General features: G+C 34.7%; 1 protein-coding gene across 1 annotated transcript; it reads left to right on the forward strand.

The window, feature by feature from the left end:
- Positions 1-18,811: 18,811 nt before the first annotated feature.
- Positions 18,812-60,679, forward strand: OSTN (osteocrin). Its single transcript, XM_081138482.1, has 5 exons — positions 18,812-18,900; positions 29,941-30,039; positions 31,322-31,536; positions 53,729-53,825; positions 57,729-60,679. Exons 2-4 carry the CDS (start codon positions 29,941-29,943, stop codon positions 53,811-53,813), a joined length of 399 nt encoding a protein of 132 aa, XP_080994608.1. The 5' UTR covers positions 18,812-18,900; the 3' UTR covers positions 53,814-53,825; positions 57,729-60,679.
- The last annotated feature ends 4,155 nt before the right edge of the window (positions 60,680-64,834 follow it).

The following is a 64,834-nucleotide window of genomic DNA, read 5'->3' on the forward strand; positions in this document are numbered from 1 at the left end:
GGCTCTGAGTGCTGGTGGTTCTGTACTTTAGCTGTGATTGTGATGTGGTTGCGGGAGGCGGGGGTGCAGCTGTTACGGCGCCGCCATCCTGTTTCCGTCTGGAACTTGGTACTGTTGGTCCATTTGTTCAGGCGGCAGAATCAGCGAGTTGGAGGGAGAATGGGTGCTGGCGATATTCCTCTTCTTGAACTGGGTGATGATTACATCGGTGTTTTCTTTGTGATACTTAATAGAACTTTGTAAATATGTTTTCTCTACATTCTTTTTCATATATGTGTTATACATTGCAATTACATATAAGGGTGTATAATTATATATGTATATACATATACACACAAATATATGTGTGTGTGCACATATATTCAGAAATTAAAATATGAGAAAACATTACTTTCTCTACTTGAAGTCAACTAACTATCAAGCCCCTATGACAACTGATAAGAGAGTTTTTGGCCTTGACATATAAAGTATCTCAGTATCTTTTAAAAAAAAAAAAAATTAGTCTGCATTTGGTAAACTGGATATAGCACCAGCTGTCCTTTCTTCTATGGCCTAGATTACTACCCTTTTAGAGTGGGCAGCATCTCCTCTAAATTAATATTGAACAAATATTTAAAGGATATAATATTTAATCAGTGCTAAAGTAATAGACTTCATAATACACCTATGTGACTCAATTAAGCCTGTATATAAACTGTAAATATGTACCTATTCTATTTCCAAATCAATATTATTTCCTTTGAGAGCAAACTTTATACTTTACTTTCCTTTTTGCTGTTGTTGTTTCCTTCTGGCTAAAATAATATATTCCACTAACTAGGCACTCATTAATTTTTTGTGAATACTAGCCATTGTGATATACCTTTAAGGTAAAGTCTTAATATCTCTATGTTGAATAAAAAGAAAATTAAGTTTAGACAAATGAACTGGACTACCCACAGGCACATAGGTAGAAAATGGCAGAGTTCATATGCAAAGTCTGATTCCATAGCCAAGGCTCTGCCTATCAACTTCCACAGATTAAAAGCTTTTTAGATTAACTTGAAAGTCCATTTAACTCTACATTTTTCCTATAACTCTATGGCTCTCTAAAACAAGAGTAATATTATTTCACAAATCAAATCTTCAGTGTGGTATTTTTACTGTGTATCTGTGAAATGAGGTTAACTGGCAAACTGCAGTCTGAAGGCCAAATCCAGCCAGATGCCTGTTTTTGTCAATAAAGTTTTACTGGACTAGAGTCACTATCCTTCATCTTTGTATTATTTTGGCTGCTTTAGCACTGCAACTGCTGAGATGAAAACTTGCAAAGAGACCTTATGAGCCACAAAGCCTAACCTCTTTACGATCTGGCTCTTTATAGAATATATTTATAGGATATATATGGAATTTTAGAATAAGAATTCCATTATCTTGCAATAATATATATGTGTGTATTCTGAGTTTCCTGGACACAAAAATAAAAAGCAAAACAAAAGATTTTTTATTACATAACAAAGGAAAAAAGTAACATTTATTTTTTAGAACTAATGCTATATTTGTCTTTTGGATATTTATATGTTAGTTTGAATAGCATAATAGAAAATTGGATCTATTAATCAGGTCCAATCAAGAGATAAAAGAGCCCAGCCAGGCGTAGCTCAGTGGTTAAGCATCAACCTAAGATCCAGGAGATAGCCGTTTGATTCTCGGTCAGAGCACATGCCCCCGGTTGTGGGCTCAGTCCCCAGTGGGGGGGGGGGCGTGCAGGAGGCAGCCAATCAATGACTCTTTCATCTTTGATGTTTCTATGTCTTTCTCCCTCTGCCTTCCTCTCTCTGAAATCAATAAAAGTATATTTTTAAAAAAAGAGAGAGAGAGATAAAAGAAAAACTCATCAGTCTCTGAATGGGTAAAAATAAATGTAAAGAATTTTTAAATATTAGAAGGTAGTTAATTACAAAAAGAAGCAAAAGAGAACTCCTGAAATCCAGGAATAACAGGTACCCATACCAAAATAGCAGCTACTACATCTAGGCTGAGAGAGCACACAATGAAGGAACTGAGAATTAGGAGAAAGTCCTTGTCCCCAAGACTGAAATTTAAACTTCATTGGAATGAACATGGCAACCACAGGAACACACAAGCCTGTGCGTGGCCAAGAAATTTGACAGAATTCCTCCTAGAGCTGGTCTGTGGAAGAGGCCTGCCATTGAAAAGGATATGAAGAGACCAGACATGGCCTATGAGCTACTTGGAAGTGGTTTATTCTGTGGAATTATAGTCTAAGGATGTTAAGTAAAATATGGAGGACTGGTTGGGACTCAGCAGGAAAGAGCTTTCCTGCCAGCATCACCTTGCAGTTTCACTCCCTGTATTGATGAAGGCTTACATTTTACCAAATGGCAAGGTCCACCAGATTCAGCCACAGTGTCATAAAGAAGGGTGGATGCTGAGCTGAGAGACAGGAAGTTGATAACTGGCACTCCTGTGGAGGAACAAGTTTACAGGGCATACATAAAGGTCTCTTGTGACTCTTTTAAAAAATGGACTCAAGTCATAAGGTTGGATTAGATTCAGAGAAAGCATTTTTCTGGCAGAGGGCTAAATTTTTGAGGTACCGGCTAGCTGCTTCTTACTAATCTAAGTAGATAATACAAGAGCGTTTAGAATATATAGAAGGGTGGGTTGTAAGCATGTTGTTTGGAACAAATACAGTTTTAGTTATAGTTCATTTTTCTCTAGAGAAAAATCATACCTAAAAGGAGAAATTAAAAATGGGGTCTAGGTGTTAAAATAACTATACCAAACAGTGCCCTCTGTTCTGTTTTCACTCAGTGTTATAAGTACTTCTAGATCCCTTTAAACCCCATCAACCTAGTTCTTTGTGTTCCCAAAGGATATTATACATTTGTTCACAAATAATTTATCTCGATGATGGTGTGTTATCTGCCATTTCTCTCCTCCACTGTTCTAGACAAATGGGGAGAAGATAGCTGCTGAGAATGCTAAAATCATCGTAAGCCACAAGGCATTACCAAAGCAGCCAGCACTTCCAGTGCCAAGGCCAAAATTGCCTATGCAGGAGATGACATGATGTCTATGCTGTTGTCAGAGATGCCAATACACGCCAAAGCATGTCATCTTTCCCTACATTTATTCTGGCCCATTTGCTGGAGAGTGTTACCCACTTGGACTACAATGTTCACCACCACCATGACTTACACATATGCTGTACACCAAGATATATCTTTAACAGAAAGTTACAGACTCAGATCTTTCTTTTTTCTTCACCCCTCTCATTAGGACTTAAGAGCATGTCCACAAGAGAAAGGATGAAGAAAAATATTCTCTTCCAATGAGATATAAACCAATTTTTAATGCATCTCAACCCGCTCTGCTATTCAGAGTTCTTTCCTGTAAAACTCTGGTTTCTTATGCAAAGAAATTCCAGATGAGTCCCTTCTGTTTAACTAAACATACCTAAATCCTCTAGTGATATTTTCTGCTGAAATCTGTGGGTCCCTAATATATAAAAATAGTTTGTTTTCTACCCCAAAATAGAGATTTAATATTGCATTATGTGAATTCTTCTAGTTGCCTTGTAAAAATTATATATATATATATATATCAAGAGTAGAGTTGTTGTTCTGATTTTCCTAATCATTTCCTAAGCACATAATGCCTAGTACAAACAAGTATTCAGTTAATATTTGTTGTTCAGGTTTGCATGAAAGAATTAACAAGTCAAAAGAGCAACAGGAAAATCCAATGTTTTGTCCATATTATTAAAGTTAATCATTTTGACTTAGTTTACACTAAATAATCAAGATAATTTTTAAGTTCTTACCTGCTTTTCATGTGTCAATGTGTTAAAAAATAATACAAAATATTTAAGAAAATATTTCCTTAAACAATGATATTTGCAAGGTTTTTCCACTTTTACACTATTTGGTAGTTGATGGAACAAGGAAGGCTGTAATAGCAGTTGCTAATGGTAACAAATCTTGAAGACAAACAAGAGGGAGATCCTGGGAAGCAGCATGGAGAAAACTGTAGAGTTACAGGGAGTATATCAAAGTAAAAATAGAATAATTTAGAAATCACCATCTTTCTTCGAATGGATATCCTGGCAGTCAAAGTCCCCAAACAGAAGCTATTTGAGCCAGACTTCCTTTGAAACCACGTCTATTTCATGGAAACTAATTTTTAAAATGCTCAGTGGTTTAGGAACATGAAGAGTCAGTTTACAAATCATCATCCACTTCATGAAAAGAAAAAGAAAAAGAAAAAGAAATCATCAAGAACCCAGATTTTAAAACCATATAACAGAGTTAAACATTAAGTCATGTGACAAATTAGAGGGACACCGGAGTAATTTCAACACAGTCAAATCATCAGCCTTCAATCCTCATAGTGATTATGCTCTCAGCTTACATGCATCTCTGCATTACTGTGGTGTCTTAATAACATCTGTTAAAAATACTGACATGTTGGCAATGTGAGGAGAGGGCATCCTTCAGTGTACCTATGCCAATAAGCAAATGTCTGTTCTAGTTACTGAGGTTTTAGTCTTTCTCACTATATATAGCTCATACTTCTCTAATCTCCTTACTTCAGAATGGAGTGTATTTAATAGCTCAATGAAAATAAGTGAATTGTGATTATTAACTAATTTATATATTGGTTTAAAAACTCAGATCTATGATAAAATGTTCCAATAATAGTCACGAGGTGAGTTAAATCTGAATTTGGTAGGAAAGCTGCATTAAATTTATCTTAAATATAAGGCATCCATCTTGTGTTTGTTTTTTTAACTTTCCATTTCCAAGATTAAGAGATTATGTTCCCAATTATTGTATATTTTGGTGCACATATAATACTCGCCTCTCCTAGAATAATGCACTTCAATTTAGGAATGCTTTTGCACGTAGTGTTTCCTCATCACTTAGTACTTTTACACTTTGCAGATCTTAACTCAGACATCTCCTGCTTTATGAAACCTTACTCCCCCAGGCAGAGGCAGTGAGGCAACTTCCTTCATGCTCCCACTGATCTTATAGTGGCCATTGCACTTGTTTTAAAAACATGGCTGTTTTTCTCTCCTTTCTCCCAGAATGAGTTTCTCAAGCACAGTAATGGCATGTCTTCTCATTTATGCCTCTATTGTTCAGCCTAGTTCTGGAACATAATTGAGAAAAATACTAATTTAAGTGAGCCAATCTGCCTTCTGGATCTTATCTTCCAAAATACTTCACCTGTACCATACATATATGCATTTTATTATACTTCAGACACAGGGAAATATTTTCCGTATTAAACTTTTCACATTTTTTGTTAAAATAGTTTTTTTCAAAGAGTTGTATCAGTGTGCATGGCCCATCTCTTGGCTGAGACAGGAGACGTTCATAGATATACACTATAGTAGACCTGTTCTCTGTTGTATTTTAAGGGACTCCTGAGAACTGCCTTGTCTGCCAGAGCCTCTACCATCAAAACATCTTCAAAAACATCACAGCTCAGTCCTATTTTAACTTTCAAATGCTTCTGAGAAAGATCAACCATTAATTAATTTCTCTGCACTTTTCAATAATATTTTAGCATATAACCAAAAAGGGCTCATGAGAGAAAACCTCAGAAGAGGCCATATAATCCTGGCAAAGCTAAAACAGATTGTCAACTTAAAAGGGAGAAATTACCATTGCCTAACACAAGTCAGGTAACAAGCTAGACTGTGATGATGGAAACAAAAGTGGTTAGATGCTGCTGTTATTGTGAGGATTTTATAATCTAATGGGAGAATTAGAGATGCAGAAGTTTTAAGCTAAGAGTGACAAGAAAAAAAGGGCTTGTGTTATGAAATGCCAGAGAAAGAAAGAACAAATCTAACTGGAAAGACTAGGAAATGATTTACAGAAGAAATAATATTTATGTGGTCTTTAACCACAAAGATAAATTCTGAGTAATAGTTGATAGCTGGTGAATAGGGGATATTAAACATAAGGTTATCATTTACTATTTATAAATATCACCTTGAGGTTCTAGTCTATTTGGGAAAATATTGAGATGCTGTATTCTAGTTAATGTGTGTCATAAACCTGAATCTAAATTCTAGACAAATTTAAGTTATCGTTATAATGTGACCAAAACATATTAGTCATCAGAATTTAAACCATAAGATAAAATACTCTCTCACCATTTATCTAAAAGGTATATCCCTGGACAGCAGTGAAATCTCTAAAGACACAAATTTAGCTCAAGTTTCGAGTTTGTTCCTGAAATGCAACCAAACTTGGAATGCAAAACAACCATATCTAGTTTCTCTTTTAGTGAGATCTATGCAATAGGAAATAAGAATTGTGTCTTTGAATATAAGTTAATAATAGAATTAAATCAAATTTCATAATTTTAATTACTAAGTTCATCATTCAAATTTAATATTTAGTAAATAAATTAAGTTTCTGACACCAAATATATGGTTACTTCACTTTCCAACCACCTCCCTATACTTTCTCCACATATCTTACTCCATCTTGGTAAAGGAAAATAATTTTTATGCCCTTGCAGTTGGAGTACTATGAGCGAAAAGCAATTCCAGTTAGTATGTATTCCATAGGTTGAACTAGAGCGCAGAAGTGAGAACCTTTCACCTTGACAGCAGATGCCAGAAACCATGCACAGAGATTAAAATCCAATGGCAATTAAAAAGTCAAATAGACCAGATAGCGAGGCAACCAACCAGTGATTTGAGAAGCCAGAAAAACTAAGGGTAGAAAGTAGGGGAATGGACCAAAAGGAAGTCATCTTGAAATGCTCCCCAAATGGAGTAAGCATGGTCCCAGCAGCCAGACCCAAGTCAGGTAAGAGTTTTGTGAGTCGGGAGTGTCTGCAGAGTCTGAGAAGGGAAGAAAGCACACTCAGCCCTTTATACCAGAAGCTCTGAGCAGTATATACCAGAAAAGAAGCCACATTTTTTATTTTCCGTTTTCATGTATTAGCTTACATCTACCTGGTCTGTCCACAGGGTTCCCAGAAGCAAATCTCTTGTAGGAGATACAAACAATTGAAGAATCTAAGTTTTCTCTGTGACCCAATAAAGGTTGATAGAGAAGAGAAAACAAGCCTTTTGAGAAAGTAGAAGCTAATTTTTTAAGGCAGTCTAAATCAGATGGGGTGATAAAAAATCATGCTGATTTTGTCTTTAAACTCATGTTTAATGCTCTTAAATTTAAGCATAAACTTCAATGTTTATCATTGTGAGTGATTTTTACTTTGTGACAGACTTCAAGCATGAGTAAAAAATAAAAAGATGACTGGTGCTGCAGCGCTGCTCAGACTGGACTGGGTGAATCTGGCAAGTGTGGGAGAGGCTGGGAAGGGGATGGCTCTGCTGACACACCCACGTGGTTTCATTTGCCAGTTCTGCACCCAGTTAAACTCTAACTTTACATTCAACTTCATATTGCCATGTCCACATTTAGAACTATAGTTTTAAAACTAACGTATACATGTTAATGAGATGTATATAGTTTTGAGTGACTTTAGCAGGGCAGTGAATTCAAGTAACTGGGCAGACAAGTGAGTGGGAGTTTATTTTTGTAATGAGCAAGATCAGTACAAATGCTAAAACAAAGGCACAATGTGAAGCATAAGAAACAGTATTTCATATTCTAAGAAATATAGGGGAAGAAGGCTAAGCATGTGTGATTTCTACCCAAGGAAATAGTTCATGGTGGTAATTGTAGGTAAGATAATTTTAAGATTGGACTTTGATTTATAGATTCAATTTTTTTGGTTTCTTTGCATTCATAAAAGCTGAAAGAGGATGTGAATCTCAGATATGTAAAAAAATTGCTACTTGTGTTCATTTATGATTTTAATAGTGGGGACCTTAAAGGCCTCTTCTTGTCTTGGCCTACGCATGGTAAGATACATCTTTATTCAAAAAACATGTGTGCACATACTTACTGTTAGGGTGAGATCTGTCAGCGACTCCTCAAGCACCCTGGCAAATAAAACACTGCGACAGAAGGTAAATCTTTCAAATCATATTTAAAATATGCTTCCATAAAACTTTTTTTCATGTCATTTGCATAGCACTAATCACACTAAAATGTCATTCTGTTTCAAATTAACTTACTCCTCTGTAAGACCTTAAGTTACTTGAGGATACGGGCAGCTGTCCCTTACGAACTTTTTATCCCTTATCTTAATTTTCTCAGGACCAGGTATAAAAAAAAATCCAAGGAAATGAAACACACAATAGTGTAGTTGATGTAGCACATTCTCAAATATGCAGTTACACAAATTAGTAGGCCAAAGAAACTTGAAAACTGGGAATGGCCTTAGGGATCACTTGTGTAAGCTCCTGACTTCACAGATGAGGGACCGGAAGCCTAGAAAATGTAAGGCTTGTTCAGGACCATGGCGGGACAGGGGAGATCCAATCTCTCTTCTGGATCCCAAGTATTCCAGTCCATGGAAGATCAGATGATACCTGGCAGTCGCTGTTCCAATGAGTATCTTACTTCTCATCTGCAAAGCGAAAAACTGTGGGATATTTCTAAATGAAATAATGTCTGGCAGCCAAAAGTCCAGTTTTGCAGAAGGCCGTGAGATGTGACAATTCTTCATAAAGGCAAACTGCTTGCCTCTACTAAATATCTATTCACCTCTAGCGCAGTCATAAAAATATTAAAAATGCTAGTGTGTGTGTGTTGAGGTGCTCCTATGTATGTGTGTGAGTGTGTGTGTGTGTGAGAGAGAGAGAGAACAAGCTTTGAATAAGGAAATATTCCCAAAGAAACTGTATTAATTATATAAAAATATAAAAATAAATGAATAACATTTAGACATAAACATTGACTTTTTAAAAAATTAAAAAGAAAAACATTACCTTTACTATTTCCTGACTATTTTTTGTGACTAAAATCTATTGTTATTCCAGCTAAAATTGACACTTGTCACTGCCTTTGAACAAGGCACCTTCTCAGTCGATAAAGAGTAATGGTCAGGCATTTGGCCTCTGATTTAAACTGAGTCTGTTGACTAACCTCTGCATACCTCAATTTTCCTATTTTTAAAGTGAATACAATAAAAGAACTCACCTCATAAGATTATTTTGGTAATTAAAAAACTGGTACATGTAAAATACCTTAAAGCAGTATGTCTTTCAAAGTGAATGCTCAATAATTGTTAAATATTTATTTAACAATTTATTTCACTTCTTAAATATTGTTATGAATCCTTCAATATGCCTCCTAACCTGAAATTTGAAAGAAAATTCAGAGTTTTAAGACCTTACAAATCTCATGTCATCCCCTCTTTCCTTTCCCAATTTGAATTCATTATTAAAACAGAGAAAATTAAATTTAAACCCTTTTTTTTTTTTTTTTCCTTGAGGAAACAATGAATTATAAAGCAAAAAGCTTATAACTCTAGAACCATTTGCCTGTGGTTCAGGTTAATTACTATTATTTAATATATAGGATAAAAATTAGAGAGATGAGTGAAATCTAAAAAGGAATATTACTGACCAGGACTTACATTCCTGTAAACTGCTATTTGGAAGAAAAATATTTATAACTTTTTGAGCAAGTATAGTGTAATAAGAAAACTAAATCTGAAGCAAGAAGGATTAATGATAATATTGTATATTATGTGTATATTTTATTCAACCAGTGTGTCCGTTTAGTTAGGTAACAGGATATAAATTGACTATATGGCCAAGATGAATATTATCAAATGAAAGCTTATTTTGATTTGCTCAATATGTTTAGCAATTACACTAGGCTATGTGTTTTATATTTTAAAACTTTCCTATGATAAAACTTTGATCAATATATGGAAGATTATCTAAATACAGTGGTGCCTCGGTTTTCGAACATCTCCATTGACAAACATTTCAGTTTATGAATGGAGGTAAATGCTTTGGTTTTCAAACACGCCTCAGAAGTCGAACATGCCACACAGCTTCCGCTGAGGGCAAGATCCTGAGGCCTAGCTGTCACCTGCTGATCCCTCAGTTTTCCAGCATTTCAGAACTTGAACAGATTACAGTAGAAAACCGAGGAACCACTATAAACCACTCTATTTGAATATAAGTGTGTATCTACTTTTCATTTTTGTTTATGGAATCACAAAGCTTAGTAAGACCTTACTAATTCCCTAATCTACCCTCCCTCTTGATGTGAAATCCCTTTCTTCACCACCCCTGACAGATCCACTGTTTCATAAATACCTTTTGACATGCAGCCTATCTGTTCTTTGAAAGAAAGAATTCTATTATCGAAATGCCTTTAATAAAAATGTTATTAATAAAATGTCTTTTGTTCCAATAGAATTCAAATATCCCTTCCTGTATTTTATAACCCAAGATAATTATTAGGACTTTCAATAGACATTTTTCTTTCAATTAAACATGCCTATACCTCTAAATAATCTTAGCTTAATTGCTTTCCAGACCCCACCCTATGCTGGACTCCCATTTTGGGACACTCTAGTTTGTCTGTATCTCTCTTAAAATGTGAAATTATCTGACCAGCATAGAGTAAGACTATTAGCTTCACCCTTTGGATATCATGTCTGTGTTTAAATGTTTTGTCAATATTTTTAGGCATTTATATCATAGTTAATTTGTACTGGGTATGTTTACTTAAGGTAAAGCCCTGTTTCACTAGATGCCTAAAGTATTTACTAATCTTGTTAGTGGTATTTCCTACTTTCTTGAGGTGTTCTAGTTTACTTACCTTATTTATAATGGCATGTTTATTTATTTTTATTTATTTTGTTAAGCCTGAAGATCCTTCCCAGTGTAAATTCATAGAGATGAATTTAAGGGATGCATAATTCAGACACTGCTTCTCCTCAGTGATGGAAGTGGATGGTCTAAATGGATGCATACCAGGGATGTCAGGGATACCCAGAGTTGTCAGGGTGACTTCTCAGTGTCATTGGTGTAGAACAGTGGAAAGCAGCGATGACAAAGTTTAAAAAAAAGTTTGGGGTAGTCTTTCATGCACACAAATCCCAGCTCTCCCATTTATACCTGCATGACTTTGAACATATTCCAAACCTAATTTCCCCATTATTTAATTTTGGATAAGACCTACCTTGTAAAATGTGTCTAGGATTAGGTAGAGAGATGATAGTGTTGTTGTTAAAAACATAAATTTTGCCCTGGCTGGTGCAGCTCAGTTGGTTGGAGCATCATCCTGTCACCAGAAGGTTCCAGGTTTGATTCCTGGTCAGGGCACATATTCAGGTTGCAGGTTCAATCCCAGGTCAAAGCATGTACTGGAGGCAAACAATTCATGTTTCTCTCTCGCGCCCTTCTTCTCTGTCTAAAATTCAACAAAAACATATCCTCTGATAAGGGTTAAAAACACACACATAAGCTTTAAGTCCAGGAAAACTTGATTGAAATCTTGGCTTTACCACTCACTAGTTTGTTGACTAGCTAAGCTTTGGCTTCTTCTGTAAAATAAGGATAGTAATTATCATTTATCCTTCACTGTATAGAAGTGAGGATTTACTAGTAATGTCACATTGTAATTTCTCAGTGAATTATATTGATTATTATGAATGTTGGGAAACATATATAATACCTGCCTCATAGAAGAGAATCAATAAATCGTATTCTTATTACCCATTGTCCACCCCTATAATGTCCTATAACTTTGACTTAAAACAAATTGTTCCTGACTCAACAGGAGAGAAAAACATACTTAATATGATAATTGGCGGAAACTTTTCAGAGTCTGAGTGATCCTTTAGGGAAAGAGATCCTATAAAAATGATGAAAATAAGAGCAAAAAAAGGGTTGAATTCCTCACAGAATAATATGGAGACCACCCTAGAGCCATTTGCATTTCAATTTTGCCTTTTCTATTAGAATATAAGCTCCTAGAAAGCAGGGCCACAACTCCTAGAGACCCACTAAATTCCTTGTACATCAAATGGTACAGGTAATATAACTGTTTAAACATCAGTTTTTCTTCTGTATGATGGTGTTATTAATAGTTGCTTTATTATCTATCTATGAGTATTGTATCAAGAGAAGAGTTACGGTAGAAGTACTATAAATTATAAAGAGATTTGTACATTTTGAAGTGCTATATGTTGATAGGTTATTATTATATTAGTACCTCATTGTAGGCAAGTGATATTTCCTGGAGGGTGTGTGTGTGTGTGTGTGTGTGTGTGTGTGTGTGTGTGTGTGTGTGTGTGTGTGTGTGTGTGTAGAGAGAGAGAACTGAGGATCTATATGGCAGTTGTTCTTCTAGTGTGGCTTCTGGTGTCACCAGCATTTCCATGTTCTTAAACTGATAAAGTCAATGATTTAAACTGTTAGAATTTAGCAGATAGAATTCTGTAATTAATGTAACCAGTGTGGGTGATCTTAATGGGGGAAGGGTTAAAAAGGGTGGAGGAATCAAATGTCAGGGTTAGCACATGTTGCGACTGTGAAAACAGTTTTTGAAATAAGGCCAATGAGATTAATTGAGGCTTTAGCCCTATAAAGTAAAAATGAAAGCTAATGTGCTTTTATTCAAACATGATCAACAAACCTCCAGTTGCTCTGAAGTCTCCCTTCCTCAGCAACTACAGAGGTTCAATGTGTCTTAAACATTAAATACATCAAAAATCAATGCAAAGCCAGAGCAACATGAGGAGTTTTGCAGAGTCCAGAGGGAGAAATCAGTTTTCTGACCTGGGAGGTCAGGATGAAATGAAAGTATAGCTTTCTGGAGTTCACTTCAGTATAAATACAAGGGAAAATATGAGAAGGTTTATGAATGCAGTTCTCACACCTCTAAATTCCATTATTAAAGGAATAATTTATACTGATGAAAAATGAGATGGAAAAGTAAAACTTAGCTAAGAGACACACTTTACATCTTATTTCTACAATATAAGTGTTTTCAGATCTATTTTCACATCTATAAAATAGGAATTATAATAAAAACAATGTTTTCAGAAAAAATAAATGGAAAGGGATTATTGAAATATTTTTGTACTATAAAGCAAGCATAAAAATATAAGAGGAGATCTGTGCTTTCACCTAGCATATCAGTTGCAAGGCAATGTCACCCTCACAAAGGCGTCCAAAACCATAACTTTTTTGAGCCCATCAGGGAGTTGAGGTCAGTAGACAACAAGGGATAGTAAATCCAAATGGTTACGGCTTATCTTAGTGGAGAGAGGGCACACAAACTGTTTCATCTTTGGTAGAACATTTAAGGAAGAGAAGGCTACCATAAAAGTAATTGAGAAAAGAAAAAGTAAAAATTTTAACAAAATTTTAAAGTAAATGCATAGGCTGCATGGGAGTTTATAATTTCTGGAAGCCCCAGGCATAAGTGAAATCCACATTCATTAGCCAGGCCTAGAATATGCTAAAAATTAAAATTAAAAAACACACACAATATCAGTGGCTGGATTCAGAATAGAAAACAATAAGTTAATTTAAAGCTAGCTCAGTAGAAACTATTCTAACTGAAATGCAGACAGGATAAAGAGTGTAAAGAAAATCAAACCTTCCAAGAGGTGGGGGATAATATCAAATGATCTAACATACATGTAATGAGGTAACAGGAAGAAAAAAGGAAGACAAAGGAACAAAAAAAATTGAAAAGATTTCCCCCCTAAAATTGATGAAAGAAAAAAACCAAGAAATTCAGAGACCCTCAGGAGAAGTATAAAAAAACTACAACTAAGGACATCATAGAAAAACAGATATGGCTGACTTCCTACCAGACACTATGCAATCCAAAAGAAAATAGAACATTAACTCTAAAAGCTAAAAGAAGAAAAGCTGGCATCTCAGAATTCCATCATGACCAATCAAAAAAGCATTCAAAAATAAAGGTAAATTAAACATTGTTTATACAAAACACTAAAAGAAATGTTAAGGGAAGTTTTTTATGCAAAAGGAAGGTGATACTACATGGAAAAGTACATCTAAGCACACATACAAAGAGTGCCATCAGCAATGGTAAATATATGTAACTATACATTTTAAAAAAATTATATCATTAAAAATAACAGTGTAAATCAAAATTAGAAAAAGATGTGAGATTTATAACAGTTAAAATTTAAATGTATGATAATAATAGTATAAATGTAAAAGATAAGAGGGATAAAATAAAAATGTATTGTTGAAACATTGTTGCTTTATATGTGAAGTGGGACAATATGATTTGAAGGAAGACTGGCAGTATAACAATACATGTTGTAAACGTGTAGCAACATCTAAAAAATAATAATCCAAAACAAGGCAAAAGAGAAGAAATGGAACAGAGAACACATAAAACAAAAAGAAAAATTTTCAGATGGTAGTTTTAAATGTATCAATAATTGCATTAAATGCAAATGGTCAAAATACACCAATTGAAATTTAAGGTTAACAGATTGGACAGGAGGAGTAAGAACCAATTCTATGCTCTCTATAGGAACCCATTTTTTAAATATAATGGCATAAATTTATTATAAGTAAAAGGATGTGGGGGGGAAATATACCATGCCAAGAATAATCAAAAGAAAGCTATAATAAACATATTAATATCAGAAAAAGTAAACTTCAAAGAATTTTATTCTGGATAAAAAGATAAATTACACAATAATAAAGGGCTGTATAAAGAGCTTAAACATTTAAATGCAAATGCTAATAGAGCTGAAAGCAGAAATATAGAAATTATCAATTGTTCTGGACATCAGCAATTGTTCCTCAGTAACTGGGAGAGCAAGTAGACAAGAATCATTAAAAATATAGATATGAACATTATCAGTAATTTAACTTCATTAAGATTTATAGAGCACTACACCTAATAAGAATAGAATGTATATTATTTTTAAAGCCCAAATGAAACTTCACCAAAGTAGACAACTATATTGTTGGTTTTAAAACAAATCTTGACAGATTTAAAGTAACTGAAATAATACAAAGTATGTTTCTTAACTATAAAACAATTAAATCAGAAATAAATAACAGAAAAATACATAGAAAATTACCAAAACTTTGAAAATTAAATGAGATATTTCCAAATAACCTGTAGTCAAAAATTTTTAAGAAAATTAGAAAATATTCCAAATTATATAAAACATGAAAACAGAGCATATCAAAATGCATAGAATATAACTAGAACAGTGCTTAGAGGAAAATATATAGCAATAAATGCCTATATTAAAAGGAAAGAAATATCTATAATCAAAAATCTAAACATCTTTGTTAAAATAATGTTGAAAAAGGTGAGCAAATTAAATCCAAATCAGAAAAAAAATGAAACAATAGAAAGAAGAAATCAGTAAAATAAAATGATGAAAATAGTAGAGAAAAATCAATGCAACCAAATGCAAATTCTTTGAATAGATAAATAAAATTGACAAAATCCTAGAAACTGATCAATGAAAAAGAATACCAAAATTGTTAATGAAACAGGGAACATCACAGATCATACAAATATTAAAAGGAAAAGAGAGAGTAGTACAATAATTTTAATTCAATAATTTAATGAAATGGACATATTACTAGAAAGATGCAAGCTATGAGAATTCACTTGGAAAATTAGCTAAAATGATTAACCTTATATCTATAAAAGAGTTTGAAGTTTTTGTTAAAAACCTTTCCACAGGCACAGGTGACTTCACTGGTAAATCTACCAAACATTTTAGGAGAAAATAATACAAATTCCACACAAACTCTTTGAGAAAATATATGGGGCTAATTGAATGTGCTCCCCCCAAATTAATATGTTGAAATCTGACCCCCCAATGGGATGGGGTTAGGAGGTGGGTCTTTGGGAATTGACTGGGTCATGAAGGTGGAAGTCTCATGAGTGGGATTCCTGCCCTTATAAAATAGGCCCCAATAGCTCTCTCACTTTTCCTGTCATGTGAGGATGCAATGAGAAAGCCACCATCTCTGAACCAGTAAGTAGGCCCCAATCAGTCACCAAATCTTCAGGCACTCTGACCTTGGACTTTCCAGGCCCCGGAACATGAGAACTACTGTAAATGTTTGTTGTTTAAGCCACTTAAACAGTATTTTTGTTATAACAGCCTGAATGGTCTAAGACAAGGGTCTAATTCTTCCCAGTCATTATATGAGATCAGCATAACCCTGATACCAAAACCTGAAAAATATTTTTTAAACAAATAAAAGGCCTATATTCCACTTAAATAAAGATCCTTAAAAAGTATTAGCATTTTATAACAATATAGAAAAGGATACTATATCATGATCAAGTGGATTTTATCTTAGAAGGCAAGAGTGTAATAGTGAAAAAATGAATGCCCACCCCAAGATCGAGAACAGGCGAAGATGGCCCTGGCTGGTGTTGCCCAGTCGTCTCATACAGTTACAGGAGGTGGGTCCTATTCCAATTAGGGCACATACTTAGTTTGCAGGTTCAATCCCTGGTGGGGCGCCTACACGAGGCAACAGATGGATGTTTCTCTCTTGCATAGATGGTTCCCTCTCTCTCTCTCCCTTCCTTTCTTTAAAATCAATAAAAAACATATTCTCAGGTGAGAAAAAAAAACAAAGAACAGGCAAGGATGTTCACTTTCTACTTCTATTCAGTATTGCACTGGAGGACCTCCAGATGGAAGTAGGCAATTACAAAGTAATGAGACATACAAATTGAAACAGAAGATACAAAACATTTTTATTCCCAAATAAGAGGATTTTTATATGTAGAAAATACTATGTAACCTACAAAAACTGACTAGAACTAATTAATGAGTTTACCAAGATCACAGAATACAAGATCAATATATAATAATAAATTTATTTTTATCTGCTCAAAATGTTCACTCAGAAATTCTCCCCCAATTACTCAATTTGGATGTGCCATTTCTTTCCTACCAGAATCCCGACTGACGGAGCAGCATTCAGCTCCTGGTCCCATCGTTTTTTAAGCTGTGAGCACCTAGGCTCTCCATTTCACATATTTGAGCTTTAGTTTTCTCATCTGTTATATATGAGTAATACTACCTCCTTTAAAAGATTGTTATGGGAATGAAATTATGCTATAGTAACTGAAAATTTTTCATTAATATTTTCTCCCTTTCTCGTCTCAGTCTTTCCCATCCATCACTGCTGTTTCTCTTTCTATTTCTTCACATGGTTCCATTTCTACTTTCTTTTTTAAGATAACAGAATGTTTCCATTATGTACAAATGCATCAGTAATTTACATAGGGGTATATAATGTGCAGAACCCTGTATAAATGGCTTAAATGTACCATGGTTATGTTCCTGGAATAAACTGTTGCTATTTCTACTGCTGCAGAACAGTTAAGTCAAACTTTTGAATTAGGTCAACAAAATCCACAAATAGGGTGGAATCTTTGGACTGTCTAAGCAGGGACAGATCTGGAATAAATCAGGCACAGATATCACTTGTCAGCATGCTGAGGGAGGCGTTTCAAATAAGGGGAGAAGGTACGTCAAGAATATTGGCTTCTGGTAGCATTATGATGCATCCGTTAAATCTATATTGAGAGTTTTCCATCATGTGGATTCAAGCTAACATAATCGTTTTATGGCAGTAATGTCTAAACAAGAGTCCACAATTAGGCTGTATTTTTATCTTGACTTGTGAACTATCGCTGCCAACTACTCAGATTTCAAGCTTGTTGAGACATATGTTATCCCTGGAAACCCTTCATAAAAATGAAGCATTTTACTGTCCCACCAATTCAAGTGTGCTCTGGTCAGTTCCCCATCTAGATCCAAATTAACCATGTAATAGTTCCTATACTAGTGAGCAGTGTTTTAAATGGCTTTTTAAGCAAAACCAAAAAGAACAAATTTATTTCTATTTGTGCAAAAACATAATATGGTTTGGATTCTCTTTTCTAGCTTTCGAAATAGTGAGACAGAATGAAGTTGTGGGGAAAGAACTGGGTGTGGAATTAAGAAGATCTGTATTTGAAATCTGGCTCTGCTACTACTTCTAGCTGTGTGATCTCGTAAACTCAATTTATCTAGCCTCAGTTTCTTTATCTGACAAATGGGGATCTAGTGGTGTATCAAATGAGCTAAGAGTGATCTAACAAATTAGCATACTACCTTTAGGACTTAATAACTCTATTTTACAATTTGTATGTAAAGTTGCAAATACGGTTTAGTAGGAAAGGAGAATGCAGAAAACTTTCAGACAGAGGCAGGGAATGTTTTGGTTAAAAGGAAATTAAAGTACTAGAGAACAAGAGCAAGATAAGAATGGTTACAACGTCTGCATTTATAGCCCACATGTCACAGTTCAGTATTTATAGGTTTGTTGGGACAGCCTTCCCAGTATAGCAATGTTAATTACGAAGTAGCTGTCAGTTCCACTGACACAGCCTGTTCACCTGACCGAGCCTGAAACTACACTCCATTTCCATAGATGATCATTTAATTCAAGGGGCCAAAATATACAACAATTAATCAATTTGGGTTTCTGATTATAATCTCCTAAAATCTTACTTTGAAATGCCCTAGTGATTTTTTTAAAACAAATCTTAGTGCAATTTATTTCCCAAATACGATTTGTAATTATCTGAGCTGGACTAAAAACCTCAGGAAGAGGTGATGGGTCTAAGGCTGAAACACAATATTATATGTATACTTAAATTTTCCAGAGCCCAAACTCCCACTTTTACTAAAATGTCATGATCAAAGCAATAGATATAATAAATATGAAGAGAAAGAATAGGAGAAGGAAAGAGAGAGAGAGGTTGAAGAGAGGCTTGGGGAAATGTTCAGTGGAAAATCTGTAGAAATGATGTAAGAGAAAGCAAAGGCAGGGATTGGAGTAAGGGGTGTATAACTGAGACTATAAAAACTCAGAGAGAAAACTCACCATCAGGGCTGAGATTGGGAGAAACTGTACAGACAGGACTCTAAAGTTAGAACCTCCTGATTTTTCACAAGGTAAGTTAAATATAAAAGCTGATAAAAATTTGTGGGGTTTTTCCTTTTAACTATTTAAAATTTTTTACATACTTTCTAAATGTTTTGGTTGTATTTTGATTTTCTTAAAGTTAGAAATGTTTTGTGGGGGTAATATTTTCATCTCTAAAATGAGTAGAAAAATCTAAGAAGATAGTGTTGTAATGCAAACTTCGGGTGAAGCTGTTTCCTCAGACATTCCATATTTATTACATTGTTTTTTAGTTTTTGTATTCCATTTCAAAACAAAGAGAAAGGGAACTGAAGATGATAATCCTATATGTGTTCTAATAGTATTAGTTTGCTTCCATCAAAGATGTTCAATGTAGGAAGTTTTTTAATGTACAAAAGAGACCCTTTCTAAAAACCTAGGTAAAAAGGAAAATTTTTCTCTTATCTTTATTCCTATCTTAACTGGAGCCAAAGAAACATTCCTAAATTAATCAAATTCTACATTCTTTAAATCTAAATTATTCTCTGTTTTTCTTCTTATGAAACTCAAATATGCAAGTATGGTATTAATAACAGTTTAGAGTAGACAGATCATGTTTATTCTTCAGTATTTGATGAAGTGCTTTTGCTATTAAATGATTGAATTGAAAGTTAATCTGAAACATACATTTGAGTTATGTTAAAAACAAATTTAGAATTTTGTTCCAGGTTTTGTTCTGTGGAAACAGTGTACACTTGATAAATCCAGTTTAGCAATGCAATCTACTGCTCCTTCAAATTACAATAATAGAGTCTATAGATTTAGAAATGTGATTATTTATGAGTTATTTTTCTAGAAATTAAATCATTTTAACAATGATTTATGATGATTTTAATGCCTATATAGGCTATAGATTTGATAGGGTTATATTTAATTATCTTCATAAAAATATCAGGCAGATTTTGTGTCTCCTCTTTACTTTGATACCCTTCAGCAATCATAGTACTTTTCTAAGGAGAGCCTCCTGTGGATATGAATTTAAGTCTCCGCTTTGTAAGTGAATTGCACTATGGTTTCATTCAATAAGTTATTTAAGGCATTTAAGGTTGACATTTGTATTCTCCTTGTTTCTCAGAGTTTTGAACTGATTCTTCTTTAACAAATTATAGAAAGAAGAGAAGCAGATATGTTTAATAGTTTGGGACATCAGGGCTAAAATTTCAGCTTCTTGTTCAAACACTTTCAGTGATTTGAACACTTGTATAATAAAATTAGATTAATTGAGCTTCTCTTAAAGGAATACAACTCCAAGGAAGCAGTCCCAAAATATGAACCCAACTCTGTCACTATGCAGTTGTGCAAGTTCAGGCAAGCCTTAAGCATACAGTGGGCTCAATAATATTCTGTTATTACTCAAAGAGGAAAAAAGAACCAGAAGGCCAGGGAGACTGAGTGTATGAATGACCTGGGGAAGCTGCCATATGAGCAGTTTTCCCCGTATTAGAGAATGAGCACCCAGTATAAGAGAACCTTGGGACTGATCTCTAGACATCATCTAACTTAACCTCCTTGCCAATGTTTCATCTTCTGTGATCCCTACCCACCGGACAACCTTTGCTTAGATTCAGTGGCACCATCGGAAGAACACAAGCTTTGGTCAGGAAACCAGACTTCTAATCTCACTTCTAACTTCAGCAGCTTTCACGCCACCTCATAGGGATTCCTTCTCCCTCAAAAGTTCTCTCCCAGCCCTGCACACACCTCTACCGAGGCCAGCTGCCATTTGCCCAAAGATCCCTCTAATTAAAGGCATTTTTTTGGCTGAGCCCCCCTCTCCTTTCTCCAAATAATTCTCAGGGTGCCTCTCTGCAGCAGTGGTTAGCAGCACCCGCCCGTAACTGCTGGTTCCTTGGTTGGCTTGAACGGGCTCTTGCCCAGCCTTGCGCCCAGCGCCCTGCACCCTGCCCCTTGTGGATGCCCCATCAGCTCAGGCCTCAGCACCATGCACCTGTGCCCCGCTCCCTCCTCTCCATCTATTTTACATCTCCCCTTCATCTCCTCTCCCCCAGGCAAAGAAATGGTCCCTGAGCCTCACTCTCTTCACCTATGGATTGCTTAAATTTGACAATTTCTGATGAGCACCCCCTTCCATTCTAAAATTATATATTCCTGTGACATATAAGTCTCTAAACATGTGAAAAAAAATGCACTTTTAAAATATCATCCGGCTCACCACCGGCACCGTGCTGCTGACCCACCAAGTCATGGCTGTGGCTCCCCGTGGACCTGTCCATGGACTTGCCTGGGGCCCCGTGGTGGAGGTGCCATTTCCCTGCAAGCTCTGACTTGTGCATCCATGTCAGGGCTCTAAGAAGATTCGAAAGTCATGTCCTCTCTTCCTTGATCTCCTTCGAAACCCACCCCTTCCCAGATGCTCCCATGCTTGTGTAAAGTGTATTTCCTGTCTCAAGGTCCTTAATTCCTATAACAGCCATGGTGACTCTACTTCCATGACACAGATCTCACTATGCTGTACTGTCAGTTTCACAGAAACTATGTGAAATCATGATTCTCACAACATAATTCATGACTTTAAAAAAAATGGGGTCAATAAAGATCTTATGAACTATAAAGCAAAAAATATATTTCATATAAAATTATTTTACAATTCAACTAAATATTCATTTTTGTTAATTAGAGCTTGAAGAGTAATTGTTTTGAGTGTAACTGAGATTTCTTCCCTTTGTTTTCTTTCCATTACGACATCCTCTATAGTTATATGCTAATATTTTGATAGAAATAATATGGCTGAAATTAGCAACAATGTGTAATATTCTGTAATATCAAATGTTAGAGTGACTGCCACTTGTAAGTCTCTTTAGTGAAATTTTCTTCCCCTACTCAATATTACTTTCTTTATTAAATCTAATTTTCTATCACTCTGCTATAATTCTAGATTCCAAAGACTAACTTTGTTCCTTAAAATGAACAAGAATAACAAAGGTGTGTTGTTGTTTTTTTCATAAAAATAATAACAATTATTTTGAGCCTGGCCAGGCATTGCTCAGTGGTTGAGCATCTACATAGGATCCAGGAGATCATGGTTCGATTCCCAGTCAAGGCACATGCCCAGGTTGGGAGCTCAATCCCCAGTGGGGGGCGTGCAGGAGGCAGCTGACCAATGACTTTCATCACTGATGTTTCTATCTCTCCCTCTGCCTCCTTCTCCCTTAAAAATATACATATTTTGAAAAGTTGCCATATTCAGAAGGCACTATCAGGATGACTGCTATTATTTATTGAAAAACTACTTTGTGCCAGTCACTTTACCTATATTATTTCTAATCCTTACAATAAACCTACAAAGTAAGTCCTTGCCCCATTTTCCCAATAAAGATATTAAACCAGAGAAGCTAAGTAACATGCCCAGTCAAGAATCATACCCAGGTAACTTAAGGGCCAACCAACCTCTTTCTACTAATTGGCTTGGTTGTGTTGGCAAGTCCCACACATTACCAGAAGTTAGGAGACCAGAGTTTTAAAGTAACCCAGGTTGTGTCCATTCATCTATTAAAATAATAGAATTATACTATTTTCCATATAGGTCTAACATGACTGTTATGAGTATGAAAGGAGATAGATGAATTTCAGAATAATAAAGTAGTTGCAAATGGTTTTTGAAGAAAAGGTTATATACGAAAATTGCGCTTGAAGGAAACAGAAGCATTCCAGGAAGAGTGTGCTGTTGGGGAAGGAAATCCCCGGCTGGGCAATGGTTGGGGGGCTTCCATGCCAACCAGGCTGTGAGCAACATGGAGAGTGTCTTACTCACTTTTACACCCCTGGTATCTGATATACAGTGTATATCTAATATATATCCTGTTGTTATTATATAATTTATTTTTTTGTCCTTTCATTTACATTTTAGAGAGTATTTTTCATTGATTATATTGGATAGTTTGGTGTGATGAAAATGTAAGCCAATATTTAATTAAATATTACATATAAGTACAAACTAGGATAAAGGATGAAGGAGGTGATGATATTCCACATTATCCTGAGCCTTATTATGACTTATTTAACTGCATTTATCCAACTTAACCCTTTGAAAGCCGTTTGGCACCACATGAAAATTGCCTGTGTATCAAATAGCCAAGCAGCGTGTCATGTGCAGCTCCAACAGCTTTTTCTGTCCACAGTTTTAAAGATTCATGTTTTTTCCCTTTATTAAGCATTAGAATTAAACAACAAATGCCTTTACCTGATTTGTATACAACCATACACAACATTCTTTTCTATTTCTAGGTGACAATGCTAATTCAGGGATCTCAACATAAACTAATGTTTGTGAAGAAGAAATTGTATACTGTACTGGGGTAATTATTGGAGAATATTGATGCAAGTCCCTTTCATTAGAATGAGAATCTGCAATGTGAAATGTTAATGGACATACTGGGATCTGGCCATGAACTTTCTCACATATTGCTGTAGGCATAAAATTTGGGCAAATCTCTCACATTCTCTAAACTTTAGTTTCCATATCAATAAAATAGGATTGTTAACATCTGTCCTGCATTCCTATTTACCACCACATAAGGCTACTCCATGCACTTATTCAACACATAATGTCAACTCTATACCAAGCATTCTGTTGGGTGCTGAGGCACACTGGTGAACATGACATAATTCCTACCCTCAGAGAGTTGACACTGACAACTAAATACTTTGTTAAACATACATACCTGGGCTTTTTAATAATGGGATCTGCTTTAAAGTGTCATTGTTGGTTTCTAGCACCTTAATTTTTTGCAACTAGTAATGTTATTGAAAATTCCAAATAGAAAAAATTTTTACAATTTTGGAAGGCAGTAGTGTCTAAAAAAGAATGAAAATGCTGCCAAAGAGAATAAAATTAGTTAACACATGTATGATAGTAAATTATCATTTTTCCTGATTTGTAGCATTCAGGGAAAGGCATTTTAAAATACAGGTGTCTTCCACATTAGGAACACCTCATCCATAAACATTTTACTAAATAAGCAACTTTTTTTGGAGATGGAAAAATGCTTTATACTTCCACAAATAGGCTGTCCTTCAAGGAGCATGAAACTGAGTGTCTGAGAACGTAAGTTGTTGTTCTGGCTCTTCTCCTAAATCACTGTAACTTTGGAAAATTTACTACTGCTGATTGAAGAGCAGTGAGAAATGGGAAAGAACACATTCCTGATATTTTAATTAAAAATAAAAACGAAAAACGTTACATCTGTCAGTGTCAATTTGCACTTTCCTTTTGGAATCATACTCAAAACACAAAGCAAGGTGACCACCCCACAATTTACAGAAAACAACAAATTTCACAAAGAGGCTTTTAAATAAATGGCTAAGCCCACTGAGTATTTCTCAGATGTATTTTCACTGGGATGATTTGGGTGATGTATATGTGACAGAGGCTACAAGTTGTCATTCAGTTGCTCTTGGATGAAATCCTCAGCGATTTTCAATGTCTTACTTGAGTTTATAAGGGCCTGAAACTACCCCCGCCCTTGTAAAGCTCTGAGCGCCACAGCCACACTCAGCTCTCGTGGTGGTGGAGCCGATTTCACTAAAGCTGGGTAATCCCAGCGCCAGTAAAGAGGAGACTGTGAAACCCTAGCCTCTGTTCCCAACAGGCAAGTGTCTCGAGCACCTGGCTGCTTCCCTCATCAAAGAAAACCGGAAACAACTTTTTTCATACACTATTTAAATGTCATTAATTGAAATGCCAAGACTATCTGGGTAACGTCAAATTGCAACGTATCCTCTTGGTTGTTTAACATACGTTTTGCAGATTGTCTCAATAAATGGCCCCCGATTCCCTAGATGGTTGTTAAGTATAAGCTTTATGTTCCCTGGAAGGAATTGGCTTCAAAGACCTGCCTTCAGCTCAGTAATAATGACTTTTATAGCATGTCATTCATCTTTCCACATTACCTTAGAGTTTACAAAATGTTTTCATGCACAATTTAGAGTTCCCACTGAAAAATTTTTACCTATGATAAAATAAGAGGAAAAATGATGCAGTGTTTTTATACAGATGACATATATCTGTATATATTTCAGTAACTATATTTATAAATATACATTCAATACTTTTTTTTGCTCTTATTTGGAAAACCTAAGCCAAAACCATAATAATTTATGCTATTTGTAAATTAATTTCATAGTTTAAAGGAACTATAATTAATTCATTTAAATTTTGTGAATTCATAAAGTGAGTTTTAAAGACAATTTGGACAGTTTCTCTATTATCAAAAAGGCCTGGGTGGCTATAACTTATGGGGCAGGGTAAAGGGAGTACTAAAGAGTGTACTCTATTTACAGATTTACTGAGGGGCCAAGCTGACTTGCCTCCTGTCTAGAAGACCACCACGATTTTCCGAGAAGGAAGATTGTGGGCAGTGTTGTGGACAGGCACACATGGTCATTTCCTAGTGTCTGAACTTGGGACCATTAATAACATGTCCTATTCTATCTCACTTAAATGTCTATGCTCTGTCAAAATGGGAAGAAAAGATAAAAAAATTTTAATTACTTTTTAAGTCCTTTATTGGTAAGCCCTTTATTTTTAATTTTTGTTGAAAATAGGGGTGAGTGGAGTCTATTTTGAGTACTTCCAATCAAGAAGTTAGGGAAAATAATTCCAAGGGTTTTCAAGATTAACCCCCCAAATTCAGTCTTCTTATGAGGTCTGATGCTTAGATCTGCTATCTGTGTCAGATACTGTTGAAGAGAAGTTTCCTTAATCACCTGAATAGAGTTTTTCTTCAACACCGGCCCTCAGGGGCAGGTAGTTTAAAGGTTTTAGTTAAGCCCTGGCCGGTGTGGCTCAGTTGGCTGGAGTGTCGCCCCTTATACTGAAAGTTCATTGGTTCTGTCCCGGGTCAGGGCCCAGGCCCAGGTCTGGGTTCGATCCCTGTGCAGAGGCAGCCCATCGATGTTTCTCTCTTCCTCTCTCTCCCTTTCCCTTCCTCTCTCTCTAAAATCAATAAAAAGCATGTCCTTGGGTAAGAACTAAAAAAAAGTTTTTATTTAAAAGGTGCATTCAATCAGATATTGGTTAATATTGCTTCTTCTTTGTAGCTTTATGCTCTCTTGCTCTAACACCTCCCATCATCCCGGGTTGTTCTTTTGTTTTTAGATCAGTGATTCTCAATCTTTTCTTTTGCTGCCACAACCCATTTAACAGATTTTTTTACTGTAACAATGACTCATTGCAGCACTGATTCTCAACGGTGCAAGTATCTTTCTTCATTTTAAGACTTCTCATGTAATGCTGCTTTAAATATAATTAAGTCAGTTGCTTTACTACTGAACTTTCAGAGTTTTTATATGTCAATCAATGCACCATCAATATTCTAAATAGAAACATTTAGTTGTTTCCCCAACTTAAATGATCAAACTTCACGCCTCACCCCCTCGCTCCCTCCACCACCACTCCAGTCACAGATTGGAAGGTCCCATAGGGGATACAATGAGTTCTTAAATGTAGAAAGTCTTTGGCACAAAGGTTAAGTTGTTACACAGTGTAAGATGTTTGTTTTTTCAGCAGCATTATCTAAAAAGTGAAAATGCATACACATAATAGACCAACTAGCTAAAAGAAAAAATGAAGTCCACACCAAATCTTAAGGCAGATCTCATGCCCACTGTCTCTTGAAGCTCCTCACTACCCAAAGGAATATTACTCAAGTATTACTCAAAAATTATTGGTGTTCTGAAAACATTGCAAACACCTCCACTTTGGGGTATTCACACAATGAACATCCTTTGAATGTTTTTTCTATGATCTAGAGTATACATGGGGCTGAGCAGATTTTTAAATCATGGGCTATATTTATCCACTATCAACAAAATAGGGAAATGGAGCTGAACCTAGTCTTTTCCTTCCCTCCCTATAATTTCCTCTGTTTCTAATTTTGTAGCAATCAAGTTTCAACTAGTTAATCAAATGTCTTTTGTGTGGCAGGTGCCAGGGTGTTTGTTTTCATTAGTGTACCAAATGCCATATTTAGGAACTTGGCCTTTTGGTTAACTGGCTACAAGCATGGCTTTAAACCATTAAATGTGTGTATTTAAACTCTGCATTTATTTTTACATCTCCCTATCCAAATAATCAGGATGTGGTTATCTGTAAGATGATACATTATGACTTTTTTCCTATATACACCCAAGCACAAAAATATATGCTTCAGACATAATCATCAATATTGTAAACACCCGTCATCCTGTGCCATTTATAAGATCGCAGAGATGGAGAAACCTGGTTAGGAAAATGTGCATAAAAATAGTTAAAGGAAATCCACATGGAAGGCTTATAAAATTGGGCAATTTTATACTTTGTAACCTGTTTTTAACATGATAAAAAAACGAGGAAGGAAAACATCACAATTGTGGTTTATCTTTGATTGAATGAGAGAACTATTTTAAAAAGAGAGATGCCAGAAATATGAACAAATTTTTAAAATAGTCATGTTTTTAATATATCTCCATTTTATTGAGGAAAATCAAAGAGACAACAAAATCAGAAGGAAAAAATATGAATCAGGAGCTGATTTTTTAAAGGAATAGGTAATCAGTTTTTTATTGTTACTTTTACCAGATAGTGTTGCATTCTCTCTTGTTATTTTTTTACTATCTCAATATAGAGATATAATCACGATTTATTGTTTTTATACTTACCATAAAACTCAGTTCAAATATCAATTTGTCAGGAAGAGAACAGAATTTACAACCCCTTTCCAGAAAGGGCAGAATACAGAGAAGCAGTTGTGACTAACATTATGTGACAAGGTTCCAAAATAGATCAAATGGAGATATAATGAAGAACTAGTTTAGACTACATTACAAGAAAATTAAGATTATATTTGACAAATAAATGGGAAGGCCAATGCTGAAGTATTTTATCTTCATTTTAAGTCTTAATACACATGGTTAATACAGATGTTACTCTGTCTACATAAAACACGTATTTGTCTATTTTCTAGAAGATAGTATCTATTACTAAAATCTACACCGAGGTTTCATAGTAACAAGATTTTAAGGAAGCATCACAAAGAAAATCTTGGGTTACACCAAAGAGAATGTAGTTACTGAAAAAATATTTAGTAATATATATGTTCATTTACTTACAAATTATAAACGCTATATGAGATAAAGAGGTTATACATGAATGAACCCAACCCTCTCAAAGCTCTTTTGCGGCGAGAATTGCTCCTCACTTCACAAATATGGAAAATAAAGCTCAAGTAGGTTCAATGGTCACACTCAAGGTCACACCAACGCTGAAGCAAAAACAAGACACAAATCCAGTTCTTCTGATCTATCCTAGATCCCCTTTCTTTTTGCTCCCAGTAGGTTTCCAAATGTTTTTTTTAAGGGAAGTAAAAGATTACTGAGACTTCTCTTTCATAAAAGGTGGACTGGGGGACTTTCCAGTGCTACACTAGGTGGCAAATTCAAGCCCGTTCTGTTGTAACTCACAGTCCCTGATGTTCCCTCCCCCTTTATCAGCGGCCAAACTGGCAGCCAACAGGCCTCATATGGACCATAGATAAGCTTTAATTGGATATATAATGATTTTTAATGTAAAAAATCATAAGTGACACATCTTTGTACTTACCACTCAGAATTAACAAATGTAATATTTTGATATAAAAAAGTGTCCCCAAAAATGTATACACACTTTTTTCTGACAGCTCAATTGATGTTTGTTTCTTTTCATATTTAACCCATTGGAATTAATAATTATTCAAAGTGTATGTATACATTTTGGGGGGACATACACACTCTTTGAATAATTATATAGGCAGTGTTTATGAAAATACCTTTCATTTTCAAAATTCAGCTTTCAGCTGTTAAAGTGTGTGTACATTTTAGAGGACACCCAGTATATGCTGAGTCTCTCACATTTCCCCCATAATCCTTATTTGTTTCTCACTCTCCCCAAAGGCAATCATAGTCATGAATTAAGTTCCATTGATTTCTACTTTAATTATATGCATAGATTTCTAACTATATGGAATTGCTTTGTGTATTTTCAATTTAGGTAGATGGTAGTATGCTATATGTAATGTTCTAGAAAATCTAATTTTCCCCAAAACTATGTTTTTGAAATCCATGCATATAAATACATATAACATTTAGGTCATTTGTTTTAACAGTAGATACATATACGTTTAAGTCATTTGTTTAAGTCCATGGTATGAACATAGCTTAATTGATGAATCCATTTCTTCTTGAGCAGGTTAGTTGGGTTGATTCTAATTTTTTACTCTTCTAAACAGTGAGGCTAAGAACTTTCAGATACATATTTTTGTATAAACTTGGGGCCATTTTTACTTAATTGTGTATCTAGTTTTAGAATTTTATTCACCTGAGTTATTTAAATTTTCCAAGTGCTGCTTTTATTTATATGTATTGTAAATATATACCACTTTTAAACTTGTTTTTATTTTGTTTATTATATCTTATCATACAGAGTTTTTCAATTTTGATATAATAAAATTTGACAGTATTTTCTATAAGGGATACACCTTATGAATCTTGCGTAAGAAATCTTTATATATCACAAGGACATTAAGATATTCTCCTATTGGATCTGTAGTGACTAAGACATTCTGAATTTAAATGCTTTTCAAAAAAGCACATTCTCTCCGGTTCACCACAGACCTCACCAGACATTCTCTCATACCTGACCAATTTTACACATATCCCCTTAGGTACATGAGGCTGTAATCCCTGGGTTAGACAGTCAAACAATAGATTAGACAGTCAAACTAGATTTCTTAGACTTGGGTACTTTGAATTAAATTATTATTATAGCTGTACAACTCCAATCTGCATTTCCATGGAAATGAAGCCTTGATAGAATTCATTCTGGGACACTGACAGCTTTTATTAACTATAATTTAAGTTTGGTAAAGGTGTTCTCCAGCATATTGAAGTTAAATAATTTGGTTTATCACCTGTATATAAGAAGCTTTATAGGAGTTTTGTTTATTATCATTATATGCCAAACTAATAATGTTAACCCTGATATATGTGACCCTTAGATGCTGGACTGGAGGTTGGCAAATGCACATTTTATCCTGGCTGTGACATTGATGCTGTGGAGCTCAGGAAAAGTGCTCTCAGTGGATGTAGCAACAGAGGTAATGGGAACTAGCTTAAGGGACCAGATATATTTTCTATGAACATAAGCCATTTCTACTAATTTCAGAGCAGGTGCTGCTGACAAATAGGGAGAGGCCTTCATAACACAAAATCAAGAAATTGGCATTTTTTTCTATGTCTCGTGCTCACTGTGGATTCAGAGAAAGCCAGGTATTTAAATGTTAAAAAAACAACAACAAAAAATGGAATAACTAAGATTTTTATTCCTTGAACAAAAATCATGATAGAAAATTTATTATCATTTCAGCCATATATATAATTAAATCAATTACATGAATTCGAAGTGCTTTTATGTGAAATTTGAAGTTGTTTACCTGTCAAAATTTGAGTAGTTTGGGCCAAACTTCTCATTACTGTACAAATATTTTCTTCTTGCTAATAAAGTACAAAGGAAAAAAATGTGAGGACATCTCAGAAAGACAAGTTAATTTGGATGAACTACAAATTTGTTTATTTGTCTGTTGCCATATGTGCAACAGACAAATAAGCAAACAGGGAATTTTACATGGGACAATAAAGTCATTGGGAAATCAATGCAGACACTCATTAATATTTGTTAATAAATCCCATGAATGGAAATGGTAAGTCCCCTGAGAGCAGATTACTAGATTTGGTTCATTTTTATATCCCTTAGGTCTAATGCAGAACATGGTACATAGCGAATGCTTAGTGGCTTGAATCAATAAGAAATGAATGAGTGGTTAAAAAAATAGCATGAAGCTTAGTGTTTTTCAGAATTAATTCAATAAATGTTTATCAGAAATTTATTGAGTACTAACTATGAACAAAATACTGGGATAGTCATTGAACAGAGCAAATAAAAGAGTAATTAGACATAATCATTGTCCTCAAGTTACTCACATTCTAATATAATCCAAATATATTATAATCAGTCCAATACAGAGGAAAATGTAATGAATGCAAGGGTCAAAGAAGTATAGCTAAAATGCTATGGGAACAACAACGAAGGATGCAGTTGTTACTGAGAAAGAAGCCAAAAGAAGGATAAGTTAATATACTGAATCTAAGAGGCAGGAATGGAGGGTTTTTTTGGGTTATGTGTGTGTGTATTTTGTTTTACTTCAAATTCTGTTGGGTATACCTCACTTCTAGATGTTTTTGTCCCCAAAAGTGTCTCTGAATCATAACTCCACAGAAAATCACGTTCCATTACAGGCATGTCAGCTAAAGATAGCAAAAGCCAAATGCACATGATTGCACGTATTTGAGGTTAATGGAATCACCTTTCTTGCTCAACAGGCTTTTGACGCTGGAATCAGAGATGTGCAGTCATCACCCACAGCCAGGGAAGATAAATCAGCAGCTGATCTGGCAGCAAAACTCATGCTTCTTGATGAACTTGTGTCTCTGGAGAATGATGTGATTGAAACAAAGAAGAAAAGGAGCTTCTCTGGTTTTGGGTCTCCCCTAGACAGACTCTCTGCTGGCTCTGTGGATCACAAAGGTAAACAGAGGTGAGTGAACACTTGGAGAAGGGACATTTTCATTTTCTAATTCTTCTGCTCTGGATTCAGAAACACAGAATTCCTCAGGAAAACACAGTGAAAACCTTGTAGGACAACAGGTTTCACAGTGTGTTAGGTTTCACAGTGTGTTAGCTAACTTGTGAGTTTAATAGTATGACTTTGAATATAACTGTTTAAGGAGCAAAATTGGTTGTTACAGTGAGCATGCATTCACACTTTTGTCAAATGTTTCCTGAGGAAAATTATGTTGCTTGCAGATTAAAATACTTAAGATATCACAGCATTTGAAAAGTGAGCTATAACAGTTCTGGCCAATTGAATTTTCTATTTATTGGAGATAACCAGGATACCATTTTTCCTTTTACTGGTAATACAAAGCTTTCCAAATTATGTGAATAAGTCAGCTCTTCTACACAAAGAGGTAATGGTTTCTTAGGACTTGGAGTCAGAACGGTTGTATTTAATTAAAATGTCTGATCATTTCTAGCCATGTAACTTGTATAAGAATCTTATCCTCTGTGACCCTCAGTTTATTTATCTGTAAAATGGGGATAATTACTTACCTTCATAAAAATCAAATGAGTGCTCTTTAAGCTGTTAATTATTGTAACAGAATTAGAGTAATTAAATCTCCCTTTAATCACTGATAACTGTCAGTACTTTAAAAGTCATCCCAAAAACTTCATTTCTACCCCCTGAATATCTCTTCCTTATGCTCTAAATTTCATATTAGTAATGGCACAAGAAGCTGTTATCAGTGGTGAGAGGTCCTCACCTGTTGCTCATGGGAGTGGATTGTTTGCGATATCCCGAGAAAAAGAATTTTCTGAGACTCAGGGAGAACAAGTGATTTTTATCTCTGTGGAATTACATCTCTGAGTTTCCAAGGCCCCATTTCCCCTTGTCCCTCCAAGGAAGAAGTGTAGCTGTGGCTTCAGTAGGGCTAGAATCAGGGTCATTGTCCAGAGTTTCCATTCCACATTGGAGCAGTATCCAATCCAGCATCAGGCTAGCTTAGCTTGTGTTCCCCACTGCAGTCCATTGGTCCGTTGCATGTGAAGTTCATGGATCCACATGGCTAAGCAGGAAACATGGGCAAATGCAAGGAAGCAGGAACAAGGGAGACCCATGAGCCAAGAGCCAAGAGAGAGAGAATTCCTTTGTTTGGGGGATTATGTATCCCTAAATTTTCATGGGCTTCCAATGTCCCTGCTTATTCTTGCTGATGATCTCTGTTCCCTGGTTTGACTAACAGTCAAGTACCTTCCTTATGTCACACCAGCTTCACTGGGCATGCATCTTTCTCCCCTTTGTTGAACCCCGTCCCAGTGTGATCTGCAGGGAATGGTCTGGTGGTTCCCTAGGAAATGCAAAGTTGCAGCTTCCTGGTGAAGCTGCCCAAATGACATGCCTATAGTGTCTGGCCTTCCCCTCTCCTATTATTAATGACTTGCTAATCATAACAGTATGGAAAACACTCAGTTATCAAAGTCTGGAATATGGGGAGTTTACTAGAATTCCTTTTGCTCACCCTAAACATTCCATTTTTCACTAAATTACCTGAATCATATTTGTTTTTATGTTATATAGTTCCAGAATATCTTTTCCCATTAAGGCTTTCTTAATTCTGGCCTAAATTATCTTTTTCAGATTTTTAATTTCTCCAGCCTTTCCTCATCTTCACATTCAGCATTATCACCACCTTTTTATCACCAACGTATCTGTTATTCTTCTACAGGGGAATCATCTAACACAAAAGTTATTTGTAAAATGTTCCCATTGCTTACAAGATAAAAGCAAACTTCTTAATGAAATCCTTTATAGGGCTTCATAATCTGGCACTAATATCGTTGTGCATTCATCCCCATATCTTTTGTTCCAGTGTTGCCTGGCTACCTGGAGTTCCAGGACTTGTCATGCTTGTTCATGGTTCCATGACTTTGTATGTTCAATGATAGTTAGAAGACAGGATAAAATTTGCTAGACTCTGTTCTGAAAAATTCTCAAAGCAAGAAATAAAATCATCACTTTTGGACTATTATTTATCCTACTTATACTTAAAAAATAACCTCACACTTGTATATTGAAATTCAGACTCAATTTTAATTAAACAAATACAAATGATTTCCACTATGTTCTAGGCACTGTGTTGGGCTATGGTGGAAAAAAAGGAGTAAAATATAGTCTCTGTCCTCAAAGAAACCACATGCTAATAAGAAGCATAGAAATACTTATAATAAATTGTAACACGAAGCAATAAGAGATATGTTTAAAGAGCAATTTATAAAGAAGGTAATGGAATTTCAAAGGATAAGAGGAGAAAATATTGTGCCTACTAATAAATACTATTTCTTGAATCCTGGATTTTGCTCCTACTAAATATTTTGAAAATCAATACATAAATGTTATATATAAATCTTTATGTATGAATTTATAATAGCATAATGCATATATACAAAATATATATTGCATAAATATTATAATTATGATACACATATCATACATATATATAATCTATATTGAGGTTTCAGCATAATAATTTCTTTAAGCAGTGTCATAAATAGCTACTAAATTAGGAGATATACTCTATCTACCTAACATAGCTCTGCTTGCAAGAGACAAAGGGAAATAAGCAGAATTTAATGTCCATTTGAATAGGTTTTTACATATAAAGGCTAAAAATAAACTATTATAAAAATCAGGGAATACTGTTCTCATGAACACATTATGAGGAAGCTACTAGATGAGTTTCTTCAGGCAACCAAAATGACTGGAGAAATATCATTATAAGAATTGGTGTGAGCATAACTTTAGAATTAAAATGAAATGATGGTTACAAGAAAGAGTGTCATGTTTTATAAGCAATTTGACCACATAGATACAAGAAAGTATCAAACAATTCAGGGACAATAGCAAGAATATATAAAATTTAAAATGAGTTTTTGATTTCTTTATGGCTATTAACCAGGAATAAAAGGATATTACAACAAATAGTTGCTTGAGGACATGGAGAGGAAGGAAAAGAAAAGATTACCAACTAATTTTAATGAATCTTTTACCAAAAAATAAAAGACAAAAACTAAAAAGAGAGATAACCAAGGTCTTTATATAAAAATATTACTATAAAAATAACCATAAGAATAAAACTTAAAACTCCTCTATAAAAATGAAAGCACAATAAAGTAGAATACAGTGAAAAACTTAATATAAAAGACTCACATATATAAATATTACTTTTAAAATATAGTAAGTCCAAAAATATTGATCATATCAATAAGTGTAAATGGATATAACTTACCTGTTAAGATACAGGTATTTTCAAATTGGCTGACAAAGAAAAATTTAACACATTTATGTGTATAAGAGACACATCTGAAAATAAAGAGATTTAGAAAAGTTGACAATAAAAGAATGGACAAATTATACAAGAAAAAAGAATGAAAAATAAAAAGAATGCAAAACATATTTCAAAGAGAAACCACAGGGAATTCTAGGAAATACAAACAGACATATTAATAATAGGTTACTTTGGTTCATTTTAAAAATTCAAGACACATTATCCTTTGAAAATTTATAGGAGACATATACAGCATAATTCATAAAACAGAACTTATAAATCTGTTTTGAACTCTGAAATTCAATAACAGAAAATATAATTTCTTTCTCAAGGGCATATGGAATATTCACAAAATATATCACATCTGACATGATAAACATCCTGAAGAAATTCTAAAGAACAGATGTATCACAAAAGTATTCACTAACTGAAATGCAATGAAAATAGAACTTAATAATAAACCAGAAAGCAAGAAGGCACTTGTACCTAGAAGTATAAACCATGTCATTAAATAAGGTGTTGGGTCAAAGAGGAAAACAAATCAATTTACATATTTTATTAAAAATAGTAATAATGATAGTGTAATATTATGGGCTGATAAAACAAATATCAGATCAAATGTACCATTATAGTAATAAAAATAAATTTAACACTACACAGCAAATATCTAGAAAGAACAGCAAAGGTAGGAATTAACAATGATAAGAGCTGAAATCAATAAGTTTGTAAAGCAAAACACAGAATATAAACAGTAAATGCAAAGCTATTTTTCCTAAAATAACAAAAGAACAAATAAGAAAAAGACAAGTCACTAGCTAACCTAATTAAGAAAAATTAGAATGTAAATTCACAAAATTAGAAATGACAAAATGAAAATAACTATAATACACCTTCAAAACAGAAGAACTTAAAAGAATAGGAAACAACTTTGCTCAGCTGGAGACTTAGAAAATAATGGATAAATTTTAGAAAAATGCAATTTATAAGCATTGACCCCCCCCCCCAAAAAAGAGAAAAACAGTTTATTTACCATGGAGGATTTGGGGTTTTTTTTTTTTTTTTTGTCTACAGAAAGCCCCAGATCTAGACATTTTCACGGGGGAATTTTACTAAATCTTAATTATCAGGTAATCTCAATATTATTTTAAATTTTAGAGCATAATAAAAAATAAACTTTCCAACTTTATTTTTGAAAGAAATATAATATTGACCCCCCCATATCAAAACTATTACATTTTTAAAAGGAAATTTTAGACTTATCTCATATATTAATATCAATGCATGAAGTCATAGCTAAGATGTTAGCAAACAGAATATCACAGCACTTTAAAGATATAACATGTCTTAACCAGTGGGTTTTCTTCCAGGAAAGTAAATGTAATTCAATATTAGGAATTCCTTTTATGTAATCCATGCTATTAATAGAGTAACCGAGAAAAAGCAAGTGATAATATCTGTAGATGTTAGAAAAAGTATTTGATGAAGTCTAATATTTACTCATTTTTTTTTAAAAGTGAACAAAATAAGAAACGACAGATACTTTAACATGGGGGGTGTGTGTGTGTGTATGTGTGTGTGTACCTCAGCCCAAAAGTCAGCATTTTACTCAATGGTGAAACATACTGGAAGCTTTACCAAAAATGAGAAACAAAGAGAAATGCCCATTATTTTCACTGCAATTTAGACAACAACAACAAAAAAACACATAAGAATTATAAAAGTAAGAATTAAAGCTGTATTTATTTACAAATGACACTTTGGAAAACCAACATAATCGATGGAAATCACAAGGACAAAACTCTTCTGCTACAAATATAAAGAAGTGCATAAACATATAATGCTAATAGCCCTTCTATATACAAGCAGAAATCAGATAGAAGACAGACGATCTCATTTACAATAGCATAAATATAGGAAAATACCTATACATAAAACTAACAAAGAATATCCAAAGAACATATAAAAAACTATAAAAATAATTCTAAGACACAAAAAGTAGCCTTGAACAGATGGAGACACATGCTATGATTTTGGATCAGACTCAAAAGCCCTTCCTAAGTTAAATTACAAACAACATGATTCCAATAAATGCACCATCACTTTGGGGGGGGGGGGCCTAAAGAAATTATAAAAATCATCTGAAAGAACTGAAAACTAGCATAGGCAGGAAAACTCTTAAAAAAAAAGCTCTATCAAAAATTTTAAAACATTTTCTTTTCCTTTCTTTACAATAGCATATTATCAGCTCATGGATAAACCAAAACAAAACAGAAAAGAAATGCAATAAATAAGCCCAATCATATATGTAACTTTAAGATATGAAAAAGGAGCATCTCACATTAATAAGTAAAAGGATAGATTTTGAATAAGTGATCTTAGGATGGAAAAAGGGTAAAATGACCAAGTCTCAAACTATACACTATGAGAGATTCAAGTGGGTCAGAAACTTAGTGAAAAAAATAAAACAGATGAGCCCATATAGGTACTAGAAGAAAACACTGGAGAAGTTCTGTACAGAAAGGGAATAGGTAGTCTTCCAAATTCTGGGGCAAATTTCAGAAGAATTCAGAAAAAAGGTAAGGAAAAAAAAAATAAATGAATTTTTCATATTTTTTAGAAGTTTTCGTGGCAAATAATATCATAAAGGAAATTTTTAAAAAGAATAAATTGGGAAAATATTTGCAGCACATATCAAAGACCAAGTGTTAATATCTTTAATATACAGAGAACTTTTAAAAATAGAGGAGAAAAAGAACAAAGCTATTAAAAATCAAGTAAAAAATAGTCATGGGGGAAAAAATGCACATGACTCAACCATATGGAAAGATGCCAACCATTCTCATAATGAGACAAAAAAAAAAGCATGTTAAAACTTCACTGATAATGCTGATTTTTACGTGTTAAAATGGCAAAACTCCATAAACAATATAATGAGTGAGGCTGTGAGGAAGAGCTGCTGCTGTTGTTGCTGATTAAAATGCAGGACGGAGCCCGCGTGGGGCGGCTGTGGGAACACCCAGCAAGTACTGGAACGGTATCCAGCAGGGCTGCGTGGGCGCCTATCCTCTAGCCCCGCGTTCCTGCCCTAAACACCTCACCAGCAAAACTCTGTAAACACGGTGTGTCTGAGACGCCTCCTTTTGGAGCTATTTGTAACAGCAAAATACACAAATCAAAAGGGGGTCGGTTGAATAAACTACGACACACAATGGAGTATTGCTATCAGCTATAAAAAAGTGAGGCTTACCTCTACATTGAGTGAGATTTATGACACTGTTAATTAGTAACAGCAAAATGCACAAACGTGAGTTTAGTATGTCACTCTTTTAAAATGGCAATACCAGTACAAAAAATGCTTAGATTAGAAAAGTAAAAGGATAAATCTAAAATATTTTTAAATGGTTTTCTATAATGAAAGATAGAAAAGGGGTAAAGGGATCAAAAGTAAAAGCTAGACTCACTTGGATATACTTTATATTGTCTTTGAAACCATTTAAATATTTTGCATATGATATAACAACAAATATTCACATTTTATACCTAAGTATTAAAAAATAACTGAAAGAAAATAACTTAGATATATATTCCCATTTAATGGCATTACTGAACAATGAAGATTTATTGCAAGTGGTGAAATAAAAATAATTTGACTGTATATCCCTAGTAAAAAATATGAGAGGAAAAAAAGTCCAGAAAGAAACAAACCTTAAAATTATTTATGAAAAATTACAGTTAGTGGTACTATAGGTCTTGCTATTCTAAGATTCTTGATTGTGTTTTGTGAGGAAGGCAAATAAGTATTTATTTGATATTCTAATTTTTGTCATCCCTGGTACTAATAAAATCTAATATTTACAACATGTAATAAAAATGAGATAAAGTTGTAAATTGGACATGTTAAGATAAAAAACTTTTGGTACTTAAATGTCTCATGATTTCAAAATATCCATAAAACATTCATATTAGTATAAATGCATGTTTCTGAATTACTGTCACCATAACCTCATAATTCAGTCTGTTCATTGAAAATTCTGCAAAATAAGAACCAACCCAGGGGCAATGAACAAACTTAGTGCCCAGACTGACACCTTTCAATATCATCTCTCACTTAAAGGAACTAGAACCCCTCCAAGAAAGAGATGAGGCAGAAAATGTACAAACTGAGCTGGAATATCTTGTCATACGTGAAACATGCTTTAATTAAAGTCAGGTCACAAGGACTCAAAAGCCAAGTAGAAGTTCCCACAGGCTAACTACAACAATCTGAGCAGCAATAAACACATTAACAACAATTTATCAAATCCCTAAATCTCTGAAATTTAAATACTTTACACTAATTGATTATCTTTGGAGAATGCTAGTTATTAATTCATTGGTTTGAAAACTTGTAAATAAAGAGAATATTAAGCCTACTTTTCTTATGAGAACTGTACCACTAAATAACTAATAGTAGATTGGATGATATTTTCTCTTTATAGAATTGTTACAGCTAAAGCAATGAGGAAATGATAGAATTAGTTGATGAGGTAGAATTACTTTAGCTAATAAATAAAGACAGGTGATAGAATATCGCTATTTTGCAAACCTTAAGAAAATGATGAATCTAGAAAACAATCACCAATTACTGCCGGGATCACAAGAGGAAAAACAAGTCATCAGATGCCTCCTGATGGAAGAACCCACACTACTTGTGAAATAGAATTACAAAACTTATCATCTTTTTCTCTATCTTTCCCTTCACCTCCAACTAATTCCAGAAGTTTGGAAGTGTGAAGAAGAGCTAATGCATTTGCACAGGAATTTACCCATGAGCTTGACAATTAGAGTAGTTTCCCCTAATCTAGGCTCCTTATCTTGCCTTATGACAGCAATTAGAAAATAGACTCCACTTGCCCCTGTGTACTCCAGGACTTAACAACAAAGGTGACCCCCAATGTCAGCATTGTTTCATTTAGAATTGATTAAGAATCATGTATACAAATTATTTTCTTATTTACATCCAATCTATTTATATCTTTTTAAGTTTTTGATAGTTGATGTTTAACTCCTAATGAAATTCCAAGGGCATTTTCTGTGAAATTTTTCTTCAGGTTTTATATTTTATGCAGGAACTCCTGTTCTTTGTCTTAAAGCAATATTAAATTTGCTTGTATTTTGGAAAACAATAGGAGATAAGTAATAGCTATTGCATAAAATATTCCTATACACATTCTTGAATTTTAATAGAAAAATTATTTTAGATTTCTTTGAAAGTATAATGGTAACATACAAGATTGAAGGTTACATTTTTCTATCATCTGTTACAAAGATATTTCAGCATTGTTTAAATATATATATATAAGTCACAGAACTAAAATTTAAAAATCACATATTTAGTATCAATAATGTACAGTTTTAGAGTTTTGCAACTGTTTTGTAAAAGAGGTCCATAAAAGTTATGGCAATTTTGCTTGGGAAAGCTGGACCCAAGTTTATTTGCTGCTCTATTATCACATCACATGAGATGGTTCCTTAATCCAGAAAGCTTTACTTCTTCCTTATTTAGTTTTGAATTTTTAACAAAGCCAGGAATTATCTTATTACCTTAACGTGCATGAGTGTGCACAAACACTTTCTTTGTTGCTTATAAGCATCTGTGAATATGCCATCAATTTTTCTCCTCAGACATGCATTTCTTATCTTCCCATACTCACCAAGAGAAGGCTATGGTCTGAGATCCAGTTGCCATACTGTAACTCTAAAGATCTCATCTATCACTAAGTCCAAAGATTTGTAAGCTTTTTTGGTGTCATGGGCCATTTTGGCCCTTGGTGAAAACTGTGGATTCCTCCTCAGAACATTGTTTTAAAATGGATAAAATTCATATGAGTTCAAAGATTACCAATATATAAAACAGAATTCTTAAAATATTTTAAAATTGATTATAATATCACAACATATATGCTTCTTTATTAACCCATAAAATAGTAAGGTTTAAAAGATGGGTCTAAAAAGTAACTATACTTTCAAGTAGTACTAATCATGAAAACAATTTCAAAATATCTGCAATGACCAAAATGTGATCTAAATGTACCTGTGATTTCTATTGGTGACAAAGGTCTAGGAACTATTAATACTATTGTGATTTGTTCTCTACATTCATAATTGAAGCAAATGTTATATTTCAATTAGTGGATAATTAAACTAAAGATGTAACATTTTCTTATCTACATTTATGGATCCCTGAATTACAATGGTATGTGACTCCAGATTTTAAAACTCTGATATCAAGCATATGAAATGTGATATTTTATTTAAATAACTATGAAATAATCAGAAAAGAAAAATTTTTGAACTCTGCTTTTGATAAGGTCCATAAGAGATGATATAGAAGAATGAAAGAACAGATGTGGGAAAATAAAAATGAAAAACATAAAATGTTAAACAGGGCATACATAGTCTATGTCAGATCATATTAAGATGAAGCAACAAACCATTTATTGTTTTTAATTGCATATTCTATTTTAATTTTTTTTCATCTGAGTATGACACTAGCTTTCATTTCAAATGGATGTGCAGATTACTTTAATTCTCAGGGCAAAGTTAACTCCACTATGCTTCAAAGTCCAAAATATTTTCTTCATTCAGTTTCCTTATTTAAAACTTGCAGTTAATGAACGGTATCCCATTTATGCAAATCACAGGAAGCAGCTAGGGTGATATTTCTGACAAAACAGTATCTACTATCTGAATGACCATTTAATATTAGAAGATATCAATGATTTGCCTGAAATTTTTCTATAGGATGGTTTCCCTCATTTCTTCAAACGGTACTGAAAATGCCTTACAAAACAATAACAATAATAATACTCTATATTTGAATTTAATTACTATAAATATTTTACAACTGTTATTGCTTTAATTCTCCCGTTAGTATTTTGAGATCAACAAAGCAGTTAATGTCATTGTGTCAGTCAGGGTTCTTTCAGGAAGCGGGCAGTGCATTTGAAATAGAAAAATTTGAGAAGGGTTTATTTATTCACAGCAAGACTATTTGCAAAAAATGGGTACAGGCAAATCATAATGAATGGCACAACATCCTGGGGCCCTGGTCTGAGGAGTCAGATGCCTTGAGCAGAGCGGTGACCTTCAGTTAGAGGAAAGTGATCTTTCAAAAAGGAAGCCATGTGAAATTGATTCTGACCTCAGTTCCTCTCTCCTCTTAGTCTTTCCTGTCAAGGCCACCATTTGCCCGCCCCAAACCAAAGCCAGAAAGCACAGGAACTTTTCTGTGATCCAGAGAGGTTAGCTTTCCCGACTGCGAGTAGGGCGAAAAAAAGGCTGGAAGTGGATCTGGAGAGCTGATAGAAGATACCCAGCACAAACACACACATCCTATAGATTCAGGTCAACAAACACTTTGATCTATAGCATTGTTATTGCAAACACTAAATTGAGAGAGGGGGACTCCATTGGACATAATCAGCAAACAATTTTATCACCCACCCACATGCGTCCGAACCCATTCAGCAGGAGTTGTTTCCTATTTCTTGGATACAAACAGGGAGGTACTGTATATCTCTACTGGTCACAGTGAAATGATAAATATCCCTTTGGTCTCTTTTATTAGAAAAGCAACTATATTTCAATAATTAAAATAGTCATTCTGATGCCTTAGCCCAAACCACAAATATGAAAGTTCCTTCTTTTCAGGCTGGAGAGCTGCAATGGGACCGGTTGCAGTCAGTTTATCCTCAAGTCTCCCTAGCACGGTGAGCTGGCTGCTTTCTGTCCCCTCCAGTGTTGGGGACAGGGAGCAGAGAGGGGAAGGAAAGTCTTACTTAATTGATACAACCATGACCTGGCTTTAGTGCTCTCTGGCTTCAGTAAGTGCATAAAGCCGACTCCTTGCCATGGGCTGTTCTGTAGGGTCATGGCTTAACTCTGTTGGAAACATTGGTATGTCCTTGCCCCAGCCGTGCTGCTCTTTCAGCAGGTCAGTTTTGCTTCTTAACCTAATCCCACCATCTAACTTCTTCATTTGTCACCACCACCAGCATCCTGCTTAGGCTGCCTCACATAACCCCTGGCAAAAGCCCTTTGAGGAGGTTCTTTTTATAATGAACCTAGGCCTCCTCTACCCACATGCTCGCTGAACATCTGCTTCGCAGAAAAGCCAATCCTTGACTCCCGTCACTGACAGTGAACCTGTTCTTTATGTAACCATGTCTTCATGCTGGCAGACACCCGATTCTCACAGCTCCTTGCCCTTAGATTTCATAGACTCTGTTCTATAAGGTCTACATTGCTCCATCTGGGAGATGGGAAGCTCTCTGAGTGGTTTCCTTGAAGCCCTTCCTCTATATGAAAGAGAGAAAATGCTGCTGCTCTCCAATAACTTGCTCCAGAGAAATTATCTTTCTTCACCTCAATCCTTTTAATGGTTAAAATTGGAAAAACCGGTTTGTAGCAATCTCCTGTTCAAATGCTGTGTAAGTCTAGAACTTTAGTTTGGAATGCAAGAGGAAATACCATTCCTTTTTTTTTTCTTCTCAGCTTTTTTTGGGCCACAGCCAAAACTGAGATACCAAAACTAAGGTAGAAAGAATCTGACTTTAGCATTCTGGGTAGTTTTTATTTAATTCTTACAGTGCCCTAAGAATATCTTATCTCATTTTATTGGCATATTTTCAGAGAGATAAAATTATTTCCTTAGCTGGAATGTCAGGTTGCTTAACTCTCAAGGCCAATGACTAACACTTAAATAAGCTGCTCTGATAAAGAAATTAAAGTTCTGTGTGAATAAGACGCTTGTCCAAGTTCAGGGACAGTGAGGTTCCTTGCAATGTATGCATTGAATAAATAGTTTTGGGGAAAACTGTACCAATGATATATGGGTTTTGATCCTAAGCAAGATGTGAAGTTCACACTAAAGTTGAGAATAGCAGTAGTAGCTTCACTTTGTCAGTTATGATTGCCCCTCTTGATGATAGCCCCAAAGATTAAAGATAAAAGCCCTAACATATCATTTTTCTTTCTGATTCATTGTGAAGCAATGCCACAGACCAAGGTATCTCATGATGTTCGCTGTTTCTTTCCAGCTCTTATTTGGTATTGCCCAAAGGGAGTAGCTCGAAATGGGCCCCATTTCAGAGTGAGAAACACAGAAAAAGGATTCCTAGTCTCCTGCCCTGTTTCCATGCTTCCTTCCCCCAGCTGACAAGCCTGACTCTGCCGCAGGAAATGCGCTTGGGGAAAATGCTCCTGGGCCATTTTTGGCACTAACATCTCTTACTTGCCTCTCCTCATCCCAGCGCATCTCAGAATGAGAAAGTCCCTTTGTGTTTTCTCCCTACCTTGACTCATATATAAAGGTTTAAAACTTTCCCCCAAAAAGGATAATAACTGATTCCATACATAGGTTCTGAAATTTGCATTACCCACTCCTCCCCCCCCCAAAAAAAAATTCCAGAAGACATTTTTGTGTAAATCTATTTGCTAGATGGAAGTTTCAAAAGTTTCATTAGGCCCTCAGAGAGGTTTATGAGCCAAGCAAACAAAGATTTCCTCTGCCCTGGCCTACAGCTCTTCAGCATTTTCCAAATTAACCACGCCTGCGCTGTTTTGCACTACACCATTTAAGTCTCACTGTTTGATTCCAGGGCTCATGGTTTGCCTCTGAAAGCCCGGTCATATGGCCCACTCCTTGGAATAATACTTTAGAACTTGACATCATGCCTAACCAGCATGATTATCATAAATTTAATAGAATCTGTTTAAAATGAATTACCACTTTTGAGATAGAATTCCCAAATTCATGTCACCTTTCTCCTTATGAAGCAGCACTTTCTTTCACCATTCTAAATGTACCCCACTTATCTGGTATTTCCAGCCTCATATCTCCACGTGGAGGAACTCGTTAGGGAGCCTGGCCCTGCCCCACCTCCTTATGCAGGGCTTCCCGGAGAAGGGCTCATTCATCCCCTAGGCCAGTTTAGGAAGAGGAGCTGAGCTTGTCCAGCTCATCCCCTTTCTTCCTGTTTTTATTGGATAACTACGGGACTCATGTAAATCTGTCTAATCCAGGGCAGAATGGAAAGGAAGTCCTTCTAAATGCAGATTGAAGCCATAATCTACATTCAGCTTGATCCAAATGACATTCTGATTTCTGTGCATTGATCATTCAAATCTTATTTCTCTGTTGTTTCTCAACGTGGACTTGGGATCAAAAGACAACATATATTGGCCCCTAGAAACTACATCATCACTCAGACTTAACGCGGTCCTTCATCCCAACATTCTGGAATTTGAATTTAAACATGAGCCTCTGGACTTTGATGATTTTCTTTTTCATTCTTCACAGGGCCTTGCAGAGTCCTTTTCAGTCTGTCCTCACACATCAGTCCTTTCAAGCTCATATATTCTGTCTATATAGTCATTTTTTTCCTTTTTTTTTATTTTTTTATCTTTATTGTTGAAAGTATTACAGATATCCCCTACCCCCCCACAATCCCCTCCATACCGCATCAGCCCCACCCCCTGTAGTCATTTCTTAATTGTATAATTTAATTTTAAGTTATGATAACCAAGATTGCAGGATTGTTTTCACATGCTCTAAGATTTTCCTGGAATCCCCAAATTGGGTGAAATCTCTTCTCCTGAGCACTTTGAGTCTCCTTGTATTAACTATCTATTGCTATGCAAATGGGTTGCCCCGAATTTAACAGCATAAGACCATAATAAGCATCTATGTCCTCACACAGTTTCTGTGCACCAGAAATCCATAAAAACTTGCTGGGTGCTTCTCGCTCAGGGGCTCTCCCAAGGTTACAGGGAAAAAGTTGTCCAGGGCTGCAGTCATCTGCAGGCTGTACCTGGGCTGAGTCAATCCATTTAAAAAATGGCTCACTTGCAGGGCTGACAGCGGGAAGTCTCAGTTCCTCACTAGCTGTTGGCAGGAGGCCTTCATTCACTGCCACATAAACCTCTCTACAGGACTGTGAAAGTGTTTTTAGGAAATGGCAGCTGATTTCCCCTAGAGTGAGTGATCCAACAAAGCAACGTAGAAGCTGTAATATTTTTTATTGCTTAGGCTTGGAAGTCACACATCCTCATTTCCACAATTTACTGTTGGTTACAGAGCTAGGCCCTGTTTAATGTGAAAGGAGACTGCATTATGGTAGAATTATTGGAGCTTGACCATGACACTTATTTAAGCTTTATAGAATAACAACTTAATTTCAACTTTTACTAATCTAAATTACTAAACTATTTAAAAGAACACCTTTCATTATCATTGCCATATTCTCCCTTTTTGCATATTACTCAGTGCTGGTGAAGCTGTATGCCTTTCTTATAAGGGCCAAGCATTTTATTGCCCCTTTTTGATGCAATAACAAAACAGACTATTTGTTTTAGGGAATGCTCTCCACACCCTAATTTCTAGGTTTCTTTCCTTGAAACTCAAAACCATAAGCAGGATCAATAAAAGTTGTGATGTATCCAATAATGGGGGGGAAAGTGTTTAAGTTCACATGAAACACTTCTAAAAATTAATAAAGTGCCTAACCACAAATAAGCCTTAAAATTTTTAAAGGTTTGGTTATCATATAGAACATGTTCGCAGATCATGATGTAATGAATTAAATAAAAGGATAACCACAAAAGGAGGTAAGATCCTCAACTAATTTTTAGAGAATAGCATTATCTGGACAATAGTTTCAGTAATGCATCTAAAAGATTATACACCATCATCATGTTGGGGTTATCACAAAAATAGAGTGTAAGAGTGACTTGCTTTAGAAAGTCAATAAATAGAGTTAACAAATTGAAGAAATAAAGCCATATCATTTGAATAGATGCAGGGAAAATATTCAACAGGATTAAGCATCTACTAATGATCGAAATCACCAGTAAACTAATAGTAGACGGGAACTCTTTTTAACCTAGTAAGGGGCACATTTAAAAACTTACAACATACTAGTAAATGATATCACAACAACTAATACAATAAACTATGGAAGGTCTTTTGGGAGAAAATTATAAAAATTAATAAGAAGGCAAAAGATAACCTAAATAAAAGATCTTGGATGGTAAGATTCAATTTCATAAAGGTTTTAGCTCTCTCCAAATTGACTTATACCTTAGATTCAATAAAATTCCAGATAAAACTGCCAAAAGGATTTCCCATAAAACTTGACATAGTGAATCTAAAATGTATAAATAATTAGGTATAAATATAGAAAAAAGAGAGCATGATACCTATATCATCCCATTAATAAAATATAATTTCAAAAAGATTAAAAATATAAATGTGAAAGGCAAACCTACAAAAAGATTTCAAGATAACATAGGAGAATATTTGCACAACATTGAAGTAGAGATGATTTAATTTTAAAAATGTAGAAATATTGATAAAGTTTGGTGGCTGGGTGAAAAGTGAATGATTAAGCAAAAAAACTAAAAAATAAACTCATAGACACAGACAACAATATGGTGATTACCAGAGGGGAAGGGTGGTGGTGGGAGGTAGAGGAGTGGTAAAGGGCAGGATTAATGGCAACTGATGGAGACTTGACTTTGGATGGTGAACACACAATACAATATACAGATGATGTATAATAAAATTGTACAACTAAAACCTATATAATTTTATTAACCAATGTCACCACAATAAATCCAGTAAAATTAATAGATATAAAATAAAATAAAAATAAAATAATAAAATAAAATGATTAAAGATTTTCATAAAAGATACAATCAGGACTAATCACAAATGGGAAAGGATATTTGCATATAACTTACAATCTAATATTCACAGTATATGAAACCCTCCTACAAATCAATATTTAAAAGAAAAACAAACCAATAGAGAAACAGGCAACAGACTTGAACAGGCACTTGCAAGTGAAAAAATTCATGTGTGTGGTCAATAAAAAGATGAAAAAGTGATCAACTTCTTTAGTATTCACGGAAGGCAAATTAAAACCACAATGAGATAAGATACAAAAGCATGAGACTGGCAACATTAAAAATCCACAGTACAAGAATCGGCATAAATTTGAAACAATAGGAAAGCTCATCTGCAACTATTGGATTTGTAAATTGGTATAACTTTGGAAAACAATCTAGTGCTATATAATAAAATTACATATAGCCATAGCTAGCAATTCTACTAAAAAAATATACTATACCTGGCCTGTGTGGTTCAGTGGTTGAGTGTTGCCCCATGCACCAAGAGGTCGCTGGTTAGATTCCTGGTCAGGGCACATGCCTGGGTTTCAGGCTCTATCTGATCCCCCTTGTAGGGGCTGTGCTGGAGGCAGCAGATCCATGTTTCTCTCTCATCAACGTTTCTATCTCTCTCTTTTTCCCTCTTCCTTCCTCTCTCTCTAAAAATCAATAAAAACATACTTTAAAAAATATATATACATATATATATACTATAAAGAAATCCTTATGTGTGTACTACAAGTTTATATAGCAACACTTTTAGCTAAACAGCACACAACAATAACAAAAAATACTTTAAATTTTCATCCACCATAAAATGTATAAATAAGCTGTTGCATATTCATACAATAAAATATTATACAATTAAAGTGACAATTCTGCAAGTCAACACAGACAAATCTCAAAACACATATTTGCTGAAAGAAGTCAAAAATATTTCTTGTATATTCCTTTTAAATAAAATTCTAGAACCATCTCAACTAGAGAGTTTTGAAGAATATGTATGGATTATAAGGAAAATCAAAGGAAATATTAGACCAAAATTCAGTCTGCAGATTACCTCTGGGTCTGAGCCATGAGAAGGATGCAGTTTGGGAGAGGGAACATTGAAGACTTCTAAAGCACTGGTTTTATTCTGTTCCTTAATTTGGTACTGCCAATGGAAATGTTCATTTTATTTTTCTTTAAACTGAACATAGATAAATTTATAGACTCTTTTGTATGTGTGAAGTGATTCTCAAAAGAGTTTAAATACAATTTTCCTAACTTGTTTCAGGATGTAAAACATTTTCAGAAATTGAGTTATCATAGAATATAAATGTTTAAAAAATCCTATTTGGAATAGGAAGTCTATATTTTAGTGTGAAGTTTAAAATAAGCAGCCCATTCTCTTTATTATTAGTTTGGTAGATATTCTTTATCCTTAAACTACTTTCAGAATATTTTAGAATGGAAAAGGTGGATTAGGTTAAATGGATATATATAAGCCGTGTCATACCATTATTTTGTCACAAGAGGGACTACATAGTCAGAAAGTACAATTTTCTCTTTTGGTCAAGAATATTCCTCTAAACATTTACATTTTACACACTGTGTATTTTTGTCAGTGTATATGTTATAAGGTGTAGTGCTGCTATATATATTTCATATCAGCAAAAATTTTAAGATAAATACTAGTTTGCCCTTTTAATTCTGAATGGAGAGGAGACTATACAGGATTTAACTTACTGAGCTATGGTCATTTTATTTTATTTTGGTTTATCTGCTTTATGGTAATAATAATTTTCATTTTTCTATTAGTGCTAAACACTTTAAATACTGAATGGATTTTTCATATCTATTTGTTTTATTTTTCTTATTTGATTTTAAGATACCTGTGAGCATTTGCAACCAATCCAAATTTGATAAAATGATTCAAAGTAATTATAGATCTGTTGCTAAAACAAAAGCATTCTTGAGCTAGGTCTCTATCCACTGGGCCAGGGGTTTTCAAACTCTGCTATAAGGATCCTTAAATGTTCCTGGAAACTCTTTCAGGGGCCACATATTTGGGAAGGTGGGGTACCCTTTTACTGAGATAATTCTTCACTTAACGTTTTAGATATTGCTCTCTTTTGTAAAGATTTTATTCATAGAAATAGTAAGCTACAAATAGTTTGAAAACCACTAAACTAGACAGGAAAGAATTGTAAAATCAGTTGAAATGTATAAAACGTTTTCAGATGTGTTACTTCATTAGCTTGTCTCAAGTAAAATGTGAGCTCTAATAGCTAATAGTTGGCTTCTTCACCACTGTGTCTCCAGGGCAGAGGGCAAATAACGTGTGATTCTGCATAAAACAATTAAAATAATAAACAAATGTGTTAAAGGAATAAAACAGCTCCAGAAGACAGGCAGAGCAGGCAGGCATTATCGGAATTTTATCAAAAAGGAAAGAGAAGGTCAGAATGATAAAACACTTACAAACACCCTCAGTAAGTAGAAGAATCATATAGGATCCTAGTCTACCATCTCCTGGCTCCTAATACTTTTTGGGTCAAATCTGGGAAAAGAAGGGAAGGAAAGAAAAGGGAGCAAAGGAAGAAGGAAGGAAAAAAAGAGTTCATCATTTTCTTTCCACCATACCACAACCGCCTCTCATTTACTTGAGCAGGAAAAGATCAACTGTAGTCAAGAAAGAAAAATGCTATTTTCATTTGTTTTACCTTCATTTTGAAAAAACACATTGGTAGTATGGACCAATAAGTGTTATGTTCAAAGTTATGATCAGGAGACCATCATATTTTTCTTTAAAAAAGTAAAAAGAGTATTTTTCATGGCACCACTCATTGTACAGAAGTGTGGGAGGCTCTTCCTTCCAGGTGCCATCGCCTTCTCCGCAGACCAGCGACCATCTGCGAGGGGCTGGTTTCTCACTTCTTCTTTCTGTCTGGGCTTCCGCTCAGCACTCCCCCCATCACGAGACCGCTTCCCTCTTAGCCTCTCCTGGAGTTATGATGGTGATAGTCGGTGAAGAAATTTAAGGGTTAAAGGAATAAAAATCACATCAGTTTATTTATTTACTTATTTTTATATATTAATCACATTACACTTAGCACCAACCCTAAATCATACAGACATAGGTATTCGTTTTTTATTGATGTGGTATTAAATTGCCACAAAACTCTGGACTTAAAGTGGCACAAATTTATCATCTTACAATTGTGTAGATCTGAAGTCCAGTATATCCTCACCAGTCACTGTATAGCATTCTAGAAAAATGTTTTCAGCCTTCTTTTCAATGAGGCGCAGCGCCGAGATTTGGCCCCTGGAGTCCCTGCGTGCAGCTCTGCTTCCCCGTCTGCATGGCCGCCAGCAGCATGCAGAGGACGCCCAGAGGTCACCAGCAGGCCGTGCTCCTTCTTGGACACGCAGGGGAATTTATTTCCTGCTCATTCAGGTCATGGGCAGAATTCAATGCATTTTAGTTACAGGGCTGAAGTCCCTGTTTTCTTGCAAGAACTTGTAGAGTCCACAGCGTTCCTAGATTCCGGGGTCTGTCCTCTATCTTCCAGGGCAGCAATGGTGGGCTAAGTCCTCGGATTACAGTTCTCTCCCACTCTTTTTCAGTAATTTTCCACTTTTAAGGACTCGCATGAATAGATTGGGCCCATCCGCATAATCCAGGATAATCTTTTTATCTCGAGGTCGTTATTAATCCTACCTACAATGTCCCTTTTGCTGTGAAAACTGACATATTTAAAGAGTCTTCAGATTACGATGTGAACATCCCTTGAGGCGGGCATTATTCTGACAGCCACAAAGAAAGTAAATGATTAAGAGTCTATAAATTTACTTACTTAAGTAAAAATAAGAAAAATATAAGGACATTTTTCTTTTTCTTAGTAATCATTTATAATTACATCAGAATACCTGAAGTACAACTGAAACGCATATCCTCTTGTAACTCTTGACCATTAATTGTATGCTAATTTACAGATAAAATGTTTCCCATTAAACTATGCTATTTTCATTTATTGAAAAGTAAATAGTTAATTTAATGTCAAGAAATACAGAAGTGCAATAAATAGGCACCATTTAAGAGGATGTGTCTTTCAGAAATCTGAAAAATGGAGGCAGAGGCATGGCTAAGCACTAATTTTTTTCCTAGATTCTCCCCTAACCCCCACCTCACTGCCCCACCCCCAGGCCAATCAAACTATAGCAGACAGTTATATAAGATCATACATACAATGTTATCTGAATTGACTAGCAAAGCTAAAGTCCAACCTAAAAAGGAAGAGGCATGTGAAGCAGCAGAAAAGAAGGCTGAATGAAGTTAAAAACAAACAGATAAATCCCCCACATAACAATGCCCTATTCCTGTAATAATACATTTGAAGGTAAAGTCCATATAGTGTTCAGGCCTATTTTTATCACTGTTGTATACACAGCACGAAACACAATGCCTAACATATAGAAAGTATTAAGTAAATATCAATTACCTTCAAATTAATTGTTTTAATTGGAAGTAAGCAATATTTATAGAATTTTCTATGTGCAAAATACAGTCATAAAATCCCTCATTTTTTCATTGTTCTCTATAATTTTCAGAGCTTTGTAAATAAATTATTCACCTAATAGTGATATGTGGAACATTGATAAGACTTGGTAGTTAGTAAACACTTGGCATAAAAAAAAAATGACTTTTTCCTCTACTATTTGCATTAAATCATTACCAATCTGACAGTACTTCATTAATACGTTTTTTAAAGTAAAGACTTATTTCTGACTTATTGATCCTAAGACAGCCACCACAAAGAGCCCTTTACATAGGTATACAGTAAATGATAATGGAGAAAATATCATAGGTATTGTGGTTTTCATTCATTTTAATGTTTAAGTTGCATGGTGTATCTTGACAATATAATGCCAGTAATTAGAACTAAAGAAGCTGTTGAACATGTTCTGAAACAAATCTTGTTTAACTCTTTAAGCTATTGAAAATGGATTAAGTTGTCTTGTGAGGTAATTAGCCACATATCACCAATATTTTTCAAGTTTGATATAGGTCAAAAAAATTGAAGCAGAATTCTGACATTTGGTGGGAGAATCAATTTTAAGACTCCTTCCCATTCCAAAAGTTTTTGACTGCTGGCAATGTTCTGTTTCTTGATCTGGGCACTCATTGCACTTGTAATCTGCATATGTCTAATATCGTTCATTTATAACATGTCATCTTTTTGACATGTCCATTATGTCAATAAAAATATCTAACAAATCTATGGCAATTACCTTTAACTGTGAGACTTATGTACAAAGGCTTCTTAGCTTCTTATACCTATCTCTATCTTCATTAAGTAAATACAAAACAACTCTGAACTCCAAGCCAGTGAACATTATTCACTCAAAGTTCTAAGACCTTTCCTGTAAAAATTGATTCGATAGCACTAAGTGATGGCAATGACAAATCAACCTAAAATGTTTCTTCTTTTTAATGAAAAAATTTATAGAACAAACTGTAAGGCCTCCTGTAGGAGTTTTTAAACTTCATTTTTAATAATAAAGTGTTTTTCCCTTACAATATTTGACACAGAGAATATATGACAAACACAGACCATCACATATAAAGCTTCTCTAGGTAAAATCTGAGTAAAGACATGAGAGACACACATATTCCTCATTCAGTCTTGGCATCAATAGCCTTTCTGCTCCTACCACCATCCTTTCCCAGAAGAACCATTCTGAGGCAGAGGTTGGGGAAAACCAGTGACCTAGTGCAACCTTCCTCTATTAACAGAAAATACACCAAAATCTGGAAAGGGAAAGTGTCTACCCAAATTAAACACTTAACAAATCGGTATGCTGATAAAACCTAGCTTTTCATCTGGGCCTTTTGATTTTGAATAACTTATTTAATTTCTCTAAGCCTCAGTTTCTTCCGATGTAAAAAGGAGGGGGTTATACCATCTTCCACAGATGTAGAAAGGATAAGAGATAATGTCTGGCACAGAATGGGTGTTGATGATTGGTAACTATCATCGTTATTCCAGTTCTCAAAGAAAGTCCCCAGATCTGCATAAAATAAAAAAGCAAAAGTAACTATTGGTAACTTGGACTTTAGCTTAAAATGTTTTCCTTGGTTTCTTTCAGGAAAGTAGTAGATCATCCAAAAAGGCGATTTGGTATCCCTATGGATCGGATTGGTGGAAACCGGCTTTCAAATTCCAGAGGCTAATTGATTCCATTTGTGAGTACAATTTGAATACGTAGCAATACATGTAAGCTTTTGATAAATATTTCACAATAGGCTAATTGATCCATCTTAGATTATAAATCCCCCTTTTGCTTTCTTAGCTTATAAATTCACATTTTCAAACATTTCTGTACTCAATTAGTATATTGATGCTAAATAATTTAAATGACATTAAAGATCAAAGTGTGTCCTACATCTACTTCACCCTAAAAAATGGTTTAGGTGTTGTCACAGGCTCCTGTGTAATTACTGAATATTAACATGCAAACAAAGGTTCAGGTTCTAATTAGCATAATAAATTACCTTCACAAATATGCATAATATGTAGTAAGCCCTCTGTTATGAAAAAGACACATTCCAGTGACATAGACCATTTTATTGCAAATAGCATTAGCAGAATTATGATAACATGGAACCCAGGAAAGAGAATGGTATAGCAGAAAGAGTATTAGCCATGGAATCAGAGCAGATAATCCAAATCCTGGTTCTATCATTTATTAATTTATTTCCATTGAGATACTTTATTTCTCTATAGCTTGTAGATTTAGATAATAACGCAGTGGTGCTATGAAAATTAAATGAGATGTTAGAAGGTATTGGACACAGAATACATGCATGTGATAACAGCTTAGAACACAGTTCTGAAAATTTACTCTGCTGGGCCCTATACTTAGTGTAAAACATGCATTGCTTCATTTAAGCATCCTGTTCCATAAGTAGGACCTATTACTATCTCCAAGATCTTGAGAAGTAGTAGAGAAAAAGGGGTAAAAGTGCCTGCAAGGGAAGTCAGGCTTTGTAGGTCAAATCCCAGCTCACCTAAGTCCCAGGTCATTGGTTAGCTGTGAGACCTTGTTTAAATTCTGCAATCCTCCTCCATAAAATGAGAATTATAATAATTTCTTCTACATTGCATTGTCCTGATGACTAAACGAATTGATATACATTAACCACTTAGAATAGTGCTTGACATGTATTAAGTACTCAATAATCATTAGTTATTATTATCATACTAATAAGTGGAAAGCCACACAGCTAGTAAGTGATGCAAGTAGATTCAAATCCAGGAAGCTTAAATCCTGAGCTTTATCTTAATATATTTAATCATACGTAGTATATATTTTAAATACTAACTGTTTGTTAAATATAAAATCTTGGCTATGTATTTTCTCCCACTAGAGCTTAGAGAGGGTGTATCTTTCCTCCCAAACAGATAAGACAACCTAGAACTACTCTGATAGCTTCGAGACACAGAAGAGAAAACTCTGCTTTTTGCTTTTCTTAAGATAATCCTCAGGTCTATGATGCAGAGGCCCAAGAAGCATCACATTAATGCTGGCGCTCTCCTAATTTAAATCATGCAATTTTCCGTCCTTATCAAATGCTCTAAATCACAATTAAGTCAGTATTTTACCTCAACTTTCTTATTTTCAGAATGACTTAGTTAAAAAATTTATTTTTCTCCGTGGGGTCATTGATCAATGAAATTATAAAGTTATTGTGTGTTTTTATAAATACAAGAGGACTAACTGGATACTGCCAGAAACACTGCCTTTGGGGCAGCACCATCTTCAAATTTCATATTGAATATAGAACTGCCATCTGACCCAGTGATCCCACTTCTAGGAATATATCCTAAGAAACCTGAAACACCAATCAGAAAGAATTTATGCACCCCCTACATTCATAGCACAATTTTCAATAGCTAAGATCATATTGAATTTTGTATCTAACAATATAGCAAGCATGGTAATTTGCTAGATACAAAGGGTTATTAAAAAATCATCACATTATATTTGAGTAGGAACTAACTGCTATTAAAAATCAAGTAACTCCTTGAAATCAGAGTCATAATCCTTCAGTTTCTTGGTGTACTGAGAATGTTATGACACTAAGATTAAAATAATTAAATTTGATGGATTTCCACAGGTACCCTATCCCCTTAGCCTCCCTTGACCATTACCCATTTTAGTATTTCTGAATTCAACCAAAACAAGTTATGATAAGAAAAAGTCATACAGGAAAACTAATTTTTTACATAAATTTTCATATGACGTTTTAGACCATAAAAACTCCAGATAGCTACCACACTATAAAAAGGTACTTGAATTAATATATTTACAGAATCACTGTTGAGTAAAATTCAAATTAGTATATTACGTCCTTCACTTAACAGACTTTGTTGAGTGTCTTGACAACCACTGTCCTTATTATTAAAATCTTCAGATAATAATATCATGAAAAAATAAGTTTAGAAAAGAGTTGAACATTACACATTTTCTCTTACCCTTTTGTCAGAATCCTTGTGGGTTCACCTGCTCAACCATTATGTTTCTATTCTCTGTTTCCTGCCACTCTCACCAAGAGTGACTTCCTCATGTGAAGTTTCGTGCTTTATAGTTCATGAATAATAAAAGACATAACATATATATTTCTAATTTCCATTCAACTTTTCAAAATTATGTTTTGGTATATTACTTTTTTTTGTCATAATGGTGCTTTGGATTAAATAGAAGATGTAATATTAATAGATAACTTAGGAGTCATTACAATTATTTCTATGACTTAGTCATGAAGTTAAGTCATTAGAAATTCAAGAACATAAAGTCTCATTTAATCCAATCTTTTTTTCCTTTTCTTTTCTTTTCCTTTTCTTTTTTTTTTTTTTTAACAAATAAGAACACAGGGACTGTGAGACAAAATTGATTTGTCTGAAATTTTACAGACTCCCTGAGAGAGCAAGATCCAGAACCAGTCTCTGGTCTTCCAGGCCAATCTCCTTATGACCTATAAGGTCTTGTAGATACTAAATTGTCATTGCTATGCTAACATCACTGATTATATGTTTCTAAAACAAACAGAAACAGTATCTCAGACTTTATAAAAACATTCTCTTCACTTCCGTGGGAGAAGTTGTATACCCTTTTAGAGCAGGTTTATTTGTGGGTTTTCACCTGCATTTCACTATAAGTATTCACACTGAAAGTGAAACTAGTGCTAATCATGGAAGTTTTGCTTGGTTTAAGGTCAAGTCTAGAAACAGCTGATGTGTGTTATCTAGTTTTCAGAAAGAAAAAATGCTAATCTCTTCCCTGATATGTGTTTTGGAAAGGGCAATAATAATCTGATATTTACACAATATTCTCCTCAAATCATTAATCTATTGGACGAAATATTTGAATTTTTAATAGGCCTCAGTTCTAAGCAACTCAAATTCAGAGAGATATTTTGTCTAGATTTTGTAGATTCTGTAGATGCAAGTAGCAAGTTCTAGGTCTCTGTCATTGAAATCAGGATGCCTACTTGATGAAATCTAGTAGAAATATGACCATTAATGGTGCTCCCCTTTGCTGCCACATGTATTAAGACTTTTAATAATGGGAGGCACATGGTACTGTGTTATACTGGCAATTTTTATTTTAGAACAATATTGACATGACATCATTTGAATAAATTAACATAACTCTAACAGAAATATCACATTTAAATGCTACGATATGATTGGATCCTTTAAACAGAGCAAATGTACAACAAATATCAAAGTGTTCTTCTCATAACAACAAACAGAAAGTAGTAGTCAGATTTTCTTATTTTTCTTGTATGTGTCCTGGCAACATCCTTTGAACAAATATTAAAATCTCAGAATAGATTAGAGCAGTTACACAAACAAAGGAAGTGTGGCTTGAGCACAAGTACCTAGTATATACATTAAAAATGCTCTTTTGAATTCATTTAATCAGAAATTATCATTTTGCATGTTGTTTTTGCAACAAAAATATGCCACATAAAAACCATAATGAAACATCAAGTAATTAGAGTTTTAGCTTTTCTCAACTGCAGTTGGTGGATTTCCCCTTATCTACAGAACTTTAACCATTTCAACTTTCATTTTTGCAGATGTGACTTCCTTGGGTGAAATGTCACAGAAACATAGAAGATGCTTCAGAAGTTCTTCACACTCCTTAATGATTAAACTTTTAAGGAACTGGCCTTCTGCAAATTCTTTCCAAAGCTTGAACTTAGGTCCATCACATCGCAGTATTGTTACAGCTTCAAGTAAATTATGCAGATCATTTCAATGCATGGATATTTTTTAAATATGCATTTTAGTTTTGCAGGAATAGTTACTTGGCCCCAAACCAGACTTATCTAAGAAACCATCAAAAAACACAATACAGTGAAATACTATCTATATACATTTACCATTTGCATTTATGCAGTTAAAGAATAACTGAAGACTAATTTGTTTCTGTAAAGTTTAGGTGCAATCTGTTCATTATTGGGGAACATAAAAATGCTGTGTGTTTTTTCTCAAATGCTTTCACTTCTTTCTTATCTTTGGTCTGTGGGCCTCTTGGGTAATAATTATGAAATTAGACTTCTCATATTATATTCAAATTTTAGTTATTTTCAGTCAAATAAAACTCAGCTCCAGTTCTAGAAATAAGTGAAAAAAAATTCTCTGAGCAAAGAAAAAATAGCAGTAAATAAGCCCATAAAGTTAAGTCTCCCAAAGTACTGCAGGTGAGAGCATATTGACTTGGAGTTAGGCAGTAAAGGAGATTACTCATTTGCCAAGCTTGGATATCTTGTGTCCCCTAATAACTTCCATTTCTCTCAGTTACAACTGATAGTTAATTAAGAGCAGCAGTGGCTGATTATAAGGAGAATTACACACAGAAGTAGCAGATGAAAGTATGGGAAAGTCAAAGAATATTTAGTACACTACAGGAACAGTCTGGGGCCGGATAAATACACAGAATTTTAGCACAGTAAGTGATCGCTGTTTTTTAAAATATGTTTTTACTGATTTTTAGAGAGAGAGGAAAGGAGAGGAATAGAGAGAGAGAAACATCAATGAGAGAGAAACATCATTGATCAGCTGCCTCCTGCACGCCTCCCCCCTGCTGGGGATCGAGCCCACAACCAAGGCATGTGCCCTGACCAGGAATCGAACTGTAGCCCTTTGGTTCCTGGGTTGACGGTCAACCACTGGGCCACTTCGCTGGACAATAGTGATTTTTGATGTCTCTGGCTCATCTAACAAACTGTTTAATCCATTTCATATACTGTGTTTAATAAGGCATTGAAGAGTATGATGTGTTTGAGAGTGATTTCTTTAAAGTGGTCCAAATTGTTTCTAATCGATCTATCAAAGCATAAAGCTTGACACTCTGGAAAGCCTGATTCTCAGCAATAGCTGTGATGTTACTGTAATTTAAGCATTGCGCATTGGATATGCTTTCAAAACACAAAGATAACTTATTCATGGTCCAGAGACTTAGCATAAGTTAGGAGAAGTTTATAAATTCTCTGGAAAACACTTCTTTCAATCCTGGTGATCACTGCCAAACAGACCTGATATGGGGAAGGAAAAAAGTCTGGCCAGGAGAACAGAGTTTTATTTTTAGCATAAAATGGAGTGTTATGAGAAGGTATATTCATATTGAAAGAAGAGGAGAGAAATGGGTAGTTGTTAATCTTAACTAAAAATGAATACAATCCAAGGAATAAAATAAACTCGGAGAAATAGAAATGAACACATTCACTTAGAATACAGAATGGTTTTGTATATACCTTCTTAGTTTTGGAGAAAACTTTCCAACTGATGAGAATCTTTAAATTTAAGTTTAGGGAAAAAACAGTAAATGAATGATTCTGTTAATTGTGATAGAAGGACTGTAACAAAGGAAGATGAATTTTGAGAAAGCTCCCCAATTCTTTTTTTCTTAAAATTGCATTAGAAAGTTAGCAGGGCTACATTGGCAAGTGTGGTGCAGGAATCACTGTCTGAAAGAATTGTTTGAGAAGTTATAATTTCTCCTGCCACCTTTCCCTAACCTTCTGAAGAATTATAGAAATGTGTCCTATTCCTTGGAAGCACTTTCTTTCCTTTTCTCCCATTTGAGTATTTGTAAGCTTCTAACCCAACTGGGTGCTCCTGCTTCCCCCTTTAACAAAAGGTATTCAAACCTAACTTAGCCTAAACATTTCTCATGGTGAAGATTTAAGTTGAATTGATTTCCTACCTTTTTATTTTTTCAATCCAAAATTATGGTTATGGCATCCAATTTAATTAAGGTAAGAGGTCACAGTATATTGATTTACACTCTATTCTAGTGTGTAATACACTTGTCTCATAATATAATATATGCACAAGGCTTCCACAAAGAAAAAAGAAAAATGTTTTCTCCACTTGTATCTATTTTATTTCATATTTTAATTTTTACCACTATTTTATACAGAGCAGAAAATAAGTCAGCAGTATACTAGTTTAAAATAGGGCTTTTTTTTTTTAACATAGCAGAAAATTAAGACAATTTCTGTTGAGAATATGACGAGTCATCTCATTTATTTGTCCAATGTATTGTGTATGACTAAATCCAGGTATATTTCACTGAGACATCACTAGAAGGAACTTTTCATTTAGTTTCAAAGAAACATGTTACCTTTTTTACTCTCTTTGTTCCTATGTGAAGCTTCATAGAGCAAATTGTAAATATAGGTTTCTGGGTTCCGTTATCAGTTACATGATCAATATTTTAATGACAGGATGTTGATTCCTGGCTACATTGTCTTAACATTCACTGACACTACAAAAAGTTTAGCAAATTCTATCTGCAATCTCCAGATAGCTTTAGGGAATTAAATTCCTTAAAGTCAATTATTAAAATATAACTTGGACTCCTCTAAAAGGAAGACGCATCTAATGCTTTCGTTGTTGTTGCTGTTGTTCAAAATATTACAGGTGTCTGATGCTTTTTGAATGATGTTACCCCCAAAGGTTCAAAATGCTTAAATACTGTCCAACTGCTCCAAAGTGAATAAACATGAGGTGATGAAAACAGGTGGTTTTGTCTTTCTTTATGGTAATACGTCTGTGTTCACAACTGATGTAAGTAAATGGGAACATTTCGGGCATTACTGAGCAACTCCTGTGCACTTGAGTGGCTCCTAGCACGTGTATATATAGCACCACAAGCATATTACTCATCTTGGTCTGCTTTATGCATTTTAAAAATTTTTTCACTTTAAGCAACATGTTCATTTTGTCTTATGAATGGGATAATTTGATCCTTAAGCACCACATTTAATATTATGAAAATAAACAGCATTTCTTCCACATTATGAAGGAAGGGAATGTGCGGAGGCTCATCTGGCCAGCTAGTGTAGGCATTAATATTCTTTAATCATAAAGTCACTTTGACAGCGTTTCTGTGCCAGCACAGGGAGCAGACAAAATTACAGTTGAATTCCCAGTCATGTACTGATGAAATTAGCTTGTTCAGACGTAAGAAAGAGCAGTTTAATGTATAAATGTTGAGGTTGGGAGAACAGTCATGGGAAAGCCGATGAGATTTTGTTTTGTTTGTTGGTTTTTAGCACAACAAGTCTAGTCTCTTACAGACATGTCGAGAGTCTCAAGTAGTTTCTGATGTTGTGGAGGAGGCAGAGATGAGAAACAAGAACCCAAAACGTGCATTGTTCTGTAAGAAAGTTTTCTTAATAGCTCTCTCTGAGACATCAAACGCTACTTTGTTCAAAGTCCAATAAACGATATATTTCTGTTCCTTAGTAATGTTATTCATTTAGCTGTAGTGGTCTCAGTGATAACTATTCAAATTCACAGATAACAGCCAGCACAATCACGGAAAAGAGAAAGGACACCAATGCATATTTTACACATAAATTGAGAAAATATAATTTATTTTAATTTTCCAAGACACTTTTAAAAATATTTTAATATATAGTTTAACAGTATAGTCATCACCAGACAAAATTCTATGTGGACAATGAATCTACGGAAAACATACCGTAGATACAGCACTCTCAACTTCAGCTCTACAAAGCCATTTTGATAGTCCCATGCCATTCAAGGCACAACTGATTTGTCACCAGTCACAAAGTAAGTCTTAAGCAAACAATATGCAAAATAAATGCCACAGTTTCTTTATACTTGAAATAGGCACAATCTTTAAGCAGTAGAGTGAGGAGATATATGTCTTTTTCTAATGTTCTTAATGTTTTTGCATTCAAAGAAAAAAGTTTAGACGCAGTATTTCCAAAAGCAAGCTACAAAAGAAAACACATTCTTTCTTAGGAGGGTGTTTGATAAAACATCAGACGTGAATAAAATAGTTTTATGTGTGCCTGAGTATGAAAAAGGAATGTTCAGTATGGTACTTATTAGCCTCATGTGGGTCTTTCAACTAATTAGAATTAAACAAAATTTGGAAATTCAGCTTCTCCATCACATTTGCCACATTTCAGGTGCTCACTAGTGACTTGTAGCTAGTGACTACCACCAGGGGCAATGCAAATGAAAGAATGGGCTTATTATCACGTGCAGTTCCATTGGACAGCGCTGTTATATTCTAATTGTGTAGTATGCATTTAATGCATGTAATACAGTTCAGAGAATACTATAGGTTGCCCTATTATATGCATCCCTCTATTTTATAGTGAGGGGTAACTGAAATCCCAAAGGGAAGTCACGTAAGTAAGCAGTGATATATGTGCTTCTAGTTACTAGGGAAAGAAGAAAGAAGAGAGTTAAGGTTCTCTTTCAAATGACCAAATAATATTTAAGTAACTTTTTTTAAAATTTTGCACTTTTTAAAATTAAATTTAGAGAAAGGAAGAGAGAAACATCAATGTGAGAGAGAAACATTGATCTGTTGCCTCCAGGAGATGTCCCAACCAGGGATGGAACCTGCAACCTGGGTACGTGCCCTGATCTGGAATCACACCCGCCCCCTTTTGGTTGATGGAACAACGCTCCAGCCAACTGAGCCACACCGGCTAGGGCCATATTTAAGTAATGTGACTGTCACAGTGCGTCTTCACATTCCAATCATAAAATGATGTTTCAGAAAAATCAAACCAATTCTGTGTTTTAATCTTCAAATGCATTGAATAAGTCATTTTAAATCTTCTGTGGGTTGTTTCCAATCAGTTGCCTGACATAAGTAGCTTGATTTAACAAATTACAAATTTTTAAAATTTCCTTCAATTTAAATGGTTTGTGAAATTAAGACCTCAGGGAGATGGGTCTTTGATTCACTATTGATTAATGGGATGTACAATAAAAGAGTTGGAAAAAAGCTCATAGTACAGTTAAGACACTGAAATAAATGATAAAATATCCGTCTCCCAGGGTCCCCTTCCTAACTCCACTCCCCCTGCAGACTGTCACCCTCGTGCTCACAACCATTACACTCACAGTGTTATGACAGCACTCAGAATCTACTTTTCATTCCTACAAGAGGTGCAGTTTCCTTTAAACAAAACCATATTTGAATTCTATAAAAGGAGAAGTTTATTTTTAACATTAAACTGAGGAGCTTGGCCTCTCTAATCCAATCTTTTTTATTGGGCGCTTTGGAAAGTTATCAGCACCGCCCTTTCTGTCCCTTTGAGTATCTTTCAATATTTCAGTCTAGCATAAAAATGTAGATCTACTCATCGCATCCAAGACCTAGATGACATAAGCAGCTCAATTAAGCATGCAACAAAACAAGGTTTGGAAAAAATCTTAAACCTGGTTGAAGGGAGCTGTCATGAAAGGTGTCACCATTATTAGAGCCAGCTCCTCAGGGCCTACCTATCACTTTCACTCATGTGAAGAAAAGCCTGGCCAGCATTCTGGTGTCACTTCATGTCTGTCTGGTTCACTTCTATTCCCTGTTTTTAGCATAACACTAAGTGTTAGGTATATATATACATATATTTTTAATTCTCACCAGAGGATATTTTTTCCATTGATTTTTTTTGGAGAGTGGAGGGGAGGGACAGAAAGAGAAAGAGGAAGAGAAAGAGAGAAACATTGATATGAGAGAGACACATCAATTTTTGCCTCCAACCAGGGCCAGGGATGGTTCCAACCACTGAGTAAACCAGCCAGGGCAGTGTTAGGTATATTTTAATGAATGGAAGAATTTAACAAGCGTTTATCAACTATATATTAAATAAAGCAAATTACAGTATCTCACAGTATGTATAAGTTACTATTGCCTTAAACTCAATCTCTGGGTCCATTTAATCTTTATATATTGTTATTTATGATAGATAGTTTCCAGTTATGCCAATAGAGCCACACTTCATATATAACATGGGCTCTTTTAATGACCTTATCTTGGCATTGAATTCATATGTTTATCACCACAAATATTTACTTTGTTCCTATTACGCACATACATGTTTTAAAATTTCCTTGCTTAAAAACAAACAAAAAGCTTCCTTTAGCCCTTCAAACTCCTCTAGCTAATATCCCAATATTTTTTTAGCCTTTAGAACAAAATTCCTCAAAATAGCTGACTATTGTCAGTGGTTCCTGTTGTTTCACAATGTTCTCTTTAAACAAAAGTTCATCAAACAATTCTTGTCAAAGCCATTAATAACCTTTTCATTGCTGTTCAGACAGAAAGCCTCAGTTCTCCTCTCACTGGACCAACCATAGCTCAGATACAGTTGAACTCTTTCTTCCTGGAAAGTTTTTTTATTTGACTTCTGGGGCATTCCTTTCTTCGTTGCCTCCTTCCTTGGGAGCTGTTCCTACTCAGTCTCCTTTGCTGATTCTTATCCGCCCAATCTCTAACCTTGGACTGACCTGGGCTTCAGCCTTGGATGTCTTCTCTTTTATACCTACAGTCATCCCCTAAATGGTCTCATCATAAGACCAAGCAATATTGATATGCTGATAACTGTCAAATTTATATTTCCAATCTGTGCTGTTTCCCTAAACTCCAAACTTGTATATTTAATGGTCTATTCAATTCACTATTGGGAAGATTTTATTACACATGGCATAACAAGCCCAAAATGTCTGTGGTAGGAATAGGACTCTCCAAGTAATCCTTGTGCTTCTCCAAGTAATCCCAGGTATTTCGTTGACACTGTTAAGTTAGGTTGAGATCATGTGCCTAATTTTGGCATTTAGGAGTGTGCTTATCTCCATTTCTCTAACTCTGTTCCAGGGACACACGGTGCAGGCACAAAGAGAA

Source organism: Miniopterus schreibersii, assembly GCF_964146895.1.
Source record: "Miniopterus schreibersii genome assembly, chromosome: 5".
NCBI classification, from domain to species: Eukaryota; Metazoa; Chordata; class Mammalia; order Chiroptera; family Miniopteridae; genus Miniopterus; species Miniopterus schreibersii.

What these genes read in the sequence shown, in the direction of transcription:
- OSTN (XM_081138482.1), top strand. Translation starts at nt 29,941, where the DNA reads ATGCTGGACTGGAGGTTGGCAAATGCACATTTTATCCTGGCTGTGACA. An exon ending in CAGTGGATGTAGCAACAGAG is followed by an intron (nt 30,040 to 31,321) that starts GTAATGGGAACT and finishes CTTGCTCAACAG; the next exon opens with GCTTTTGACGCTGGAATCAG. An exon ending in GATCACAAAGGTAAACAGAG is followed by an intron (nt 31,537 to 53,728) that starts GTGAGTGAACAC and finishes GGTTTCTTTCAG; the next exon opens with GAAAGTAGTAGATCATCCAA.